Here is a 64,983-nt window from a genome sequence, read left to right on the forward strand (position 1 = left end):
AAAATGTCAGTGTAACAGTATGTTTTCTTCTTAATCTTACTTGGCTTTTGAAGAGCAAGTTTTAGGTGGTAGGCATATTTTTTGTTTGTTTTGGTTTTGCTTTTTTGCTAAAGAGCATATGCGATTGACATAGAAAAGTGAGAGGGAAAGCACTCCCCATAGGGAACGGTCATGCTGCAATCTTTTCTCCATTTCTCTCTCCGTTTTGGGGTTCTGTGCATGAACGTATACGTGCCTGGTATATTTCTCAAGCTACTGGGTCCAAGACTCAAATTGCATGGTTCACCATGTAGAATATGGCTCCCTTAACTACCAGGCCATAGATCTTGCCCCTTTGGTTTTTTTTTTAACTTAAACATAAATGGATGATTTTATATGATCTGATAATGACTGAATAAATTAATAATCTTTTTGTCTTGAATATGTACATAGAATTTAGTGGTTTTAAAAAAATACAAAGAGGGGCTGCATTTAAGGCAGTCAACTTGAATTATGGTTTTTATATTTCGGATTGTGTTATATTAAAGTATAATGAACTACTCTGATTTTAGTTTTTACAAAATTCAGGTGCTTTGGTATATTCTGGCCAGGGATGTGGCACTAAATAAAACAGACAATAAATACCCTTGCCCCTCTAAAAGTCAATAAGTAAAACACAGAAGTAAGCACATTAATTATTGCATGGGACAGATAATATCAAAGAACTTTATTCAACAAATTGTATTGTTGTAGGTGAAATACCATAATAATAGAAAAACTGTTTTCTCAGATGCTATGACATGGAGTAACTTAGGGAAAGCTTCTCTGGTAAACTAAGATCTGAAGAAATGAAAGAGTTGTTATTTTTTTTTTTTCGGAGAGGTTTTTGCTATAGGGCGCGTGTACTCGCCAGACAGACAGACAGAGACAGAGAGACAGAAAGTGAGAAATCACCCCTCAGGGGGGGGGGCCTTGCCGCAATCCCTTCTCCAGTCTCCTCTCAGGATCTTGGGCACACACGCACACGCGCCCAGCGTGAGTTTAAGCCACCAGGTCCGGGATGCGAACCGCGGTCGACTACGTGGGAGTCCAGCGACATAGCCATTACACTAATTGCTGGTCCCAAGAAATGAAGAGTTTTGAGAAAAGCATTCCAGGAAGAGGAAAATGTGTGAAGGCTCTAAATTAGGACAGGGTGTGTCATGTTTAAGGAACAAAAAAGGAGCCAAGTTGAATGAGATGGCTTCATATGATAAGCAAGAAGTCCTTTTTCCACAAGTTCCTGTGCTAAAGAGTTTGAAAATTAAAGATAGTGAAAGGATAGGGGCCAGCAGGTGGCATAGTGGTTATGGTGCTGTACTTCCACATGACTGACTCAGGACCCAGAGGCTTGAAATCACACTGGGCATGTGTGCAAAATCCAAAATACCAGGAGGAGAAAGAATTGCATCATGGCCATCCATGTTGGGGTGATTTCTCACTTTCTCTTTTAATGTTCTCTCTCTCAGCGAGCACATGTACTCTATGACAAAAACCTCTCCACCAAAAAAAAAAAAAAAAAAAAAAGACAATGAAAGGATTATAAAGCAGGAGAGAAAAATAAACCTATCGCTCAGGTTGCCTCACAGTGAATGGATTAGGGTGTTCAAGAGAAACCAGCTAGCAATAATAACTCAGATGTGAAGTGATCCTAACTATCTCTGTTGTGACATTGGAGAAATAGATAATTTGGTGTTTATTTTGTAAGCACAGTAAAATTTACTGCTAGGTTACATGTAAGTAAAAGAAAGGGAAGACCCAAGGAGGCTTTCTTTGCATTTGAGCATCTGGATGAATGGTGTTACCATTTATTGATGTGGAGTGGACTAGGGAGAGACAAGATCTAGGGTGGAAATAAAGAGCTCTGTTTTAGACATACTGAGTTTAGGTCTTTTAGACATCTAAGCAGAGATACTGCATAAATTCCCAATTCTAACATTCATGGGGAGGTCTGGGTCAGAGGCATCAACATATTAAGAGCCATAGAATTTAAAGCCATGGAAACAAATGATTACCCATGGAGAAAGTATAGATAGAGAAGATATCCTAGAAGTCGGGATCTTATTGTCAATTTAGAGTATTATGAATAAAAACTTTAAAAGGGTAGAGAGAGGATAGGATTTATACAGAAGTATGTTAAGGATTGACTTTTCAGAGAAGAAATCCTTGCTAGATTTTTACAAGAAAAGGCAGAAAAACTGGGTCCGGTGTAGATAGGTTGGTATATTTATTTATTAGAGGTTTTTTCCTTAGGGCGTATATACTCACTGGAGAGAGAAACAGAGACTGTGAGAAGGAAGTGAAAAATCACCCCTCAGAGGGGATGGCCATACCACAATCCCTTTTCCTCCACTCTCTTCCCAATATCTTGGGCATGCATGCACATGTGCCCAGAGCGAGTTTCAAGCCACTGGGTCTAGGCTCATACTATTGTCAGCCATGTGGGAGTTTTTGATGTTTTCTTTTCCTTAACGAAATAGGCAGATTTAACGAGAATAGATTGGCCAGATTGGAAAATGTGTGAGTTGAAAAGGAAGGTGGTATGGAATGATCTTACTGAGTGGTAATGTGAATTTACTGGGGCACGTGTGGTGGAACTGACAGGAAGTGTTAATCCCATGTTGAGTTCTGTGATCATGAATTCACAAGAAATAAAATGGACCAGCTGTCTCATTTTTCTCCAGTAATGTTAAGTGTCACAGAAAAGGCACATAACTGGATGTGTCAAGGTGGAGGTTTTGCCTACTGCCTATGACAGAGAGACTAGAAAGTGTCTTTAAAGAGAGACTATAAATAATTGACGTTGGGGTTCCAGCTAGGATGGGATGGAAAAAGAGTGAGGAGCTAATCAGTAACACAGAACAGTGTATTCAATAGATTAAAAGTTAACTGCTGCAAAGAAGGTACTGGAGCCTAGATCAGTGGTTCTCAATGGCATATGGTTTTACCCAGATTTTTCAAACTGTCCATTGCTCTTTCAGTACCACAGTCAGAACACTCTCATAATTCAACCCTCGAACTATAGGTCCACCTCACTGTAATGGCAAGACACATCTGGCCGTATACTGCTTGCTTTGTGTGTCTCCTTTCACTGTATTCGTCAAACAGATTGGTAACTGATAAAATTCTTCTGGTCATACAGAAATCTTTGGGATAGAAAAGCTTAGAATTTATTTTTTTCACATGTATTTTTAGATTTCTGCTAAACTTGGAACAAATGTTAAAAGTGTTCTTCAAGCAGTTATTGAGAGAATACCCCCGTAAGTACTTTGATTTTTATGTACTTTGTGCATATTTAATAGTTCAAAGACCATCGGTTTTATCTGTTATTTTAGCTTAGTGGATATGGCAAATCCCCTTGAAGTCAGTGAGAATAATTTGTACTTGCTTTCAAAGGTATATGGAAGGCAGATACAGTACAGTAAAATAAAAAGCAAGGATGATCGGGATCTCTGCTTGACAGTCATTACAGTAGAGACGTCAATAGTTGGCAATTACTGTTCTTTGCTTTATATTGAAAAATATATTCATTAATAATTAAAAGTGGTTAATTTATTTAAAACTTGAGATTGAATTAAACATATATTTTATTAAAAAAAAAGTTCCTTTTATTTTGGCTGGTAGGCATATCAACCTTTCTTGAGAACTAGAATAAATTAAGCTTAATATCTAAGTTGAAAATAAGACATTTTTCAGGCCCAGCCTGTGGCCTGGTGGTTAAAGTGGCTAGATTCCACATGACCAACTGTGTGGTTTAAGTCCTAGACTCGTTGACTTGAGAAATACTCTGGGCTTGTGTGCATGCATGCTCAGAATCGCGAAAAGGAGGGAGAAGTGAAGCAGGGATTTCAGCAAGACCATGTCCCATCAGGGGTGTTTTCTCACTTTCCTTCTCTCTGGTCAGTGTATGTATGGCAAAAATTAAGAAACAAACAAACAAAAAAAACCCAGAAATAAACATTTAGTAAGATTTTAATTTTGTATGTTTTTTCTCTTTTGGTTTTTTTGTGTTTTTTTTTTTTTTTATATTTAATAGTCCTAAAGTGCATCGTAAAAATCCCCTAAGAGCTTTGGTATTTGACTCCACCTTTGACCAGTATAGAGGTGTGATAGCCAATATAGCATTGTTTGATGGAGTGGTTTCCAAAGGAGATAAAGTAGTATCTGCACATACTCAGAAGATTTATGAAGTTAATGAAGTAGGAATTTTGAATCCTAATGAGCAGTCAACTCACAAATTGTAAGTAATCTGTGTTAGTAATTAAAATACATTTCTGTGTGTTTCTAATTTTGCCTCTGTCTATTTGGCATGCTTAGAATGACTCCAATTTGGTAAATTTTTAAAAACCTGATTTCTTAAATCTGTCTATGTAGCACATCTTCTGTCAAAAGGAGTCTTAATTTGTGAGAGATGTAGACTCTTCTTGGGAGGCCAAGCCCACAGTGGTCCACTCTGCTAAGATACTTTGTTCTACACCTGGGACCATATGAGAAGCCCAGAACTATTCCCAGTCCAGCCTACAGGCCAGGAACAGTGGTGTGTGCCTATAATCCTAATGACTCAAGGAGACTGGCAGAAAGACCACATAGTAGGACTGTGTCTTAAACGTCTATGGAAGCATTATTGATATATTTTTGTTTTTCACTAGTCACAACTAATTTAATCATGCTGTGTAGATTGGATCCTGTATCGATCGATGTATTTGATGGGATAATGAGTTTGTTCCCTCTGTTTGTATATCCATTTGGGGTATCATTTTTGACATTTAATGTCTTTATAACCGGCTTTTATATCATTAAAGTAGTATAGAAATTTTGATGATTTCTTTGGTGTGGAATATACAGGGAGTAGATTTAGCAAGACAAAATGCACTAGAAGAAAAGATGAGTTTGGTTAAAACAAGTGTTTGTTGTTTATGTCGGGTACCGATGAGACATGATCTTGGGACATATTTGAAGTTTCTAGGTCCTATTTCCTCATTCGTAAAAATTAAGGTATTGAACCAGATGACTATGAAGTCACATTATGAAGGTTTAATGTTATATCTAAAAGTAGCATGTTGCTGATTACATGTTTTGAGTCAGAAAGTTTATTTTAACTTTATTGAAATATTTATAAAGTTTGTTTATATTTTTGCCTATATAGTTAACACTTTGCATCTTCATTTAAGTTCTTGTACCTCATCCTGAATAGTATTAGTCTGTTATTGTATAGGGAATTGTTTTAAAAACCAAGCTAAACTAGGGACCAGCAGTTAGCATAATGGCTATATAGCTGGACTCCCACGTAGTCGACCACGGTTCGAGTCCTGGACCCAGTGGCTTAAACTCACGGCGGGCGCATGTGCATGTGTGCCCAAGATCCCGAGAGGAGAATGGAAGAGAAGGGATTACAATGTGGCCATTCCCCCTGGGGGGTGATTTCTTGCTTTCTGTCTCTCTGTCTATCTCTGTCTGTCTGGCACATGCCCTATAACAAAAACCTCTCCAAAAAAAGAGAGAGAAAAAAAAAAAGCTAAACTAAAAACTCTTCTTATAGGAACATCAAATAGATGTCAAATTCGTTGTGAGTTCACATTTTTCTACATGTTAAAAATGTTTTCCTTTGTTAAAGAGCATTTGTAACACTTTGATTAGTAAAATAGATGTCACAAGTACTGTATTATATCCCTTTGCTTTAATAAAATAGATGTCACAAGTACTGTATTATATCTGCATTGAGCAGTTTCACTGTGTTGATAATAAGCTGTCACTTAATTTGCAAAGTGGGCAGAGTCATGAAGGAGGCCTTAAACTTCTGATTCAGAGGTCCTTGAGTAAGAGATCCTAAGACGCAATGTGGTTTTTTTGATTGATGAACCTTAGAAATTGAGAAATGATATGTAGCACTTTTCAGTGATTAAGTTTTTTGGAAAGTGTGTGATAGCTTCCTGAAAAGGCAGCAGTAATTTTGATTATACTCTTAAAGCTTTAAATCAGTGAATATTTGCATATAATTTTATTTAGATATGCAGGACAGGTGGGCTATCTGATTGCTGGGATGAAAGATGTCACTGAAGCTCAAATAGGAGATACATTATATTTACATAAACAACCAGTGGAGCCCTTGCCTGGGTTTAAATCAGCGAAACCAATGGTATTTGCAGGTGAGGAGCTCACAAATTCAAAGGTTGAAGACCGAAATATTTTTTAAATAAAAGTCTACCTCTACAGTGAAATAAAAATGATTAGAAGTATACATTCTGGTTATTTTAAGTGACTGCCAATGTCAGGATATTCTTTTTCACTTAACTGTATTTTGTTAAAATTTTTTCTTTCTTTTTTTTTTGGTGTGCTGTTCAGGTATCAGTTTACAATTTTATATGTTTCATGAAATTTTACATGGGAGATTATTTAGTACGCCTTAAGAAATAAACTCTTAGGAAATAAACTCTGATATACATAGTTTTATGAATTTATTTTTTTTTCTTTAAGAAGTTATTCCATTATTTGAAATATTTTCCTAACTAGAATGTTTTTCTTACTCATTATCCATATTCATTTACTGAATGCCCTCCTCCTAGCTGGCTTTTCTATAATATTGTATTGTACTAGTGTAGACATGACAAGAATAATGTCACTGAAAATATGTGTGACTTCAGAACCTTGTACTACTGTGTAATACTGAAGACATTTGGAAAAGGATACCCGATTGAAGGTCATCAGGTCAATCTGGGCATTTCGCCCTTGGCCTTCTCCCTACAGTCTTTTTCACTGGGAATTATGAACTTTGTTTACATCCACATTCAGACAGTCAATCATTTGGATTTGGAAGGACTTGACAAGTGTGGGGTTCAGATGTGTTTGATGAGGGATAATCTGTGAATCAGTAAAACTCCCAGTGTTTTGTAAGTAAATTGCAAAAAAGCAAAAGCAGTATTTATTTTTTTCTGAAAAAAATTCATTTACTTAGGACCGAAGAGTTTTGTAAGTAAATTGCAAAAAAAGCAAAAGCAGTATTTATCTTTTTCTGAAAAAAATTCATTTACTTAGGACCAGCAGATGGCGTAATGGTTACATCATTGGCTTCCCATGTAGTCCACAGTGGTTCGAATCCTGGACCCAGTGGCTTAAGAGTCACACCAGGTGTGTGTACATATGTGCCCAAAATCCCAAGAGGAGAATGGCGAAGGGATTGTGGCATGACCGGCCCCCCACCGTCTCCCTGGGGGGTGGTTTCTTGCTTCCTGTCTCTATCTCTGTCTCTCTGGCAGGTGCACATGCCCTATAGCAAAAATCTCTCTCAAAAAAAATTCATTTACTTCTTTTTTTTGGAGAGGTTTTTGCTGTAGGGCATATGTGCTCGCCAGACAGACACAGACAGACAGAAAACGAGAAATCACACCCCAGGGGGGATGGCCACGCCGCAATCCCTTCTCCTCTATTCTCCTCTTGGGATCTTGAGCATGCACGCACACGCGCCCAGCGTGAGTTTAAGCCACTGGGTCTGGGACTCAAACTGCAGTCGACTATGTGGGAGTCCAGCGACATAGCCATTACGCTAACTGCTGGTCCCTCATTTACTTCTTAAGCGTAGTAGGAAATACCCCCAACAGGGTCCTGACACTGCAGTTTTCTTTCAACCTCAGCCAGCTACAAAGATATGTGTGCCGATGTGCATAGGATGCCCTCAGGCCACTCAGGACCTTCCCATATGGCATGAGTATCGCAGAGTGTTACATGACCACCATGCCACTGCAGGTTATTCTTTTTTTTTTTTTTAAATTAGATTTTTGCCATAGGACATGAGCACTCACCAGAGAGACAGAGAAGAAAATTGAGAAGTAATCCCTCAGGAGTGATGGCAGTACCATAGTCCCTTCTCCATTCTCCTTTTGGAATTTTGGGCATGCACACACATGTGCCTAGCATGATTTTTAAGTCACCAGGTCCGGAACTGGAACTGCGGTCAACCAGAGATCTAGCACCTTAATTACCATGCCACCTGTTGGCCCCTTATCTTTGGTTTTAATGGATAATACATCCCAAAGACTTGTAGAATGTCTTGTGCTTTTGGGTTTTTTTTGAAACACATACAATGTATTTTCCTGTTCGATCAAATTCCCAAAGGTATTTTTTTCTCTCTGTTTTTGCAAAAGCATAAAAACATTACTTGTTGTATGACTACACTTGTCAATTTGTTAAGGCTAATGACTTACAAAATACTTTGAAACCAGTTTAACCTAATTTTCAGAGATTTTTAGTGAAGCAATAATTTGGTCAATAAAATACAGCAATTTTAAGAGCAAAAATTTATTTTGAACTTGGCAACTCTATGTATTAGGTTAGGTTATCATATGTGATAATGAGAAATCATTGTGTCCCCAGGAGTGTACCCTATAGACCAATCTGAATATAAAAACCTGAAGAGTGCTATAGAAAAACTAACTTTAAATGACTCCAGTGTGACAGTTCATCGAGACAGTAGCCTGGCCTTGGGTGCTGGATGGAGGTAAGCTTTATTCACATTGTAGAGTCACATTTTCTTTTTCTTTTTAAAAATTATTTATGTATTTATTTATTTATTTATTTTCTTACAGTCATTTGTTGTACATCAATACAGTATACAAAATGAGATTTTCCATCCAGGATACATTGTATATTCACTCAATCAAGAATGCATGTTATTAAAAAAAAAAAAGAAAGCATGTTATCATCAACTAATAATTTTCTTTTTTTTTTTTCTTCCATTTTTTGTTTTTTTTTTCCCCCCCTTTGATTCCCTACCTCTCTCCCTCTGCCAATTCCCCCCATTCTCCCACAGTCTCTAGTATGTTCAGTTGTATTCCATTGCCTTTTTTTCCCTCCACATTTTATTGATTCACTAAAGATCTTAATTTAAAATTTTTCAGTAGTAAGCACAGCTAATAAGTACATGTCTATGAATGCACGTCTGACTTTAGGCATAAACCTCAGTGAGTAAAGTGAACATACTATAAAGTAGCACCTCACTGGGGCTATATAGCTTACTGCAGTCATTAAATAGGTATTAGTTGGTATTTTTTAGTGCATTCTTTAATTTCAAGAAAAACAGTTTTAGTTTTAATAGATCAGAACCAAAAAATGTTAAGAGAAAATTGCTTAAAACTTAAAGTCAGGGAAAAGGTTAGTATTCAGTTCAAAGAGTAGGTAGATGAACCTATCAACAGTTCAAGAGAAGACAAAAAGCCTTAACTATGGAAATCAAAGCATCAAAGAAAATAAGTAATGTTTTAGTCTAAAGTCAAAAAAATTCTATTCCACTAGTTCATACTTAACGAATTACTCTCTCTTCTGTTGAATTTTCAGTGTTACTGTGGTCCGATTTTTCCATTTAGACTCTGGAAGTTGACATTCAGTTCCAGACTTGTCCCTACCATTAGGCTGGCCATTCTCTTGGTTGCTTTTTTGTACTCTTATTTCTATGTATTTGACTTTAGATTTCCTGATACAGCACTCCCTTTAGCATTTCTTGGAGAGCTGAAGTGGTGTTGGTAAATTCTTTCAGATTTCGTTTATTTGAGAATGTTTTTGTCTTTATTGCCTTATGAAAGATAATCTTGCCAGGTATTCTCTGTTGAAATTGTTTTTCACTTAACACTTTGAATATATTTTCCCATTCTTTTCCTTGTTTATAGTTTCTGACGAGAGGTCCGAAGTTAGCCTTATGGGATATCCTTTGAAAGTAACCTGACGTTTCTCTCGTCAAATTTAGTATCTTGTCTCTGTGGTTTTGGTTAATCTTGCTATGATGTGCCTCGGGGAAGATCATCTTGGGTTGATTCTATGTGGGGTCCTTCGTATTTCTTGGGTCTGGATATTTGAGTGGCTTTCTAGGTTTGAAAAATTTTCTTCCTGGATTTCATGGAATAGTTTATCAATGTCCTTACTAGTTTCTTCACTTTCTGGGAAACCGATGATCCAGATGTTTGGGTGTTTGATGATATCTACTATCACTTGTATATTCTAATTTTTTGTGGTTATTTTCTTAGTCTTTTTGGTGAATTTTTCTAGGTCACAGGTTCTGTCTTCTACATCTGAGATTCTATCTTCTGCATGATATAATCTGCTTTTGATATTTTCAAGGGAAGTTTTGATTTCCTGTATTACAGCCTTCATCTCTGACAATTCTGTTTGATTCTTTATGATGTGTATCTCCTCTTTCAGATCGTGCAAGAACTTCCTCACCTCCTGGACTCTGTTTCTTTTCTCCGGCATCTTCTGAAGTTCATTGTCTCTTTCTTCTCTTGCATCTCTGTTAGCTTTGTCACTATGAATATTTTAAATTCTTTATTTGACATTTCCATGAGTTCCCTTGTATTCTCTGTGGAGGAAGAGGAGTTATTCTTTTCCCTTAGAGGAGAGATATTGGTTTCTCACATTTCTTGTGCCTTTGTGGTGGTTTCTGGTCATCTGATGGATTATATGTTTTTTCCTAGTTTTTGGAGTTAAATCTGAGCATTGAGAGGAATGTAGGAGGAGGGGACTTGCAGTCTTTAAACAGTACCATTTTTCTCCCTTTGCATAAACTCAGTGAAAATCGAGGATTAATTTGACTTTAAAAGTTCTCAGATATTTGGCTACTAAGGACCTAGACTTATTTAGAAAATCAGTGTGTGGAGGCTCAGCAGAAAATTGAGAAAGGTGGAAAGAAAAGGAAAAGGAATAGAAAAAATTAAAGAAGAGGAACAAAAAAGACAAAAGGAATGAAAAAAAATTTTTTTTGGTCAAAACATGAAAACCGCATGGCGGCACTAGTGTGCTGTGTGAATGGGGCCGCTCAGAACTCAAAAATAGATGGCTGCTGATTGGCTTACCCTATGGGGGCAGGGGGGGAAGGTAAGAATTAACAAGATGAAAAAATGGTAGAGTGCTAAGAAGTTTAAAATTTAAAAAATATTAAAAATAGAGATAGATTGAGAGAGACAGAGAAAATAAGTAGGGTACTGAACCTGGCTCCTGGCCAGGTCTAGGGGGCAGGAGGATGAAGACTGGACAGAGGGTCTTCTGTGGTCATAATCTAGAGTCACATTTTGCTAGGGAAATGAAATTTCAGTGGCGTATTGCCCTTAGTTCATGGTAGTGTAAAATGAACTAAATATTCACACTGTGAAACCTATTTCACCTGGATGGTCATATTGTTGGTGAGTTTTTAGACACTTAATATAGATTTCTAATAGAAGATTTTGATCTTATTTAATGAAAATTACACTACACTTAATTAGGATGTAAATTGCTTGAATTACTCTTGGCCCCAGCCCTCCCCTACAAAGTAATATATGTTCATCAAAAAAAAATAGAGCTGATGGGACATAAACATTTTGGAATTTGGCTGTTCCCCTTCCCCTAGGTTGGGATTTCTTGGACTTTTACACATGGAAGTTTTCAACCAGCGACTAGAACAAGAATATAATGCTTCCGTTATTTTGACAACCCCTACTGTTCCATATAAAGCTGTTCTTTCATCAGAAAAGCTGATCAAGGTACTGTGGTGTTGTGTACTATTTTGCACAGTATAAAAAGGAAAACTTAAATATTTGTATGCAGAATGGAAGAGAAACTTTAGTATACTGGTAAACTAGCTATTTAAAATTGATTAAATATTTACCGATTGATTAATGGTAATAAAAATAAATTACATGTCTAATGATGGAGAATGTTTGTGAAAGCTAAATTATACAGAATTTTTCCTGACCTGCAGTGATCTCTATATTATTAAAACTAGTCAGTTACTAACAGTAATGAATATACTATTCTAAATCCAGCCCTTGGATGACAAATACAAATTTGGTCATAAGTAATTTATTCATAAAAAGTGAAGCATTTTTTCCTGTGACTGGCAGAAATTTTGGATCTCAGGTTACTGATAGAGTTAATATTGTACCTATCTGTTCACTTCTCACAAATATTTTCTTAGAGATTGATAAATACTTCCCCAAACTATTAGCGTAATGTATTCTTATGAAATACTTTTTCTATTTTTTGTTGTTTTTTTTGTTTAAGGTTTTTGCCATAAGGTGCATAGAGATACAGAGACAATGAGCAGGAAAGTAAGAAATCACTCTGTGGGGATAGCCATGCTGCAGTCTTCTTCTGGGATTTGGTCACGCATGCACACATGCCCAGTGTGATTTTCCATCCTCTGTGTCCAGGACTTGAACTGCTGCTGACCTTGTGGGAGTCCAGTGCCTTAACCACTATGCCACCTGCTGGGCCCATGCAGTACTTTTCCTAAATGGTTCATGAAATGTGTTTAGTAAATGCAACTAAAATATTGGGTTGTCAGAAAATCCTGATGTATTTATGTGTTTTCTATGCAAAAATGCATAGAAAAATGGCTTTTTTGACCACCTAATACATTGTTTATTGTTATTTAATAAATGATTACCACTGGAGGGTTTTTTAAAGCATATAAAGATAATCTATACCTGATCATAGCTAAAAGACAAAAAAGTGATGATAACCTAAACTTCAGAAAATCTTCTTTTATTAATCCCAACAAATTTGGTAACTTCTCTATCCATAAATGCAAAACAAACTTAAGGTGCATGGTAATTATCATGTTCATGTTTTCATTTTTTCAACTAATGTTGATTTCTCTAATTTTTAGGAATTTCGAGAAAAAGAAATTACAATCATCAATCCTGCACAATTCCCTGATAAATCAAAAGTAACAGAATATTTGGAGCCAGTTGTTTTGGGCACTATTATTACACCAGATGAATATACCGGAAAAATAATGACCCTTTGCCAGGTATACATGTAAAGTACAATTTAATACAAAAGTAAGTTTCAGTTCTCTGAAACAGTGGTTTCCAGTCAGGTTTTAAAATTTTTCTTTCTTCTCAGCATGCTTAATTTAAAACAGATTTTCATATATATCTGTTTGTATGCTTATTTTGATTTTGAGTTTATTGGTTAGGATTTTTTTTTTTTTTTGGTAAAGATAGTGTTTTCCTCCCTACAGGGACACAGGTGTGTATCGCCACGCCCAGCTCCTTCTTAGGTAGGGTCTAGCTGTGTTGCTCAGGCCAGCCTTGAGCTCATGATCCTACTGCCTCCTCCCTGAGTCACCACCACACCTGAGCTTTAGGTTAGACTAGGATTTGAACCTGGGCCTCCCATGTGGTCTGGCAGCATGCACACTATGGCTCTGCCTAAATGATTTGATTTGAAATAATAATTTTTAAAAGATTATCAGTATACTTAATCATCCTCGTTAATTTACTGACTCGATATTTTTAGCTAAAAGGAAAGAAATTTATCCTGAAGTAGTTAGAAGTGTAATTCCTTTTAGCCTTTTGGAATTCTTGAAATTCAACATAGTTTGGGGCCGGCTAGGGGCACTGGACTCCCACATGGCCGACTGAGGTTTGAGTCCCAGACCTGGCAGCTTGCTTTCTTACTCCCTCTAGCCCTGTCTCTGTCGCTCTCTGGTCAAATTAAAATAAATAATAAAATAACTCTTAAAAAGAAAATTCTCACTCCCCTACACCCCTCTCACTCTGTCCTCTGGTCAAATTTAAATAAATAAATAAATAATTCTTAAAAAAATTCTCCACACCCCCTTCTCACTCCATTCCTCTCTGATCAAATTTAAATAAATAAATAAAGTTAAATAAAATAATTTTTAAAAATTTAATATAGCTTTAAAGGTAATATTTCAAGGACCCTAGGTTAGAAGGTCTTTCTTATTTTGGTTCAGTTCTTGGCACATTATAATAGATCACTTAATCTACAAATGTGATATAATCATATTCTTTAAAAAATGTATTTCAAATATTCTTACACATATTATTGTTACGTTAGTTTGTTAATGGTTAAAAAAGTTTTAATTCTGTCAGCATAAACTAAATTTGTAACTCTGGCTAGTCACTTACTTTCCTGGAACTGACTTATTTATTGGTAAAACGAGAAATTAGGACTTAGACTTTATTTGTAGTTACACTTGATTGCTAACTGAAATACTACAAATACCGTGCCATTTAAAAAGATAAAATTGTTAGATATGAAGTTTTTTTTTTTTTGAGAGGTTTTTTCACTATAGGGCTTGTGCACTTGCCAGGCAGACAGAGAGACAGAGAGACAGAAAGCGAGAAATCACCCCCCAGGGGGGATGGCCACGTCGCACTCCCTTCTCCGTTCTCCTCTCGGGATCTTGGGCACGCACGCACACGCGCCCGGCATGAGTTTTAAGCCACCAGGTCCAGGATGTGAACCGTGGTCGACTATGTGAGAGTCCAGCGACATAGCCATTACGCTTACTGCTGGTTCTCTAGATACAAAGTTTTAAGAGCTTTGATAAAAAACATAATAAAACTGAAATACAAAATGATTTTCTATAATATAAATTTTGCTTAGATTTTTACTTGATCATTTTGCTCAAGATTTTTAACCTGGTAATTTACCTTTGCCAGATGTAAATTGAGTTCTTGAATTTCAATATAGTTCTATATTAATTTTAGTCAGTATTTGAGTAGGTTATTGCTAAACATTTTTTCTTCCCGTCTTAGGCCCGAAGAGCAGTTCAGAAGAATATGATGTTTATTGATCAAAACAGAGTTATGCTTAAGTATCTCTTCCCTTTGAATGAAATTGTGGTAGATTTTTACGACTCTTTGAAATCCCTGTCGTCTGGATATGCTAGGTAAAAAAATTAATGGGAACTTCAGGTGCCTGGACTTTTAAAAAATACTGACTAGTAAGAATATTTCTAGTATTTCACTAACATGTCACTCATTGGAGATTTCTGCTTTCTTGAAAATAACTGAGAATCTTACCATAAGATTAAAAGGGCCTAGGACAGCTGTATGGGTATGACGGGTACAGATGGTCCCTGACTTTCTGTTGGTTCAACATACAATTTTTTGACTTCACAGTGGCGTCAGATCAATGCACATTTGATAGAAACATACTTTGAGTACTCATACAATTTCACTTCTAGTACAGTATTTAGTATGAGTACTACATGAGATACTGGGTTGGAAAAGTCATGCCATATTTTCCTTTTTTTTTTAATGCAAAAATGCATCATGACTTTTCTGACAACCTAATATTCATGTAGTAGTTCATTCTAAATATAAATTGGCTTTGTGTTAGATGATTTGGCCAAATGTAGGCACCCAAGTGAGTGCATTTAAGGTAGGCTAAGCCAAGCTGTGAGTCAGTAGGTTAGATATATTGAAAGCATTTTCAGCTCAGGAACTTTCATCTTGAAATGGGTTTATCAGAATGTACCCTGTTGTAAGTCTAGGAGCATCTATACTAATTTGTTTACAGGAGAAAAAGTTGCTTTAATTCAACATCAAACCATTACTCCTCTTTTAAAAAAATTGTAGTGCCCTGTTCATTAAGAGAGTTGTATTTCTTTTGACTATTAAGAATTAAACATTTTTTTGGAGGTTTTTGCTATAGGGCATGTGCGCTTATCAGACAAACAGAGACAGAGAGACAGAAAGTGAGAAATCACCCCCCAGGGGGGATGGCCACGCCACAATCCTTTCTCCTCCATTCTCCTCTCAGACTCTTGGGCATGCAGGCACACTCGCCTGGTGTGAGTTTAAGCCACCAGGTCCAGGACTCAAACCGTGGTCGACTACGTGGGAGTCCAGTGACATAGCCATTACACTAACTGCTGGTCCCAAGAATTATACATAATTTCAAAAAGCTGCTTTGACCTTATTGGCACTTTTAAAATATATTTGTACACTTCGTGATCACAGAACAATCTATTACATTTAAAAACAGAAGTACATATTTAGTCTATAAAAATATGTGCTAGGTTTGCCCTGCATTTATGAACACTTTGATAACCTACTCTTCCCCGGAATAAGTGGTCCATGTATTGAAAACCACTGTGTATCCCATATGAGTACATGGAAAACAGCCAGAAGAAAGGAAAATTAATATTAAATAACAAATGAGGAACTCAAGTGTGTAACATTGAAGGAAGCTTTTTTGTTGAGGTCAGTCTTCCTCAATGCACTCCTGAAATCATGTATCACAGGGAAGTATGCACTAGAACATAAAGGAACTATGAAACATATTGTGGGGACCAGCAGTTAGCGTAATGGCTATGTCGCTGGACTCCCACATAGCCAACTGCGGTTCGCATCCTGGACCCAGTGGCTTAAATTCAGGCCGGGTGCGTGTGCTTGCGTGCCCAAGATCCCGAGAGGAGAACGGAGGAGAAGGGATTGCGGCGTGGCCATCCTTCCTGGGGGTGATTTCTCGCTTTTTGTCTCTCTGTCTCTCTCTCTGGTGAGTGCATGCACCCTATAGCAAAAAACCCTCAAAAAAAAAGAAACATTCTGTGGAAGTAAAGGGGAAGAAATTGAACATTCACAACTGCAAAATATATAATGCATGCATATTCAAATTAACAATCAAAGGAAAACTCCCCAAAAAATGAATTTAGTGAAGAGATTTAGGATATATATTGGGTCATCTGAAGAGTCATGATGCATTTTTGCATAGAAAAACACATGACTTTTCTGGGCAACTCAATAGTAACTTTCCTTACAACGAATCATCTTTATATAGTTGTTTGTATTAAAAAATTATTCTTCCTGCTTTGTCACCAGTTTTTTTCTTCTGTTTTTTTTAGACAAAACCTTGAGCAAAGAAGTGATGACAAATTTTAATGTAGCGTGTACCAAGGTGGCATGTTAAGCAGTTACTGTAAAATGATACTATGCTTTGTTTTGTGGGCATTTTTAACAAGTTTGTCAATTGCAGTTTGCATTTGCGTATCACATCCGGAGTTAAGTGGTCTTAAAAATATTTTACCTTGGAAACTTACATACACTTCAAGTTAGCTGGCAGAGAATGGTTTATCTTGAAGCATGTTAAAATAATGTTTTTCGGTTTCCCCAATTAAGATAATTCTTATGTCTAAGATGGAAGTTTTCATATGCAATTAAGTCCATACTTAATGGAAATTCTTCATAGTTCATGGTCTTCCGTTAAGCTATGACCCTCCCATGGTTTGAGATCAAAACTAATTTTTTAAAAAATATTTAACGTCATTTATTATTATTATTTTCTTTTAATTTGACCTGAGTGAGACACAGAAAGAGAGAGAAAGTGGGGAAGGAAGCAAGCCACCAGGTCCGGGACTCGAACCATGCAGAAGTCTAGTGCCTTTAACCACCGTGCCATCCTCCAGCCCTCAAAATTTTATTTTATAGTAAATAGCAAAAATCTACTGCAACAAGGTCAGATTTCTCTTACCAATATATGAGGGCTATAATGTTGTCTATCCATATAGCTGTTTTCCCTCATCCCTTAATGCAAATAACTTTTGGAATTCCAAATGTGTTTCCTCAATTGTAAGGGAACACTAGAATGTCTGTATTTTGAATAGACATTCGATTTCCACTAGGCTGACTTAAAAAGACAGACATTTGTATAATGGTTCCTTTTGAAAAAATGAGCTAAGAAATTCTAAAACTTTTGTACATTGAATATACAAAATGTGGAATTGTAAATAATGTTAGGGACTATGTCTCATTCTTTCTCTGTACTTTGCATAGTACTTAACATGGTATATTTCATATAGTAAATGTTTAATAAGTGATGTTTGCTGAAGAATTTTAGCATGTTAGGTATTAAAGCATATTATTATGTTACTAGCTTTTTGTTGAAAACCTTTAGAAAGTAAACATATTTGCAACTCCAGCCACCAGCTAGCTGTTCCAAACTTAAGACAGAGTATACCTGTTCTTGTCTGTGACCAGAAAAACTTACAAACATAACTGAAAAATTTTGTTAAACTTCAATTTAAACGTTTGGATCAGCATTGTAAGCTTGGTCATGCTGTTAATAGTAACAGCTAAAAGTAGGTGCTATTATGTGCTGGGCAAGCATCTGTTCTAAACACTTATATACCAGGCACTGCGCTAAGCATATCCACAAGTATTCACTCTTAATCTTCACAAAAGGCCTGTGAAGGTTCAAACTTTGAAGAGCCATAGAGAAAACCCAAGAAGTCTCCTTTATTGATGGCTAGTTACCAGTGCCATTGCGTAACAGAAAAACGCAACACAATCCCAACTCAGGAATCCGAGATGACTCAGCCCACCAGCTACTGGGAACCTGGGGGAGTCTAGGACATTGTCCTTGGTGATCTGTCTTCCTAGTCTGATGTCTAGCTTCTTTTCCTTTTCTCCCTGAACATGCCCCCTTGCTTTTCCCATTTCTTAAAAGTACAAAGATGAGGAAGTTTATTGCTGTGAATATTTAGATCTATTTGTTTTTATCATTTATTTTTAATATATATTATTGATCTTATATCTGTATTTATATTAATGTATACATCATAGATTAATATTTAGTAACATGAAAACTGTTACGAGGTTGAATATATATATATATATATATTATGGTGTAACTAAATTATATTTAAAAAAAAATTTTTTTTTTAAGGATTTTTTTGCTGTAGGACATGTGCGCTTGCTGGAAAAACAGAAAGCAATAAGTCACTCCCCAGGGGGATGACCATGCCGCAAACCCTCCTCCTCCATTCTCCTCTCAGGATTTTGGGCACATACGCACACACACCTGACCTGAGTTTCAGGCTGTTGGATCTGAGACTCAGAGTGTGACTAGCCACGTGGGAGTGTAGAGCCTTAACCAGTACACCAAATAGATTTTTAAATGTTCACTTTCTTTTTTTAAGAGAGAGATTTTTGTTTATAGGGTGTGTGCACTCACCAGACAGACAGAGATAGAGACAGAAAGTGGGAAATCACCCCCCTGGTGGATAGCCAAACCACAGTCCCTTCCCCTCCATTCTCCTCTTGTGATCTTGGACATGCAAACAGATGCACCTGGTGTTTTAAGCTGCTGGGTCTGGGGCTCAAACTGTGATCCTGCATGGAAGTCCAGAGACATAACCACTACACATCTGCTGGTCCCAGTTCACTTTTTAAAAATTTCTTCATGAGTGAGAGAAAGAGACAGAGATAGCACCCTGAACAGGATCTTCTTTTCCTGATCCATTCCAGCCTCAGGGAGTCCTAGGTCACAGGCATTCCCATCCCCAATGTGTTCAGGAAGGTCTCTGAATGTGAACTGGGAACTTTCCAATATGGATGAGCCTCACAAAAGTACCGTGTTTCTGTTGTGCTGTTCTTCAGCCCCCTACCATGTGGTATTTTGATGGATAGTTGTATCTTTTGGGGGAGAGCGGGTAGAAAAAAGATACTTGGTAAAGAAAGGAAAAGATAATTTGTGAATTGTAATGTTTATAACTTGGAATTTTTTTCCCTTGTTAAGTTTTGATTACGAAGATGCAGGCTACCAGACAGCAGAACTTGTAAAAATGGATATTCTACTGAATGGAAATATTGTAGAGGAGCTAGTCACTGTTGTACACAAGTAAGTTGAATAGAAATTAATCTTGGAATGTGAATAATCACTTTTGATCATTTTTTCTTTAGTTATTGGTTGTTCAACTTTCAGCAGCTACATTTTAGAACTTCTAAATGTAACTAAAGTAAATTTTACTGCACTAGTTTTTCTTTTATTTTCCACATGGCTAAAAATATAAAAGAAGTAAGTATTATAATAGCTAAGAAAAATAATGGAAGATATGTTTATCTTACCCTGTATATTGAAGCAAATGTTTTTTAATCTTTAACAACAATAGATTTAGGATAGAGGACAATTTTTCTATATTTACAAAAAATTGCAACAAAAGATGTTTCTTCTTACGATGTTTAAGAAGTGGCAGATTGGTTAAAATAAATTGTGAAGCATCCACATATTTATAACTTATTGTTAACATATGTTCTTTATTTTTCTATATACTTGTATATTATTAAATACATACATTTGAAGCCACAAAAATGATCTACTATACAGTGATATTTCATGAGATAGAAAGCTATCTATTAAGTAAGGTAGACTCTATATACTGTGATGTAACTAAAAAAGCTAATATAAAAATGTATTTTTCTCATCTCAGAGACAAAGCACACTCTGTTGGCAAAGCTATATGTGAACGTCTAAAGGATTCTCTTCCTAGGCAGCTGTTTGAGATAGCAGTTCAAGCTGCTATTGGAAGTAAAATCATAGCAAGAGAAACGTAAGTTGAAATTCATTTTTATTCTGGGCTGGTTTTAGAAATAATATGCGTGAAAAACTAAAGAATATTGAAAACTTAATATTAACCTAAGGCTTTATTTTTACTTGTAGAAGGTTTGCTAGTGCTCTCAATTCCACGATTTTAAGTAATGATGACTAACTTTGAATTATGTAACACCACTAGATAATGTTATTGTTAATTACTATAATGTACATAGGTTTGAGGAATTGCTTTTATTTCCATTTATTTACAGTATGACTATATTGAATTTGTATGGGGAATTTCTTCATGGTCTTATCTTTCAGGTAGATTTTAGCTAACAGATACTGAAACTAAAAGATTTTGTCTTCTAAAAACAGGCTCAATTCTGTAGGAAACTAGTCTTTTCATGAACTATAATATGTAAACTGGAACACTGGAAAAGCTGCTGTACTCATAACAGAAAATGCAGGAAGTATCTTATAGCATGTCCCATTTCCTTTCTTTAATGTTTAATAAGACTTCTTGGAAATCAGAAACACCTCCTCAGTTATAGAAAATTGAAAATTACTATTAAATTCTAGCTTAACCCAAACTTAAAAAATTAATAGTGGTAAAAGACAATCAACTTTTTTATACAGACTTGATATAAATTTTATAATTTGCGATGACTTCTTAACATTATTTTGCTTTAGTTCATTATTTAGTTTTTCATGAATAGAGCATTAGGCACAGTGGAATTGATAACCAGGCAGCATTGGAAAGCTCAGAATATGTAACAGTGTTGAACTATTCAAAATAACAGTGATCTTAAATTTTTCCAGAAACACTACAAAAGTAAATTAGTTCATAACTGCTAGAATGGGTATAGTAAATTTATCTTGAGATGGGTTTTTATTGAAGTCTAATCTAATAGTATTTTATCTTCCTAGCTGCTCTACCCACCTTTGGTGGAATTGGTTAACCATTTTCAATTTGATGGCAGTGTTAGTGGGAACAGTATTTTTTTATTGGGGGGGGGGGTATTTTGCTATAGGGCACGGGCACTCACCAGAAAGAGACAGAGAAACAAAAAGCGAGAAATCACCCCCCCGGGGGTGGGGGGGCTGATGAAAATGCCACAGTCCCTTCTCCATTCTCCTCTTAAGATCTTGGGCACGCACGCACACACGCCCAGCGTGAGTTTAAGCCGCCCGGTCCAGGACTTGAACTGCGGTCAACTACATGGGAGTCCAGCAACATAGCCATTATGCTAGCTGCGGGTCCCTGGGGGAACAGTATTTTTAAGTTAAGTCAGAAATAACCTTCCAAAAAACCCTTTTTAATCAAGCTTATATCATGGTCAAATTTTATCTAAGTGAGTCTACCCTTGACTTTTTTTTCTTAACATATATAGATAATCATGGTGAATTTATTTGCTCTGTGCCATGTACATGAAAATACAGTTGCATACGAACTGTCTAATTATTTGCTTATGGCAAGTTTACAAAGGTAATGGCACTATCATTAAACTCATTTAATACAAGAGATTGTTTTTTAAAATAAAGTACCTTTAAATAGTGTAATGAAATTATGAACTTAATCAGAATTTCTCCTTTCACAGTGTGAAAGCCTACAGGAAAAACGTTTTGGCAAAATGTGTACGTATCTAGCTATATTAATTTTGTTATATAGGATGAGCATCCCTAAATTTGATAATCTGAAATGGTCAAAAACCTAAAGCAGAGTGTTGATATGCCACCTGTGGAAAACCCCAGACCCAATCCTATGTTGCAGTTAAAATGGGTAATACAAAAACACTATAAATTGTACATAAGGTGTAATGAAACATAAATGAATTTCATGTTTGGTGTTAAGTACCATTACCCAAGGTAGATCTCATATATATGCAAATATTCCAAAATCCAAAAGATAATCCTGAACAATTCTGGTTCCAAACATTTCAGATAAGGGATACTCATCCTAGATCTCGATATGGGCTTAAAAATCAAAGGGGGGTATACATATATTGGTTTCCATTGTTCGTTTTTATTCATCCTTTATTTCATCTCCCAATCTTCAAGTAGTAAATAGAAAAATTTCAGCTTGACCATTATAATTTGTTCATCTTGATCATATTCTTAAGTATTTTTTCATTTTAGTATTACAGTACTAAGGAAGGGCTTTTTTAAAAATCAGTTATTTCTATGACTTGTAATGTTTTGTTGTGAAAGATTTTGAAGACCATGGCTATGTCTCCTGCACATGCACTTGCCACAAAGACAGACACAGTGAGAAGGAAAGTGAGATGTCACCCCCAGGGGGTATGGCCAGGTCGCAATCCCTTCTCTTCCATTCTCCTCCTGGGATCTTGGAAACATACACGTGCACATGCATCAAGCATGATTTTCAAGTCATCAGGTCTGGAACTCAAACTGCAATTGGTCATGTGGAAGTCAGCGATATAACCACTACACCACTTACTGGTCCAACAATGGCTGTATCTTAGAGGAGAAAAAGTATGGACATTGAAATCTACCCATCCTACATTGCCTTGCCAAAGTTTGCTGTCTTAACAATTAAGAAATCATTCTTAACTCATTAACTGTGTGAAATGAATGATAAATTCTTTTTCTAAATGCATAGTTTAGTTTCTAGTATATTTCTATGATTAAGAGTTTCCATATTAGACTATAGGTATATAATAGAAACTTTCAAGCCTTAAATTAGAATTGACACTGATACGGAGCCAGTGGGTGGTGTGGTGGTTAAAGATGCTGGACTCCTGCATGGCTGACTGTGGTTCAAGTCTTAGACCTGGCAGCTTGCTTTCTAACTTTCACAGTGTCTCTATCTGTCTTTATCTGGTCAAATTAAAACAAATAATAATGATAAATAAAGCTAAATAAAATAATTTAAAAAGTAAGGAACTGAGACTGATTATCCTTCCTGTACATACGTATTATAATACTGGGTTTCTTTGAGGATCTTCATCTCAAAAAAAACCCAAAAATTAAACCCTCTAATTGTTCCTTAGAAGGTGATAAAATTAGAATCTACCTGGAAAGAAATTCCAGGGGTAACTTTGCAGGTGTCTGGTTCATGAATAATAACCCAGTAAGGCTGTTATTATTGTATTGGTGTTTCTATGTAATTATATCAATATTTTCCTTTGGAGTCATTTGGATATTCCATTTTTAAAAAATATTTTTCAGTATGGTGGTGATATTACCCGAAAAATGAAACTTTTGAAGAGACAAGCAGAAGGGAAAAGAAAACTGAGGAAAATCGGCAACATTGAAGTTCCGAAAGATGCTTTTATAAAAGTTCTGAAAACACAATCTGATAGATAATTGGTGGGGAAACATAAAGAATTTTCATAAATTAACAACTGTAATTTTTTTTCATAGTAATTTATATGCTGACAACAATAAAAATTTTTAGACTTGATAGTTACTTTCAGAGTTTTAATAACCAACAGGCTTTTCTTTGAAAGAAAGTAGTAGGTGGACAACAGCTTGGCTTCTGAAACCACATTGCCTACTATCAAATTTTTGCTCCACTCATTCACTAGTAAGTTGGTATTGGCCAAATTACGCTCTGCATTTCAATAAAATTGGGATTATACTACAACCTCTGTAGTTGTTGTGAAGATTAAATGAGGGTTATTAAATATTCAGAAGAATGCATGACACATGGTAAGCACTCAGCAAATTCTACAACTGTTTTGTTTTCATCATATATTTTTTTCCTTACAACACTGAAAGGCCTTATATTTCCGATTCCATCTACTAAGTTTTGTGTCAAACTTGTTAGCTGGATCAGTTTTTCCATTCCATATGAATTACTTATTAATTGAACAGTACACATGCAAATAACATACTATTCACAAATCTCTTGTTTTTGATAAATGTGTTTTATCAGACGTGAACTTGAAACTGAATGGTACATGTAAGTTAAGAGCAGAAACTGTTATTTCTGACATTCAAAATGCATTTGTGTAAAATGGCAGATACATGGTATAGCAGAAGCTGTTATTAATGGTAGCTTAATAATTATTGTCTAAACATAATTAGGGAAACTAAACTTTAGTTAAGTAACTTACTTTAGATCATACAGCCAGTAAATGACTCTGTAACTTGAGAGCTCTTAACTTTTCTTTTACTAAGTCAATGAACAAACCAGAGTACAGATTATATTACAATATAAGAAGATAATTCAGATTTTTTTTTTGTTTTCTACCTTGAATATCAACTGAATGAGGAAAACATCCACTAAGAAAGACTATCAACAATTAATTTTATACTAAGGTTATTAAGAGACAGTGGGGATTTACTCAAAATTATGTGGAAAGGTTAAGTAGGTTGAGATTTAGTCCTAGTCATGTGATTACTCAGCTCATACCCTCTCTCTCCCTTCTAGCTGACAGAATAGAGATGAAATTTGCTACACCATGACAATAGTACTTTTGAAAAATGGTAGGATATTTGGAACTAGAAAAATGCTACCGTTACTACCAAGGGAAAGCTACAACTTGGTACCTGGCACATTGTGTGTTGGTATTTAATATTTGTTTGTTTTATTTGGACAAATTTTATCCTCTTAACCTGTGACTCTAGGAAACAGTTTTACTTGTATTAATGATACAAAAAAGCACTTACCAATTTTTTAGCACAATTTTAGTGTCTCTCCCATGACCACTTTGTCAAGTCACATGATTTTAGTGATTTGGAGTTATGGGCTTCCTAAGTGTGTTCTGCCAGAGACCTTCAATTACTGAGATTTTAGCAAACGGTGAGATGTTTCAACAGTGGTACCGTAAATGTGTCTGCCACTGTACTGGTCGATAGTATAAGCTTCCCTCATGTAGAGGGAAATCTAGGCTGCAGAGGCAAATCTAGACTGATTTACTGCCCCAGGTCACAGGTAGGACTCAGTCATTTCTTTCTTCAAATGACATTTTTTTTTTTACATAATAGGCACTTAATTTTATTTGAAATTAATACATTTAAAATATTTCATTTTATTTATTTATTTTAATTTGATTAGAGAGAGACGGGGGGAAAGTGAGAAAGCAAGCCATCAGGTCTGGGACTTGAACCATGGTTGGCCATGTGGGACTGTCCAGCATCTTAACCACCATGTCACTTGTTGGTTCCTAAATTCATACATTTTTTTAATTTCAATTAATTTATTCAAATGGCATCTCTTAACTAACATGCTTTATTCTCTCTTGAGAAATGGCTATAGTAGGTTTCTTGGTTCTTTAACAGCAGCTTTGGTCCTGAGTTCAAGTGGCCAGAGCAGTTGCTGAGGAGCCTGACATAAACTAATCATGGACCTGAGCTAGTCTTCTAACATCAAACACACAGAAACAACTGGTAAACTGAACCAAAGGGATACCTTTAGCTTTTCACTGCGATACCAAATGGGTAGTTTGCAATAAATAATTCCTACTAACTAAAGTGTGAGTGGAAGATCCTACTGATTCACTCCCATTTAAAAATCACTTATAAGGCTATTAAAATATCGTCTGGAATTAAAGCATTATATTCTACCCTAACAATTTTATTTATTTTTACTTTATTCACTTATTATGTAAATATTCTAAGGAGCTTGACTATAGAACATTTTATTCACGTAGATATGTAAGCAAGGCTTCTCCTACCAGATGGACTTACAAGATATTAAATAGGAAAGGGAACTTTTTTATTCCTCATGGAGCAAGACCGAGAAACTAGAGGCAGAGACATTGTCTTTGAACTTAAATCTCCTAATTTTATGTTGGCAACAAATCAAAATAAATGCAGGCTGACACACATTTACTAATTGAAATCTCTCAAATGCAACATTCTTCATTATCAATTCCGGAATACAATTTAGATTAACTTATTATAAGCTTTGAATTAAAGACTGAGAACAAGTTATGGCAATCTTAAAGTTTACAGTATATTTTTTTTTTTAAGAAGTTTTTGCTATAGGGCATGTGCACTCGCCAGAAAGAGACAGACAGAAAGCAAGAAATCGCCCCCCAGGGAGGATAGATGCCGCAATCCCTTCTCCTCCATTCTCCTCTTGGGATCTTGGGCATGCACGCACATGCGCCCGGCCTGAGTTTAAGCCACTGTGTCCGGGACTCAAACCGCAGTTGACTAAAAGGGAGTCCAGCAACATAGCCATTATGCCATCTGCTGGTCCCTGTTGACAGTAAATTTTAAAAGATATTTGATATCCTTTAGACATATATATATGTGTGTGTGTGTGTATATATGGAATAATGCTAATTTATTAATTTAACAATCAGAAAATATTCTTTAAAAATTTCCTTAAGTGTGTTGCTAGGTATAAAGCTCATAATTGCCAAGATACTTATATTAAGGGCATGAACCCTAGTCATTAAAAATAACATATTTGTAAAAAAGTGCTATAGAAGGTGCACAAAAATCATGCACTTATACATATTTTCCAAAAGGATGTAAACTGTACTTTTAGGCACGATCATCTCTTCAAAATTCCTTTACCAACAACATAGAGCATGACTTATGTTGTGCAGGTGTTACTGCCAGAGATACTAAGGCAACCACGTGCAGAAAAGCCAATGTATAATGCACAGGAAATATGAAGACAGCATTCCTAAAGCAAAGGATTGTAGTGGTAGTTCTTTGATAGCTGAAAGGCTTGGAGTGTCCTCTTGTAATTTAAGACATAAAAATCCAGGTGTGCCACTGGAATCACGTCACAAATGATACCTGATGTATATACAGCCTTCCCCCTTCAAGTAGGCAGACATTTCACTTCTGTGCCGTTTCAGAGGTGGCTATGTGGCTTCTGAACTATATAAAATGACAGCCAATCCATCTGGACAGCCAGCTACTTCCTTTATATCCTAGTATAAAATAGACACATTCTAAAAATGGAATGTTTAACATAGACACTGGACTTTTAAAATGACAATCTTTAAAATTGCCCATGATTTATCATACTGCATAGCTGAAAATTCATCTACTAAATATAAGAGTGTTCTGTTCATTCAAGCAGAATTTTGCTCCAATCTCCTTCAATTTCCTTCTTTCATACTGTGTAGTGGATCCACAAGTTTATTGTGCACATGCATTAAACCTTAAAGAAAAAAAGTACAGGTCTAGTTGTGGTTTTGTTCATTTTGAGCTATCTCATTACTTCAGAAAACAAGACTTATATTCAGTGTATTTGGTTCCCATCTTAGACAAAATAGTCACGTTTATTGAAAAATGCAAACAGAACAGTTTCAGAATGTTTAGTTTTAATTGCCTAGCAAAATCACCGTACAGTTACTTACAAAACAGTGTATATCTAAAAGGTGTATGGATACTTAGGAAGATAACCAGAAGTAGGAATAGTTCTTGTCTTCAGAGAGCTTCAATATGCTGAGGTAAGACATTTGAATACTAACTTGGTTAACACATTTTAATTACATCTAAAAGTCTATGTCAATTTGGATCCTGTAGCAATTCTTCTACTACAGTGAAGGGTCCAAGACTGCTGGTACATGAGGGTAACTTTAGTTCTCCAGTATATTTCCTCATCCATTCATCTGGCAAATTATTTTCTGCTATTCTGGTAAGTGCTTTATGGTAATGGTAGATTATACACTATTTCACATTAAGGAAGCTTCGCTAAAACAATAGCAGAAAGCCTATTTCAAATAATTTAGAGTAGAAATTTAGTGTTTGTTTGTTTTTAGTATTTGCTATAGGGCGTGTGTCTGTGCTCGGCAGAGACAGAAAGTAAGCAGTCACCCTACGGGGAGGATGGCCATGCCACAATCCCTTCTCCATTCTCCTGGGATTTTGGACATGCACACACACACATGGCCTGGCATCAGTTTCAATATGTTGCTGGGTTTGGGACTCAAACTGGGTCCACTATGTGAGAGTCTAGCACCTTAACCACTATGCCACCTGCTGGCCCCAGAATTTAGATTTTTTTTTTTTTTGAGAGGTTTTTGCTATAGGGTGCATATGCTTCCCAGAGAGACAGAAAGTGAGAAATCACCCCCCCAAACACAGGGGGATGGCCACGCTGCAATCCCTTCTCCGTTCTCTCAGGATCTTGGACATGTACACACACATGCCTGGCATGATTTTAAGCCACTGGGTCTGGAACTCAAACCGCAGTCGACTACATGGAAGCCCAATAACACAGCCATTACACCAACTGCTGGCCCCAGAATTTAGATTTTTAATTTAAATTTCATTTTATAATTGGTATGTAGGGTGAGAAATTTCAATTCTAAATTTTAGACTTTAAATTTAATTTTATGTTATGTATGCTTATAAGTTGTTTTTACCTATTAAAATTTATTGGGAAATAACTTATATTCTAGTTAATCAAAAAAGTTTTTAATAAATTTTTGCTATAGGACATGTGTGCTTGCTGTAGAGACAGACAGGGAGTGAGTGTGAAATCATCCCCTGGGGGAATGGCCATGCCGCAATCCCTTCTCCTCCATTCTCCTCTTGGGATCTTGGGCACACATGCACATGTGTCAGTGTGCATTTAAGACACAGGGTCCAGGACTTGAACTGCAGTCACCTACATGGGAGTCCAGCAATATAACCATTATGCCATCTGCTGGTCCCAATCAAATGTCTTAAAACATTGTACTATTATGTCTGAAAAAAGTTCTAAAGAATGTCTTTAAAACTTTTAATTCAAATTTTATATTTTGGAAGCTAAAGAAATACGTTAAATTTTTCATGTTATCAGTATGGAAGCTGTAAAATGGCACTCTTAAAAAATGAAATTACACACTTAAGATTACTAGAATAAAACAAATTCCCAAGTATTAAAACTTGTTTTCTGTGACTAACTTATCACTTTCAAAAGGTATATGCTGAAATAAACTTCCATTCACTAATAGTTCCTATTGTCTTTGAGCTAGTAAACCTAGTTCTTCCTTAGGAATGAATTGAGAACACTTTAAAATATTTCTGTTGGTGCTTTTTAGTGGTAACAGAAGAAAGGATACTGACATGAATGGTATTTGAAAAATTACACATAAGTACATGATTTGTATCCAGTATTTTGATGTCATAAAATAGTGACCCAATGAAGATGTGCCAATTATACAAATTAATGAATACAGAATTACCCTATTTCAAAAAATCTTACTGTAAAATAAGGCTTACTTAATTGCCTAGAGTAACACCTCGGTTCCTTATTGAAGGAAGATCCTGACAGTCTGGTGTCTAAAGCCTCGTCAGAAATATGTGCGTCTCCAGCGTGTCCTCTTTAGGCAATTCAGAAATCCAGTTCAGTAATCATGAACAGCCTTTGCTTTTACATGTCACAGAAGAGCTTAGAATTCAATGGGAACCAGCAGTTAGCGTAATGACTATGTCGCTGGACTCCCATGTAGTCGACTGTGGTTCGCGATCCGGACCCGGTGGCTTAAAGCTCACGCCAGGCGCGTGTGCGTGCGTGGCCAAGATCCTGAGAGGAGAATGGAGGAGAAGGGATTACGGCGTGACCATCTGCCCTGGGGGGTGATTTCTCGCTTTCTGTCTCTCTGTCTTTCTGGCGAGTGCACGTACCCTATAGCAAAAACCTCTCCAAAAAAAAAAAAAAAAACAAAAAAAACAGTCCAAAAGCTCTCTCCTACCTACAACTTACTACTGTTTGTTAAATTACAAAGAAGCTAACAATTTTTCTGATTAGGTGGATATATTTGGTAAGCAAATGAGTAAATGATAAAAATATAAATGATGAAATATTATGAACAAAAATATTTAAATTATGATCATCTACATGACTATGTATTCATAAAAATGTTTTAGAATATTTAGTGAAACAGGAAAATGCTTACCACACGTAACTACAAAACTATATAGACGACATTAAAAATTTAAAACTATGTTTGCAGTGTATGGTAAACTTTAGTCATATATGTTCTAGATTTTTGCCATATTCACATATTTACATGAACTGTGAGATACTGGTTTCCTTTATATTGACTGATAATTTTTTTTTTTGGGGGGGAGAGGTTTTTGCCATATGGCACGTGCGCTCACCAGACAGACAGAGAGACAGAAAGCGAGAAATCACCCCCCAGGGGGGATGGTCACGCCGCAATCCCTTCTCCTCCATTCTCCTCTCGGGATCTTGGGCACGCACACATACGCGCCCAGCATGAGTTTTTAAGCCACCGGGTCCGGGACGCGAACTGTGGTCGACTACATGGGAGTCTAGCGACATAGCCATTACACTAACTGCTCGTCCCTTGACTGATAATTTTTTGTTGTTGTTTCACCCTAGAGTGCATGCTCACAGGAGATAAGAGAAAAAGTGAGAAATCACCTCCCCCTGGGGTAGGGAGGCGGGATGGCCACATTGCAATCCCTTCTCTTCCATTTTCTTCTTGGGATTTTGGGTGCACACATGGCTGGTGAGACTTTTAAGCCACCAGGTCCAGAATTTGCACCATGCAGCCAGCTATGTGGGAATTCAGTGTCTTAACCAGCATGCCACCTGTTGGCCCTGACATAACTTTTAAGATCACATATTATATTTCTGAATGTGAGATGCTGTAGACTGTAAGATACACCATTATTTTAAATAACACTAAGAAAAAAATGCTACCAGATGAGGTAAAATGTGACACCAATTTAAGCCACATCCCAGTTTTATAGAAGATCAGTATGTCATAAGGTAGTAACAAATGGTAGCTCTTTAAACCTTGTCTAAGCAATGACAGCCATAAAACACAGGCTTAGGACCAACAGATGTTACATTGCTGGCCCCCCACGTAGTTGACCACAGTTCGAGTCCTGGACCTGGTGGCTTAAACACATGCTGGGCATGTGTGTGTGCCTGCCCAAGATCCCAAGAGGAAAATGTAGAAGGGATTATAGCATGGCCCTTCCCCCTTGGGGATGATTTCTCGATTTCTGTGTCTCTGTCAAGTGCACACATCCTATAGCAAAAATCTGATAAAAAAAAAAACCCACAGGTTTAATTTGTTCAGTATGTTTTTCCAATACGTGTTAAATATTTAGTTACTAGGGTAAAAAAATTAAAAATACACTGTATATAATAGAAGAGATATACTTTATGTAATAGAAGTTGCATACATATTACACTTTGTGATCTCTCCGTATGACCAATTATGTAATTGTTGTATCAGCCATATAAATACAGGTGTTTTATAAAAAATACCTATTTAGGGACCAGCAGGTGGTGTGGTGGTTAAGGCACTGGACACTTCTACATGGCCAACAACGGTTCAAGTCCTGGACCTGGTGGCTTGCTTTCTCACTTTCTTCTCTCTCTCTCTCTGTGTGTGTGTCTCTCTGTTCCAATTAAAATGAATGAAGAAATAAATAAATATTTTTAAAAAAATACCTATTAAAAGAGTTTATTTGTGTGTATGTGTTGTTTATACACAGAGTTGACCCTTAATTAGAGAATGGGTTCTAAATTGAGCATGGTCAAACTATCTCTTGAAAATCTCTTAAACCACTCATTTCATCGAGCATATGTGGTTTCATTGTTTTTGTTTTCTTTATAATATACACAAACCTGATAAAGTTTAAGAACTGCTGAACAAGACTACAGGAAAAAATAAAATCAACATATAGAGATCTCGGCAGTCAGACTCCTATTTACTTGCAGAATTTATCCCACACTCTTCTAATATTTAGCCACTATAATTCCAATATTTGGGAATAGATTTGTTTGAAATTGTGAATATTAAATGAAAACTGTGGAGATACATCTTATCCACTGATTATATTCTAAAAGGTTAAGGGGACAGAGGTTGAGGTGGGACTGGTAAACATGAAAACCAGAGCAAACATAAATTTCCTTTAGGGTTATTTAATCTTACATATTTGATATAAAAGTATTTTTATTAGATTTTGGATAAAAAACAAAACAAAACCTGTTTACTGAAAATAGAGACTGAAGAGATTCTTCTCATGAAAAAATAACAGGTAACTTCTCTGAAAGCTATTATCCGAAGTGAGAAGTTTGTATTCCTTCAAAAAAACTGGCTACTGTCTCCACACCAGGCCTCTGTCCAGTAGGCCACAGTATAGGACTCAACTCCACGACCATACTAAATTTCGTTCCCTACAACAGAGCATCTCACAGTCTGCTTTTGAAATTCAGTGCTCACCTTTAAAGTATTTCACAGTTTTAACTCTTAATTCTAAGGTAGCATCTTCATCACATACAAAAATAGTTCGGGGGTGCTGCTGGAAAGCTGAAACAGTCCACATGTGATTGACCCCTTCTTCGATCGCTTTGTACAGGGCAAAGGCCTTGTGTGCACCTGTAATGAGGATCATCACCTGCAAAGCCATGAACACACATTCATAGTTAAAACACGTTCCAAATGAGTAAGAAGCTGTCTTTTTGTTAAAAAGGACTTTAGCACCAATATTGTAGTGAGAAAATAAACATTCCACATATTTCTATATAATTCTGCCTTTTTCCCCCCCCCCCCTTTTTTTTTTAAGGTTTTCGCTGTAGGGCATGTGCACTCACCTGAGAGAGGCAGAGAAAGAAAGTGACAAATCATCCCCTGGGGAAAATGACCATTCCACACTCCCTTCTCCACTCTCCTCTTGGGATTTTGGGTCTGCACACATTCACACCCCACGATTTTCCAGCAGCCAGGTCCGTGACTCAAACCACAACTGCCCACATGGGAGTCCAGTGCCTCAACTACCACGCCATCTTCTGGCCCCTATTTCTACTTTTTAAGGTAACAGGCAAGCACAAACTGTTGCTTCTGGTTTAACAAAACAAAGTATCTTATGACAAATTAATAAATACACAATTATACCAATGATCATAAACCCGCAAAAGAGACTGGGAAGAATGAAGGAAACTAAATATAAGGGCAGTCCTGCAAAAGCAGAATTGTAGGTCTTCAAACAATTGACATAATAGGCAATGAAAACACCCTGTTCTAAATAAATAATAGAGGTCATTTCAGAGAAGCACAAAGACTCTAAAACAACAGAGAGTAACCTAGAGAAGACTATGATCATTTTATTGAATATCCTATATAAAGTCTTGAAACAAAAACCTGGACTTAAATGATTAGGAATCTACTTCACAGGAGCTGCCTTTTTTTTTTTTAAAGGTATTGCTTTGTCTCAGGGTGTGTGTACTCCCTGGAGAGAGAAAGAAACAATAAGAGGAAATGTAAATCATCCCCTAGGGGAGATGGCCACACTGCAATCCCTTCTCCTCCATTCTCCCTCTGGGATTTTGGGTATGCATGTATATGCACCCAGTGTGATTTTCAAGTCACCAGGTCCAGGACTTCAACTGGAGTCAATCATGTGGGCCCAGCACCTTAACTACACCACCTGCTGGTCCCCAGGAGCTGCCTTTTAAACATATATGACTGATATTACCCTTATTACTCCCAAATCCCTAACTGCCTATGAAATAATGTAATTCAAAGAACAAGTGCAAGTGTGAGAATATATGTGTCTGAATACTTTATCACTCTTTAGCAGTAAACTGATTCCATTTTACAACTCAAACTATGCACATAAGTTTATGTCATGAAATAAATGTTTAAACATAATTTTTCCTTATTAATGCTGTTAAAATGTGGTTAAAGTGCCTAATTCTAAAATATGTAAAGTGACACAAGTTTTGTATTGAATATTTTATAACTAGATCTTCTAAAATGGGAGAAAATAAAAGATTAATGGACCAAGACATTGCATTGCTTTAAAAACAAAAAACAAAACATGATTCACTATGTAATTTTCATTCCGATGCTACCTCTTGATGAAAATCAAAGCACAAGGGGACCAGCAGGTGGCATGATGGTTAAGGAGCTGGACTCCAACACAGCCAGCTACAGTTCAAGTTCCAGACCTGGTAGCTTGAAAAATCACACCAGGCCATGTGTGCATGCATGCCACAAAATCCCAAGAGGAGAACAGAAGAGAAGGGACTGCAGTGTGGCTATGCCCCTTCTGGGGTGATTTCTCACTTTCCACTTTCTCTTTCATTGTCTCTGTCTCTCTGGTGAGCACACATGCCCTATGACAAAAACAAACAAAAAGCACGTAAAGGCATTAAGATATGTATAAATTACATTAAATTCTTACTGACACTTTTTTTTTCTTTTGGACAGGTTTTTGCTATAGGGCGCATGGGCTCGCCAGACAGAGAGAGAGAGAGACAGAGATAGAAAGTGAGAAATCACACCCCAGGGGGGATGGACACGCCGCAATCCCTTCTCCTCCATTTTCCTCTTGGGATCTTGGGCATGCATGCACATGTGCCTGGCGTGAGTTTAAGCCAGCAGGTCCAGGACTTTGAACCGTGGTTGGCTAAATGGGAGTTCAGTGACATAGCCTTTACGCTAACTGCTGGTCCCAACACTTTTTGTTTTTGAGTACCTAGAGTCAGCAAAAACTTTAATATACTATTACTTATGTAAGTATTCATTTTTTATAAAGAGATTTCTGCTATAAGGTGAGTGTGTTTGCTGGAGAGAGACAGAGACAGTGAGAGGGAAATTTAGAAATCATCCCCCAGGGCAAATGGCCATACCACAATCTCTTCTCCTCCATTTTCCTCCTGGGATTTTGGGCCTGGCATGATTTTCAAGGCATCAAATCTGGGACTCAAATTGTGGTTGGCCCTGTGGGAGTCAGTGCCTTAACCACTATGCCACCTGCTGGCTCCCATATTGCATATCTTTTTTTATGTCAAACAAGGACAGATTTCTATTTGTGATGGAGTAACAGGAAATCAGAGTTACTTAGACAATAAACTGAATACTGTTTTTGAAAACAGGGTAAAGAGGGACGATACCATTATTTAGGATGGATTTGCAATAATCCTAAAAAAAAAAACTGACAGACATGAATTAAGGGGGTTGTAATGAGGTCTGGACACTTATCTACACAGCTTATCTGTTATATGGTTCATACCTGGTGTCTGATTAGAAAAGAGGAGAAAACTGAGAATGACACAAATGTTTCAAGCTCAGTTAATTTTCATCAGAGTACTGCTATTCATTACGAGAATATTTAGGAGACAGACAATTGTGGCAGGAAGATGAATTTAAATTTTGAATAGCATTAATTCAAGAAAGTCTTTAAACATCTAGATGACAGAAGGCAGTTGGAAATGTGGAACTCACATCGGTAGCTAATGGGATACTATTATTATATATATATTTTACATATATATAGAATGCCATATATAGTGTGTGTGTGTATATATATATTATATATATATATATATACACATATTATATATATAAAGCCATGATGCATTTCTGCATAGAAAATATATGACTTTCCTGATGTTGAGAGTAATTGGTACTTCTGAAATAGCAATAACAGGAAGAAAAATGACCATTACTGACTGATGTGACAGGTTTGGTTAAAAATGGCTGGGGCCAGCTGGTGGCGTGGTGGCTAAGGTGGCTAGACCCCACATGGCCTACTGTATGATTCAACTCTTGAACCTGGCAGGTTGAGAAAGACACTGGGCATGTGTGCATGCATGTTCCCGAAAATTCCAAAAGGAGAAATGAAGGAACTGTGTTGTGACCGTCCCCTATGGGGGGTTCTTTCTCACTTTACCTCTCTCTCTAACCTGTGCATGTGCCCTCTAGCCTCCCCCAAAGGAATCATGAAGAAGACTGCCCAAAAGGACAGAGTGAATCTACTAGGATGAGGCTATAGGAAGAGTAACGTTCTAGAGGCAGATTAAGAAAAAAATCAGGGAAGCTGACTGAGAAGGAATGGTCAGAAAGGAAGAAAGTAAAGGCTGAATTTATATTGACAGAATGATGAATAGTAACCGATGTCGAAAGAGGCTCTATAGGAAGAGTTTTGCACAGAAGACGCTAGTCTTGAGCAATTAAGTTACTATTGACCTCAATAACTTTCAGGAAGGCAATAAAAAGTAGATTTTTCAATTGTATTCATTTTTTCTTAAGTCATCAGAATAAAAATTCAAATTATTACAATTATGGTCATGTGCTGTATGACATTTAGGGCAGTGATGGACCAAAGGGTGGTCCTATAAGATGACTATAACGCAGGTGGAAAATCCCTATTACCTAGTGACATCACAGCTGCTATTAACATCACTGTCACAACGTATTACCTGTGTGTGTTGATGTTGTTATAAACAAATCCACTGTCCTGCCAATCACAAAAAAAGTGTAGTGCACACAATAAAGCACAGTACATAATACTTCATAACTACAAAAAAAAATCTGTTACTGATTGTGACCTGGTGCAGACATAGGATAATGTGTGTTTGTGTTTTAGTTTTTAACAAAAAAGTTTAAGAAGTTAAAAAAAAAAACAAAACATTAATTAGAAGAAAGCTTACATAAAAAAATTTTTTTTTTGTATACAGAAGTACTACGTGTTTTTGTTTTAAGTTAGTATTAGGTTGTCAGGATGGTCATAATGTGTTTTTCTATGCAAAAAATGCATCATGACTTTCCAGATGAGTCGATATGATTACAAAAGAATCAAAAAGTAAAAAGAAAAAGAAATACGTTTATAAGATAAAAAAATTCAGGGAACCAGCAGTTAGTGTAATGGCTATGTCGCTGGACTCCCACGTAGTCGACCGTGGTTCGCATCCCGGACCCGGTGGCTTAAAACTCACGCCAGGCGCGTGTGTGTGCGCGTGCCCAAGATCCCGAGAGGAGAATGGAGAAGGGATTGCGGTGTGACCATTCCCCCTAGGGGGTGATTTCTCACTTTCTGTCTCTATGTCTTTCTCTGTCTGTCTGGCGAGTGCAAGCGCCCTATGGTGAAAACTTCTCCCCCCTAAAAAAAAAAGATAAAAAATTCACAGTAAGCTAATGTTTGCTTATTTAAAATTTTGCTATAGGGCATGGTGCTTGCCAGAGAATGAGAGGGAAAGTGAGAAATTACCCCCCAAGGGGACTGCCACACTGTAATTCCTTCTCCATTCTTGTCGTAGGATTCTGGGCACAAATGTATGCACCTAGTGTGTTTTTCAAGCCACTGGGTCTGGGACTCAAACCATGCAATCGGCTGTGTGGGATCCAGATACCTTAACTTATGTGCCACCTGCTGGCCTTTAATTTTTCTAAGTGAAGAAAAATAATTTCTTAAAATAAATTTACTGTAGCCTAAGTATATACTGGTTATAAAGTCTATAGTAATGTATGATAATGTCCTAGGACTTCACATTCACTTACCACTCATTAATTCACCCAGAACAATTTCTAGTCTTGTAAGCGTCATTCATAAGTGCCCTATACAAGTATACCATTTTTTATCTTTTACACTTTATTTTTATGTACCTTTTCTATGCTTAGATATGCTTTAAAGCACAAGTACCTACGCACTGAGTTATAATTGCCTAGAGTATTCAGTACAGTAATTAGTTGTACAGGTTAGTAGCCTAGGAGCAACAGGCTATCCTAGGGGTGTGGTGGGCTGTATCATTTAGGCTTGTGCAATGACAAAAATCACCCAGTGACATAATTCTCAAAATATAGTCTCATCATTAAGTGATACATTGCTATATATACAAAAATTCTAAAGAAGTTGCAATAGTTAAAATGGGTTTTATCTTTTTTCTTGGAATTACCTTCAAAATATTCAACATTATCTTGAACTCATTACCTTCAAAATATTCAGCATTATCTTTAACACAAAAAGACAAATTTCCTTCATTTAATTTAGCGAGATTTTTGCTATAAGACGCATGTGCTCGCCAGAGAGAGACAGAGAAACAGAAAGTGAGAAAGCACCTCCCAAGGGGAGTGGCCACACTGCAGTTCCTTCTCCTCTATTTTTTTCTTGGGATATCGGGGTATAGAGGGGCAGGCAGGCTTTAACTTTTAAGTCGCTGGGGCTAGGACTCAACCAGGGTCGACTACATGGGAGTCCAGGGATGTAACCATTACACCATCTGCTGGTCCCAAAAGAGGAGTTTTAATCCTCTGAGGGTATACCTGACGTTTGGAAAACAGTTCTGGTGGCTCAGATAAATATCAAAGGTGTAGGTTAGGTCAATACAATCCAAATGGATTGTGCAAATTATTTATTCAAACTATTCTCTGGTATTCGATACCTATCACATGACAGGCAGTGTTAGGTGCTAAATATACATCACCCTTAAACTCAGAGGTTGTAAGTTAGTGAGAAAACAGATAATGATCAAGTAAACAAATTAAAATAATTATAAAACACTACAAAGGGAAACAGCAGTGATATGAAAATTAGAGAAAATAATTTTGATTATGAGGATAATGATTAAGAAAAGGAGCTCTTAAAATTGGCAAGCTTGAAGGTACAGTGATAGCCAAGAAAGGGGCTGAAAATTACAGCATTTCAGATATGTGAGACCTCAAGTCAAGGAAAGAGTCTGGTAACAGGCTAATGGTTAATAGCATGAGATTCCTTATCTAGTTGACAATTCTAAAGTCTTAAGGAAAAGTTCCAAAATATGTATGAATGATCCTAATTTTATGAGTAGCCAAAATGTAAAGATATGTATTAATAAATGATTAAAATGATAGTTCCCTACTTAAACCTTTCTATTTAGCAGCAGCATCTGCCCACACATGGATTCAAGATGTAATGACGTATATGCTATTAAAGAAAGTGGCCTGGTTGTTATGGCACTGGATCCTGCATAGCGGAGTGCATGATTTGAGTTCTAGACCTAGCAGCTTGAAAAACACACTGGGCACAGAGGTGCACATACCCACAATCCCAGAAGGAGAGTGGAGGAGAAGGGATTACAGTGTGGCTGATTTCTCATTTTCCTTCTCTGTCTCTCCTGGTCACTCTCGGGTGAGCACACATGCCCTATGGTAAAATCTAAAAAAAGAAGAAAGAAAACAACACTGAAGAACAGCTCATATCACAGTAAAAATCACTAGCAAAAAGAATCTGTATAAACCTATAATGGCTAGTTATCCTTGTCTGAAAATCACCTGAGGGTAAATAGTCATTTCTGAGGCTTGAGGACTTGGCCCATGCATTTAGAGGAACTCCATGTTTTGTGTGGGATCAAATCGAATGGACTTCGCAGGGAATTGTTTGTGCCCTGTTGAGACCCTTAGTCTAGAACATCATCCATCTGAAATTTGAAAAGCACAGGTCCGGTCACCCTGTTAATGCTCTAGTCTATTGGTTGAAGGCTCTGAGGCTGTATGAGGTGGCAGAAATAGGCAAATAGCTAAGATTTGGTTTATGCTTTTACTGTGGAATAAAAGAGTGCTTGTCATAGAAATAAAATAATAAAAAGAAACCAATCTGTATAGATTAAGGCCATTATAAGTGAGAATAAGAAAATCAAATGTATGAGAGCATGATACTTGTTTCAGAAGAATACTGTAAAAAATCCAAACACTAAAATAGATCCTTGGGAAAATTATGAAGCCCTTTACTACTTCCGCTGACAATTATCTTTATAGTCAGGCTGAGAACACATTCTGTTAAAAGAGAGGAACCATACCTTACCTTTGATTTGAAAGAGATATTTTTGTTACAGGGTGTGTGTGCTGGCCGGAGAGACAGAGAGACAAAGAGACAGACAGTGAGAAATCACTGCCCAGGGGATGGCCATGCTGCAATCCCTTCTTCTCCATTCTCTCAGGATTCTGGGTACACATGCACCCAGCATGAGTTTGAGGTCACCAGGTCCGGGACTCAAACCATGGTCAACTATGTGGGAGTTTAGCCCATGCATTTACATAACCATTACACCATCTGCTGACTCCATTGTACCTTTTTTGAAAAAACTGATAAGTTTTTGAATAATTAACTATTTATTCTAAAAATTAGCCGAAGAGGTGTATTAAAACGTCAATCTTGTTAAAGGTAAAAAACAAAAACAAAAACAAACAAACAAACAAACAAAAAAAACCCCACCTATTTGTACAAGATAAGTTCTTTATTTTAGAATTAAGATTGTTCAGGGACCAGCAGTTAGCGTAATGGCTATGTCGCTGGACTCCCACGTAGTTGACCGCGGTTCGAGTCCCGGACTCAATGGCTTAAACTCATGCCAGGCGTGTGTGCGTGTGTGCCCAAGATCCCAAGAGGAGAATGGAGAACAGATTGCAGCGTGGCCATCCCCCGGGGGAGTCATTTCTTGCTTTCTGTCTCTCTGTCTCTGTGTGTCTGGCGAGCGGACGCACCTATAGCAAAAACCTCTCCAAAGGAAAAAAAAAAAAAAGAATTAAGATTGTTCTAAAATTCTTTTCTTAAAATTTATTTACTATTAAATTGTAGTCCTTGTTAAAGGTCTTTTTTTCATGTACCAATGGTGTTTTTAGATAATGAGAAACCTCTATAGTTTAAGTAACAGTGATATTTGTATATTCAGGTCTCGATATAAATGTATCAAAATCTGTTGTTACTTTTTCTTACTCTTTCCTCTGAATCTGTGTAATGCTGCTACCAGAAAGAAATGGAATTCTGGGTTACCATATCATTTAACTACTTTTAATCATGAACTGACTATAATTTTCTCTAGGAAAGAAATGACTGCCCAATTGAAAACTTGAAAATCAGGCAAGGACTAATGGTTCAAAGCTCTTGCATTCTCAAATATACCAAATTTTGAACAGATCTAATCCAAGATGGCTTTCCTTTTCTGCTGGAAGAAAACTGGTCTATCATTCTATATGTATAGTCAAGAAATAATTTACACTAAGTTGTCCTGAAGCTCCAAAAGTAGTGTACTATAGCCAGTATTGATTGCATCTTTGTACGACAGTCCTTTCACAAGATGATTTCAATTAAAAACAAACCACATAATCAGTGAGACTGTAGAAACGCAAAGTGTGAAGCAAGAATAAGCAGGCAATGCAGTACCTCAAAAGACATGGAGCCTAGATGGGACCAGCAGTTAGCGTAATGGCTTTGTCGCTGGACTCCCACGTAGTTGACTGCGGTTCACGTTCCGGACCCGGTGGCTTAAAACTCACGCTGGGCGTGTGTGCGTGCGTGCCCAAAATCCTGAGAGGAGAATGGAGAAGGGATTGCAGCGTGACCATCTCCCCTAGGGGGTGATTTCTCACTGTCTCTGTCTCTGGCTGGCTGGCTAGCGCACGTGCCATATAGCAAAAACCTCTCCAAAAAAAAAAAAAAAGACATGGAGCCTAAATCTTAGTTTAAAGCTTAGAAAGACTTCATTAGGTTGATTCCTAAAATGTGTCAATGAAACTGACCATTGAGTTAGTTATTAAAAACTAAAAAATTTATATTGCAAACAGAATATATCCAAAATATCACTTATTCAGCATCACTGTCTCTCCAAAACATAAACATGAGAAGAAAAATATCGAAGAACATGTATTTCTTACTTCTCTAGCATCCATCACTGTTCCCACGCCAACAGTTAGAGCCATAGTTGGCACTTTTGATAAATCTCCATCAAAGTATTTAGCATTTGCCAAAATGGTGTCCATTGCTAAGGTCTTTAATCTTGTCCTCGACACTAAACTGGATCCTGGTTCATTGAAAGCAATATGACCATCCGGACCAATTCCTTTCAAAAGAAATAGACATACAAACACGTACATACATATAATAAATAAGGTTTCTCACATATGTTTCTCAATGTTCAATATGATTTTCACAGTAAAGAAATAATGCTCAATAGACTTACCTTGTTTTATTTTATAGCTAAGCTCTTAATACCACATTAAAATATTTCTATATTTGATTCAACAAATATTTCCACGTTTTTTATATGCTTAGCATTGAGCTATCAATAGAATGATTCTAAGTATTTCTTACCAAAATACTTGGAACTAGAAGGTTTCAGATTTTGAATTTTTTCAGATTTTGGAATATTTCCATGTAGGTAATGAGATATCATGGGGATGGGATATAAGTATAAACAAAAAATTTGTTTATATTTCATATATACCTTGTATGCGTGGCCTGAAGGTAGTTTTATTTTTGTATCATAGTGTTTTTTTTTTTTTTTGAGAGATTTTCACTGAAGGGCGCGTGCGCTTGCCAGACAGACAGAGAAAGACATAGAGACAGAAAGCGAGAAATCACCCCCCAGGGGGGATGGTCACGCCGCAATCCCTTCTCCTCCATTCTCCTCTCGGGATCTTGGGCACGCATGCACATGCGCCCGGCGTGAATTTTAAGCCACCGGGTCCAGGACACGAACCGCGGTTGACTACGTGGGAGTCCAGCGACATAGCCATTACGCTAACTGCTGGTTCCCTGTATCATAGTGTTTTGACTGCAACCAATCACATGAGGCCAGGTGTGGAATTTTCTATTTGTGTGGTGTTGTGTTAGGGCTCATCAAAGTTTCAGATTTTGGAAGTTTTCCAGATTAGGGATGTTCAATCTTAAGCAGTAAAATTAATTATCAATAATATTACTGTAACACTTCAAAGTTTGTAAAACACTTTCAAATATATACTAACATAGATATACTATAACAATCTTCTGAGATATTTCCTTCATCTCTCCCACCTTTTTTTTTTTTTTTGGAGAGGTTTTTGCTATAGGGCGCATGCACTCACTAGAAAGAGAGAGACAGAGAGACAGAAGGCGAGAAATCAATCCCCGGGGGGATGGCCACGCTGCAATCCCATCTCTTCCATTCTCCTCTTGGAATCTTGGGTACGCATGCACATGCACCCGGCGTGAGTTTAAGCCGCCGGGTCCAGGACTCCAACCACAGGCAACTACATGGGAGTCCAGGACATAGCCAGTACGCCATTTACTAGTCCTTCTCCCCTTTTTTTAAAACACACACACACAAAAACCTTGATGCTCAAGGAAACTAACTGAGCTTTTCAAGGTCACAATTTATAGTACTGGAACAAGATTCAAATTTAATCTTCTGATTCCTAACCCAGTGGTCTTATATTCACACTTTAATATACTCAGTGCTAGTCCAGATGGGGCAATTAACTACTGGGCCTTTCTTTCTTTCTTTTTTTTGGAGAGGTTTTTGCTATAGAGAGCGTGCACTCACTAGGTAGACAGAGAGAGACAGAGACAGAAAGCGAGAAATCACCCCCCCAGGGGGGATGGCCACGCCGCAATCCCTTCTCTGTTCTCCTCTCGGGATCTTGGGCACGCACGCACACGCGCCTGGCCTGAGTTTTAAGCCACCGGGTCTGGGACAAGAACCATGGTCGACTTCATGGGAGTCCAGCAACACAGCCATTATGCTAACTGCTGGTCCCTAGTGGGCCTCTTTCTAGTATACTTTTCTCACTTACAAAAATGTGTACTTTGTATGAGATAACATCTAGAGCAGTAGTTTTTTTCAAACTTTTTTGACTGTAACCTATTGTAAAGAATAACATCTGATGCCTCAATCTAGTGTACATTCACACACATACAAAAGATCATTAAAACCAGAACTGCATGAAATCATACTTATCCTTACTAGGAGCCATATAAGCTATGTTCTATAACATTTTACTTCTTTAACAAAACAAACAAAAAGAAATGCTAGATGTGACTGACTATAATGATTTTATGACCTAATTCATTAAGAGATGACAACCACAGTTTAAGAAACACTACTTCCCAGAGACTGACTGCCAACTCTAATATTTTAGGGCTGACTTAAATATAATAGTAATTGGGTACTCCTTATTTAAAGGAAATGTGAGGTAATTCTTTTCATAAAATTAAGATTCTTTCTATAACATAAATAATTCAAGTAGTATACATACACCCTACTGGCTAGTCAGATTTCTGGCAACCTCAGTCAAAATAAACTTGCAAGTTTTCCAATTCATTAAAATATCTTTTAAAAAATAAACATTCACAAAAAAATAAATAAACGTTCTGCATATTTATTTTAATGAAAAGATATGCATATTTTACTGACTCTTAAACTAAAATTCTGACAAAATTTTTCCAAAAGGTAAAATAAGACCAGAAGAAACCATTGGTTTTGGAGGATAAAAGAAATGAATATTCCATAATGCAGATATGGACTACTAAATCATAAGTCTAGCAATTTTTAATGTAAAGATGTAAGACCAGAACTATGTATGTTAATATGAATGGATTATTTTCACTTTTGAGTATAAATCTGCCTTTAAATGCTTTAATTATATAAAATTGTCATAAAAGTCATGACATATTTTTCTACACAAAAGTGTCATGACTTTCTCAGTGAGCCAACAGATATGAATTTTTCTCTAGATTTGTGAAAATGATCTGTTTTTCCTTTTAGGTATGCATATATCCAACATTTATATTTTTCTATATATGTATAAAGAGGAAAGGATGGAACCAGGAAAATTAAAGCTCCAGAAAAAATAGGAATTCTTCTAAGGTCAATGCTAATGGTATGTGATTTAGGCCACATGGAAGCTAGGCTAAAATGAGCAAAAGTTAATAACAGACAAGAGTCAACATGCCTCCTGACTGGCTATACACAACGAAAAAACTGAGGATATAAAATTGTTTTTTTAAAGATGGCTAAGTATTATTCAGCCTTTCAGTCTAAATTAAGATATTACCAACTCTATGAAACATCTTAACACTCCACTGGAATATATGTCTTTCTTGTGCTCTTATAGTTAGTGAGTGAAATGTAAACGATGAGAGTAAGGACCTTATCTTACTTCAGTAAGAGCCTTATCTTCATTACTGTGTCCTTACCAGTTAGAATAGTACATGACACACAGGAGGCACTCAAAAAATAATGGTTGGACAGATGCTCTAATAGTTGCTATTCTTTGATCAGTTCAGTTTTGTCTCTCACGCCTCCCTCTTTCTTTTGTTTTTCTCTACAGGGGAACAGAACAATGACGACAGCTTCTTTTTTTTTTGGGGGGGGAGGTTTTTGCTTTAGGGCGTGTGTACTCGCCAGACAGACAGAGAGAGACAGAGAGACAGAAAGCGAGAAATCACCCCCCCCAGGGGGGATGGCCTTGCCGCAATCTCTTCTCCATTCTCCTCTCGGGATCTTGGGCACGCATGCACATATGCCCAGTGTGAGTTTAAGCCACTGGGTCTGAGACTTGAACTGAGGTCAACTACATGGGAGTCCAGTGACATAGCCATTACGCTAATTGCTGGTCCCAATGACAGCTTCTCATATTCCTCTTAGGCAGAGAGATTTGGGCCTATAAATCAGCGCTTGTCTCAAGCTTAACCAGTGAGAATCTCTCTCTGGATATGAATCTTGACCAGGAATATAGAGAGAAGCCAACTAGAACTGGATAACAGTATTGCAGGGAGAAAAGGCTTATGATTTGCTTCTGAGATCCCAGGATCCTTCATTCTTGTTTCTCCAAAGGCTGAGTTGTTTCAACTGTTCAGTTAGTTACCTCCAAATCATCCCAATTAATTTTTTTTAGTCCTATTAGCCAGTTCTTGTTATTGGCAACCATGTAACCAAATCAGAAAGTGAAGTATTTCCTGCTGTCTTTTTACCTTTTAAAAAGAAAAAGACCGTAAGATATTTTAAAAGTTAATTCAGAGTTTTATTTATTTGTAAAATTCCAGGTTTGTATGGATTATTGCTGGAATATGTTAGGAATCCTCTCTGGCCATCAGAGGAAATACGAGAACTCTTGAACACACACATCTCCTCTTTTCTCTTTCCTAAAAATGCTCTATCTCCCTGGCCTGAGCAATAGTAGATTAATAGTCTTGAGTTCTTCTCATTCTGTTTCCAATTCAGAGAGAGAAAAGAAAATCCCATTCTGGTTTCAAGCCCAAACCTGCAATCTGTACTCCAACTTTACCTTTAATAAAGCTGATATTTTGATCCCATTTGGCACAGTTCTTAGTGCTTTTATTAACCAAACCCTGGAACAAAAGAAGGGTAAGTGGTAAGACTCAGATACTGAGCCTCATCTTGAAAATCCAGTAACAAACCTATATCGACAAATGCAAAGAATCAAATGAGATTCTTTCACAAGTACTCATCCAATAACAGGATATCCTAACCAGGAAAAAGCTCAAAAAAAAAAATGTATTTAAGTTAGGCTTTTTCTCCTTATGCACAGAGGGACTACGTCTTTTACATGGTATATATAAAATGTCAGATCTGGACCACTGAATGACCATAATGAATATGTTAATGCATAGGTAAAGAAACTTTTAAATATTTTTTCACAGGCAGGGGTTTAAGACAAATTGTTTAAAAGACACTCAAGTTCTATTTAGTAGTACAAATCAGTAATAAACATAATTACAATTTATGCCCCATTTACTTCAAAGGGAGAATTGAGGTGATTTATAGAAAGAAAACAAAAAAATTAGCTGAAAATAAGTGAGAAGTGACTTAAAGCTATACTTTCAGGATAACACACAAAACAACAAAACATTAGGTCAGGAAAGTTATGACCTATTCCTCTACATTTTTCTATGCAAAAATGTGTCAGGACTTTCCTGATGACCCAATAGAGTGTTTTAACTATTTTTCCTTTCAGTACATCGTAGCACTGAGTCTTCAAGGGATTTGTTACATGGACCATTAGGTTGACAAATAAATAGAGGATAGAGCAAGTCTACAAATGAAGATATTTTCCAAGCAGTCATTTTTAATAATGAACTTCTAAGAACATGCTTTTTTAAAATTTTCTTTTCTTTTAATTTTTTTATATATTTAGCTTGTAAAGTGAATATTCCCAACATGAATACACTTCACACCAGTCGAGGATACTATACATGTTATCGTCAATCTATCTGTGTCTCATAAATGTCTTGCCTCTCTATTCTTCTCCTTTCCTCACACTCTCTCCCTTCTCCCACCCCTCTTCCCACAGAGTCCAGTATCCATAACCATTTTCCATGCTTCTATATCCTCTAATCTTTCAGTTTCTGACATGGAGTGTGGGCAGTCAGTATATATATCAGTGGAGACATACAATGTCTCTGTTTCATAGCCTGGCTTGCTTCACTCAGCAGTAAATCTTTCATAATTATCTACTTTCTATCAAAGATCAGGGTCTTCTTATTATGGCTGAGTAATATTCCATAGAATATATGAAACATGCTTTTGCCTAAGGGGGAAGATTGAAGACATATCTCCATATAACCAAGATAAGTAGATTAGATTCTAGTATATTAGATATAGGTATATTAGATTCTAATTAGACTTGATTTGGGTACAAAATGTAGAAAATATGAAGAGTAAGTAGTTAGTACACTCCTTAAAAGATTCTCAAGCTTATGCTAGCCTTACCCATGACACTAGCACATCTCAAAATTAAGTCAAATGTACAAAACTAGAATGTGCAAATGTTATCTAAGATTACTGAAGTATTAGTATTATAAATTCTTTTTCTTTTTTTTGGAGAGGTTTATGCTATAGGGCGCGTGCGCTCGCCAGACAGACAGAGAGACATAAAGCGAGAAATCACCCCCCAGGGGGGATGGCCACGCAGTAATCCCTTCTCCTCCATTCTCCTCTCGGGATCTTGGGCACGCATGCACACACGCCCAGCGTGAGTTTTAAGCCACTGGGTCTGGGACACGAACCACGGTCGACTACATGGGAGTCCAGCGACATAGCCATTACACTAACTGCTGGTCCCTAGTATTATAAATTCTACTTAAAGGACAGACAACTTCCTATTTAGAAAAGCAAAATAAAATAGTCTTACTTCAATACTTGCTCAGATCAATAACCATTTTATCTACACAATAAAAGGCATAGGTTCTGTTATAGAGAGATAAAAATTTCTATAATGAGAAAATTTAAATCTCACTAGATTTCCTAAGAGGTAATTCAGTAAAACGCAATAAACTAAGAGACAATTATTTCAGCATCTAAAGCTTAGTAGGGAGAGAAGACTGAATACATACATATCATGTATATATTACCAAGTAATATATACCATGCACTATGTGAAACATTTTATACATGTCATAGCATGATTGATTTTTACGAATTTTGGAATGATTAATATTAATCTTGATTTACAAATTATTTAATATTCCTGAACGTTGATAAACTTCCCAAGGTCATACAGATAGCAAGTGGCTGAAAACAAATGCAAAAACTCAGTTTTACAATCAACTACATCAACCATACTTGGCCAAATCAACCATAAATTAATTTTAATACAGCTCCACTGAAGATCTAATTAATGTAATTTTGAGCAGTCTTCTAATAAATGAATTATAAAATGTATAAAGATAACTTAATGTTAAGAGTATTAGTATTTTTAGTAATTACTTTAAAAATCTGACAAAAACCAATTCTGGTTTTAGTTTAGTTGATGTTATCCTATTCTGATGCCAATTAGCTCCCTGTCTCAGTTTCTCCATAATGATAAAAGAAAACCAACTTGTTTTCACAAAGGAAGAAACTTCTTCCTATTTGTAATTCATATTATACACATACACACAAATGTCAGTGAAAATTACAAGTAGATTTTGATCAATTAAACATTATGCACTTTGGAATTTTTAAAACAATTATAAAACGTAATTCATATTATTTAAGACCAATGATAAATAAAATCCATCACTCTTAATGGATTTTCTTAGTGTGATGAAGCAATTCAAATGATCTGCTAATATCTACCTGCCCTTATACACACTTTAGATTCAACTCTTGATAAGCAGGTTAGATTAGAGTTTTATGAAATATTAAAAATACAAAGTTGTCATTTACAAAAAGAAACATCACTCATTTTTAAGGATGTGTTATACTATCAACCCTAAAGAGGTAGGTAATTAGAAGAACTTAACAGAGATCTAGACCCTCCTCTCAAGGAATAACTTATAAATCCCAACTGGTGACTGTTATAATTTTAAGATTTTTTTTTCTTGATGAAAACTGAAATCAGTAGCTAAATAAATGGGTATTACAGTTACAAGTGTTCATGCCATTGCACAATGACAAGTTTTCTATAAATTTTATAACACCTAATTCAAACACTAACAAATGATTAATGATGAAATGTCTTTACATACCTCCAACAAAAAGGTCTATCCCTCCAGCTTCTTTTATTTTCTTTTCAAAAGCATCACATTCTGCTTGTAAATCTGCAGCATTCCCATCAAGGATATGTGCATTATTGGGGTCTATATCAATATGCTTAAAAAAGTTATTCCACATATAAGAATGGTAGCTTTCAGGATGATTTCTTGGAAGTCCTAAATAGGAAGTTTATAAATAAAATTGCAAGTATTTCCACAGATAAATCTGAAGTTTATTTTTCTATTTAATAAAACTATTTAAAATATATAAACTTTCTATACTGTATACTTATTATATGTCTGATATTGCATTGCGTTATAGATATGTACATATTAACACAATAAATTTGTAAAACATCTATGGAAATACTTTCAACATTCACATTTTATAAATGAACATTGGAAACAATCTTTTTCAAGGTCACAAAGCTCACAGAGGGGCTCAGATTCAAACACAGGAAGTCTAGTCCATATACACTTAATCACTATACTCTGCTTCTCAGACACACAAAATTTTAACCAACAGAATTGACTCATATGTTAAGCCCAAAATAACACACCCATTCAACAAAAATGTGGCCACATTCCCCTCTATTCTTCTTGTATGTCTGCAAAGCATATTAAACCATAAAAATTCTTTGACTATCTTTTATGCTACTATTAAAAATTCATTCTATTTTTAAATTTTAATACAGTTTCTGTGTATCACAGATCTTGTCAGTTAAGCAAGTTAACACTCAATTAAATATAAAGTTTCACTGCTACAAAAAGCAGTCTCTATTTGAAAAATTCCTTTATTAACTAATGTTTTTACATACATATTACTTAATTTATCTAGACAAAACTGGTTTTAACTCTGCCTTAAGAAAGAAAAAGAACGAGAAATGTGAAAGAATTGGCTCAAAGTTACATCACTGGTAAATGGAAGTGGACAGGATGGATACAAATCTGATGTCGAGTCCTTCCATTATACCATCTGCCATCACAAAAATACAGTTTTTTATATCTGTATTTACATCCCAATTTCATCACAAAGCACAAAACAATATATTATATTCTAGAACTATTTTCACATGGCATTCAAAACACAAATCCAAATATATTAACATTCTAAATATTAACATTCTAAAAATACACTCATTTTATTCAAAATGTACTCTACAACATATCTACATAATACAGTCAATATATTCAAATATAGCTCACCTACATATTCGTCCATGTTAAAGGTCTTCACATATTTAAAAGACAGGTCTCCCTTCTTGTGATATTCTATCAGTTTTTTATAACATCCTAAAGGTGTACTCCCTAAAACAGATAAAAATTCCAGTTTCTTTTTTATTTTAAATAATTATTTTATTTAACTTTATTTACTTACTTAATTTGACCAGAGAGGGTCAGAGTAAGAGAGCGAGAGAGAGAGAGAGAGCAAGCAAGAAAGTGAGAAAGCAAGCTGCCAGCCCCAAGACTTGAACCGTGATCATCCATGTGGCAGTCCAGTGCCTTTAATCAACATGCCACCTGCTAGCCCCAAGATTCCAGTTCGTAAAAGAACTTGAAAATCTGGGACTGGTAGGTGGCATGGTGGTTAGGGATGCTGGACTCCCACATGGCTGACTATGGTTCAAGTCCTGGACCTGGCAGCTTGCTTTCTCACTCTCCTCTCTCTTTCTCCTTCCCTCCCATAGTTCCAGTCCCAGACCCAGTGGCATAAAACTTACAATGGGCGGGTGTGTGTGTGTGTGTGTGTGTGTGTGTGTGTGTGTGTTTGTGCTCAAGATTCTGATAGGAGAATGAGGAAAGTGGATTGTGGCATGACCATCCCATCTTGGGTAAGGGGAGAGGGGTAAGGTTTTGGACTCCCACATGGCTGACTATGGTTCAAGTCCTGGACCTGGCAGCTTGCTTTCTCACTCTCCTCTCTCTTTCTCCTTCCCTCCCATAGTTCCAGTCCCAGACCCAGTGGCATAAAACTTACAATGGGCGTGTGTGTGTGTGTGTGTGTGTGTGTGTGTGCTCTCAAAATCCCGAGAAAAATGTAGGAGAAGGGATTGCAGTGTGGCTACTCTACTGGGGGGGGTGATTTCTTGCTTTCTGTCTGTCTCTCTGTCTCTCAGACAAGTGCACGCACCCTACAGCAAAAATCTCTCTTAAGAAAAAGACAAAAACATTTATACTAAGTTTATTCTTTTCTTATATGCTGTATTTCTAATTTACTAGGAAAACAATTATTAACGTACATACATATTCAGTTATCAAATACATGTTGAAACAGTCGCTTTACAAGATACCTTGACATTTTAGTAAGAATTTGCTGAATAAAGCTGGAAATCTGTCAACAGAAATTATTTGAGGGCCCAGATGCAGTGGCACATGCTGTGCTCTGCAGGCTGGGAGACCATGAGAGGCCTGGGTTCTACTGCCAGTTCAACCTTAAGGCCATGCAACTCTAGTCCCAACAACTCAAGGAGGCCAAGATTGTGACCTGAAACCATCCTAAAACAAGAAATTAAAGTAATTTGAAAAAGTATTCTTATGTTGTTGGGTATCTGAAAGGAATTACTTTTGCAAATTCTAAGATTAGAAAATTCTAGAGAGTACTTTTGAATTAAAAGATAAACATCCTATTTTGGGGGGAAAGCAGTGAGTTCTAGCATAACTGGTATATAAATTTACTGAAATCATAAGGAAAACCCGAGCTAAATTTAACTTACTTTCAAAATAGGCTGAAACTGGTAAGCATAAAACTTTGAGCTTACCGCTTTTTAACTGAAGCTCCTATTTCTTATTCTGTGTCATCTTCAGTGTGTATCAGCTAAGACTTACAAAGAAAGAACTCTTAATTGTTTAAGATAGAACTTCTAGAAAATGGGATCTTGGCTCAGATAACTCTATGTGAGTTCTTGACTTTATTGTTTCATAACATAATTGAATATTTTACATGTTTTATAAATACAGTTAATATTTGAAAGTAGATTTATTTGACAATCCATCCTGGTTTAACACAATAAAGATAAACTAACTTAGCCTCTTGCAGATGGCATTTTTATGAAATGAAATTTGGTGTATTTTTTCCACTTTAACTCCAAACTGAAAGCTTAAACTAACTCACTACATTCTTGTAACAGGTGACTTACCTAGCCCTCTAAATCCTGGTTGCAGTATTTATTCCTAGACCACCCATGCACTCTTCCTCACAAAACAAAAACAACACAAAACAAAACAAAAAGCCTCTATGTCAAATTTCTACTAAAGTAGCATATAGCAGTTTGACAGAACTAAACAGTCTCTGGTAAAAAAAGAAAACCTTTTAAATAATAAAAAGAGAACCAGCAAGTAGCCTGATGGTTAGGGTGACTGGGTCTCACATGGTCAGTTCTGCAATTTCAGACCGATACCCAGAGGCATGAAAACCATGGTGGGAGCGTGTGCATGCATGCCCAAAGTCCCAAAAGGAAGGTGATACGGAGAAGGAAATGCAGCATGACTATCCCCCAAAGGGGGAGATGTTTTCTTGCTTTTTCTTTCTGGCAAGTACATGCGCCATCTGGCAAATTAAAAAAAAATTAAAAAAAAAAAAAAAAGCAAAAAAGATGAACACTCATGTGAGGTGAGAAAATAATAGAAGTGACTATAAATAATAAATACCCCAATAGGTGCAGAGAACAGAATAGTAAAAGATTTTGTGGAAACTCAGTGGAACTATGCTGTTTAAAGTTATAAGTAAAAACTTTTCAATGACCTGGTCAATAGCCCCACTAACATGAAACCTGTCTAAAAGATGGGTAAATATGCCTTCCTGTCTTCCTTTCTAGAAGTATAAACAAATCGTTTCTTTCAGTGTCAAGAGAATTACAGGATTCCCTCGATTTAAGGACACATGAATTTAAAACGTGAGAAGTTGTACAATTCTAATAACAAAGAAATAAAACCACTTCATTTTCTACTTTTTAAAAAAATTTGTTTGAGAGAGACTTTTGCTATAAGGCATGTGCACTTGCCGGACAGACTGAGACAGAGGGACAGAAAGGGAGAAATCACCCCCTAGGGGAGGATGGTGACCCCACAATCCCTTCTCCATTCTCCTCTTGGGATCTTGGGCACGCACACACAAGGGTCCAGCATGAGTTTTAAGCCACTGTCTCGAACTTGAATCACAGTCGACTATGTGGGAGTTCAGTGATAGAACATTACAATACCTGCTGGTCCCAACTTATTTTTTTCTTTTTTGGAGAGGTTTTTCTTATTGGGCGCATGCGCTCGCCAGAAAGACAGAGAGAGACAGAGAGATAGAAAGCAAGAAATCACCCCCTGGGGGGGATGGCTACGCTGCAATCCCTTCTCCTCCATTCTTCTCTCAGGATCTTGGGCATGCACACACATGCACCTGGCGTGACTTTAAGCCACCAGGTCCGGGACTCGAACCGCGGTCAACTACATGGAAGTCCAGCAACACAGCCATTACGCTAACTGCTGGTCCTCCAACTTTTTTTTTTTAAGAGGGATTTTTGCCATAGGACGCATGTGCTCGACGGAGAGAAGAGAGACAGAAAGCAAGAAATCAGCCCCCAGGGGTGGCCATGTTGCAATCTTTTCTCCTCCAGTGTCCTCTTGGGATTTGGGGGACACGGACACACACACACACACACACCCCAGGCCTGAGTTCTAGCCGCTGGGTCTGGGACTTGAACTGCGGCCGACTACATGGGAATCCAGTGATACAACCAATAAGCCATCTGCTGGTCCCCATTTTCTACTTAATCAATGTGGGTGAAGAAAAATAAATCAAAGAATTAGTACAGCAGAAACTGGTTAAAAAGTTCCACTGCAGAATTTGCCTTCCAATAGTCATTTCCTAGCATTTGCTAAACATTTAGCAAGTGCTTACTAGGATTCAAATAAAACAAAGTTTATTAAGACTTTCTATCCTAGAAGAATTCACAATAGAGCCATAAGCAAGTACAAAATAATCGTAACACAGTGAAAAACCTAAAAGATGTCTGGACTGTCACAATGAATCAAGAAAAAATAGCTTACTAGAAGAACAATCAAAGAAAACTGCACTTTAATTGAACACTGTAAGAGAGCTAGAATTCCAACAATGGTGAAGCAAGTTATGGCTAAGGATAGAGAAAAGATAGGAGTGGGGAGCCGCGAAGAGGATGTTTATATGCCTACCATGAGGCCTGAGGCTGTGCTGGTGTTTTTCTACATTACTTCATGTATATCTCACAACCTTGAGAAACTGGCATTATCTTTCTTTCTGAAGATGGAAGAACCAGAGCTAAAAGATTATGAAATCTGCCAAATACCACATGGCAGTAAAGCTAGGGATTTAAACCTAGACCTGTGTAGTGCCAGAGCTCATAAACCTTCCTTACAAAATATGCTAGCAACAAGAATAAAAGCAAAGCAAAGTATCCAACAAATTCAGGCCTGCTCTGCATTACAACTCAATTTGCTTGTAATCCCTATTCTGGGAAAAATGGGAATAAACTTGGGAGGCAGGGCAGGCCCACAACATGCACAACTGTAAATGTTAAGTTTGTTAAAATTGCTTCAGTAAACATATCATAAGCAGACAATCCCCAGAAATTGCGTTTGGAGGAATAACTATGACACAGCAGGTTGCTTCAATTAAAGACATGCATGTTCAAGTTTCAACAACTAAGGGGAAGGGTTGAAAAGAGAATATAATTTACATTGTCAGTGGTCAATAAAGGAAGAATACTAGAAAATGTCAACAAAGGTTTTCCAAAGATAATCCCTTGGCAATTACAGTCCTCAAACAAAAGCTAAGGTTGTAGATGTAAATACATGAAAAGAAGTTTAGCTCTGCTGGCAATTGGCACCTAGGACTCTGAAGTCTTTCTGTCTCCACACATAAATTACCATTTACTTCTGCAGAATAATTAAGATGAAGTGATTAAGGCCAACAGGCTGAGTATAACCCAGGTCAACAATATGCATACTGGTACAGAAACCATGTTCAATCACCAGAGCTCTCATATCAGACTTGATGGTGCTAAAAGGTGTGCAGTATTGCTGTACCTAATTAAAAAACAAACAAAACCAAAACCAGTATTACTCCCTGCCACTCTCACTGAAACCTACTTCCTCAGCCCAAAAGACAAAAAGCAAAATGACAAAATATCAACCTGAAGAGCACCACTGATGGAATTACCCACCTGGAAAAAAGGTTATGACTGCAGCTCTTATATAGTTGCCATGTATGGGAATGGAGCAGGAGCAGAGTCTGTTTAATGAAAGACCTAGGGAATCTTACATTAATGTAGTACCTATAGCATACAAAGGACTTGCACATTCAATATCGTAGTTGAGACTCAGAAATTATCCTTATCTTTCTTGCAGGTAAGGGAACCAAGGTTCAGGTGTACAGGATAAATGTGTTGCATTTATCACCAAGCTCTGATTCTAGGTCTAATACTCACCAAGCTCTGATTCTAGGTCTAATACTCTGTGAAAGCCAATGGTCAAGAATATTCAATAAAGTATCACAAGACCAAATGAAACTATATGGTCATTTTAAAAGAGAACCCTTAACAGAAAACTAAATCCAATAAAATATGTACTGTTTGTTCTGTAATGAGGACATAAAAGTCTTAAAACTTTCCACTTCTAATACTTCTATAATTAAAGAAAAAGAAATACTGAGGGCTAATAAGAGAATATAAGGCATGTGAGGTGAAAATAGAGGTACATACTTTAGGTACTTCTTTATGATTAACAAAAAGGTAATCTATTTAAAAATATATGAATAGTGACAGGCCCTAAAAACAAAAAAAGGACTTTCAGAAAAAGGTACAAAAAATACTATGGCCATTACTTAAGTTAGAATATTTTGGGACCACCAGTTGGCATAATGGCTATGTGGCTGGACTCCCATGTAGTCAACTGCGGTTCGAGACCTGGATCCCATGGCTTAAACTAACGCTGGGCGCGCGTGCGTGTGTGTGTGTGTACCCAAGATTCTGAGAAGAGAATGGAGAAGGTATTGTGGCGTGGCTATCCCCCCTGAAAGTGACTTCTTGCTTTCCGTCTGTCTCTGTCTTCCTGGCAAGCTCACAAGCCCTATAGCAAAAACTCTCAAAAAAAAAAAAAAAAAAAATCCAATTGTGTTTTGGTGAAACAATTTTTTTTTTTTTTTAAAGATTTTTGCCACAGGGTGCATGTGACTGAAGAGAGAGACAGAAAGAAACAGAGAGGGGGTGGATAACAAATCAGCTTCTTGGCCATGCTGCAATCCTTTCTCCTCCATTCCCTCCTTGGGGTTTAGGACACACATGTGTGCACACACAGAAACACACACACACACACACACAGCATATTTTTCAAACTGCTAGGTCCAGGACTGGAATCACAGAGTCAAGTCATGTGTGATCTAGCACCTTAACCATCATGCCACTTGCTGACCCAATGAAAAAGAATTTTAACATAAGAAATAATAGTAAAACAGAACTATGAGATTATATGTATTTGTTTCTGGCTTTATATACTAATATGTTCAATCAGTGATATGATAAGAAATGAATAGGAAAAGTATTTCACTAAGAGAAATTCTATCTTCCCATAACTGTAGATAACCAGAGTATCTTAAAATGAAAAAAGTGGTTTATTACCTGTTGGTAAACCCAGCGTAAAATATCTGTCCTGTCCAGGCTTGAACTGAATGATGCGATTACAGATGTACTTGGCTGCCCACTCACTAGCCAAGTCATAGTTATCAAGAATGACAAGCCTCATTATGGTGATACACAGCTTCTGGGATAAGAAGGTCAAACCTGAGGAAATTCCATTGTAGAGCATTTTCAGTAATTTACAGATATTCAAATAGGAGTATAATATACTGATGTTTTTTAAGAAGGACATGTACTTATACAAAAATAATCTGTACTTTTAAAATCATAGTAATAGCTGTTCTCTTTAAAGCAGACCATGAGATTTAGGCAGTGGGAAGTCTTTTAAGTATACATATACTAATCCTTACAACAATTTCTTGACACAAATAAAATGCCCAATTTTAAATGAAGAAATGAACTCACACCATTTGACCAAAGTATACGAGGGAATCTTACTATAAAAACACCACACCACACGGTCTACAGGTACAATATATACTCTTACTAAAGACAACATAAAATAGCCCTACAGGGAAACACAGTAGTACTTATTTGTTGACTGCAAGGTAACAGTAGTAATCATTACTCAGCAATTTTTGTGTTACTTACTAAAATCCAGAACTCTCTCTCTATAAATAATAATGTTATATAGCCAAATCTCCCTTTGGTTAAACAATGTTTAAATCCTATTACTCAGAAATAATTCTCATTACTACACATATATCACTTCAGATATCCACCTAAAGCATACATATAAACAGTAGGTACGGAAACTATTTTAATAATAGTTGAAAACAATATACTAAACATGATACTGACATTTCTAATATTAATAGAAAGATAATTCAACCAAAGAAAATGTGAACTAAAGAAACTACTGATATTGGGGGGGAAGGGGGATTTCTTCACAAAAAATGTTTAGTTTCTAAAAAACGACTCTATAGTTAAAAATTATTGAATTAAAAAATTGGAGTCATTTAAAAATACGATCCCATTGTACACAATGGAAATACATACTACCAGAAAACTGTGACATTAGTACTCTTATGCTAACCTCCTGGACTGCTGTAAAGTACATTATTTTTAAAGTCTGAAGATTTACTACATTTATACTGTAAATGTTGAAATAGTCATAAATATCACATTTTAATTCTCAGTTTCATATTAAAATGGATCAGTCACCAACACCAATCCTTTTATAAAATAATTTCAGCATTCCTTAGTTCTGTATTCACATACTCTACACAGAGTAATAAGAAGTCAAATTGTTTAAGTTAACCGGAGTAAAAGGTCTAAGTCAAATTGTTAGATGAGTAAAAGGTTTATTACAATGAATACATGGAATCTAAACAATGGTACTTAGAAATATAACGATTTAAAATTCTGACATTGTAAAAAACTATCACTGTAATCTAAAATTCTGACACAGTAATGAGATAAAGAGCATACAGAGATGATAAATTACATAGTAAATCATAATTTCAGTCCCACAAATTCACTCACTCTCCACTTCAATATACCAGTACTCTAATGTCAAAACCAATTTTAGAGTTACACTAAAGAACAGAAACTGCCACCTGTTACAGCCATCCAAAACTATATTTACTTCTAATAAGAATATTTGGGGACCAGCAGTTAGCATAATGGCTATGTCGCTGGACTCCCATGTAGTCCACCGCAGTTCGCGTCCCAGACCCGGTGGCTTAAAACTCATGCCAGGCCCATGTGTGTGTGTGCCCAAGATCCTGAGAGGAGAACGGAGGAGAAGGGATTGTGGCGTGGCCATCCCCCTGGGGGGGGTGATTTCTCGCTTTCTCTCTCTGTCTGGAGAGCGCTTGCACCCTATAGCAAAAAAAAAAAAAAAAAAAAAAAAAAAAAAACCTCCAAAAAAAAAAAAGCAACCCAAGGTAAAAAAAAAAAAATTAAAAAAAAAAAAAAACCACCACCAAACTTTTGTTGGAGGGAGGACATTAGAATTTTCCAAGTGTCTCCTGTCTCCTGTACATGCTCTTTTCTCAGTTCAACATACTTCACTGTGAAGACCAACTACAGATTAAGCACTGTTCCAGGTTCTGCAGACATAAGATAGTAAAGGCCCGCGCTGTTAAAGAAATTAGAATCACTTAATTTAAAAGTCTCTGAGGTTGAAATCTTCATTGTGTTTTCAGATGAAACGCAAACACAGAAGTTTGCCAAAATTTTAAAGCTATTAAGTAACAGAGGGATCTAGATTGAAAACGATGCTGTGTCTTAAAGAAACCATGCTCCAAATATGCCTCTACTGGTTAAGAACAACCCAGGATGTTTGCTAAAATACAGATCCCCAGGACCCTCTCCCTGAAACAGGGTTTGAAACAGATCAGAAACAGGGAATCTGTACTTTTACTAACACTACAAAAAGCTCTTACAATGAGATTAAATTTGGAAAATACCAGATGGCACATGTCTTTTCCTGTTTTTGCCAAACGTCAGAAATCCAAACTCCTTGGGGCCGGCAAGTCGCGTGGTGGTTAAGGGCGCTGGATTCCCACATGGTCAACTGTGGTTCAAGTCCCAGACCTGGCGGCTTGCTTTCTCACTTTCTCTGTCTTTCTCACTCAGTTCCTCTCTGGTCAAAATAAAATCAGTAAATGAATAAATAAATGTTAAATAAAATAATTTTTTTAAAAAAATGCAAACTCCTGTGATCCAATGCAGTTTACTGCCATCAGGACCAAAGAGCATTCAGAAAACGACTGGACAGCATCCCTTCCCTCATTTCCGCTCAGATGCTGATTCATTTCGGACGTGCTACCGACCACTCATCTCCGAACTTTAGATGGGAACTTCTACGCCACTCAGCTTACAGAGCTAGTTAGTAGTGGAGCCAAGACGGGAATCTAAGACTCCTAGATTCTTCTCTCAGCTCTTTTCCTACACTATGTTGCACTGACCCGAAAAGGCCCCAAAAGCCCGACCAGAAAGGGGCGCATCGGGCAGGTGGGCTAGCGGCGCTGCCAGGTAACAGCCCGAGAAGGAGGACACAGGATCGGCTGAGATCCTGCCCGCCAGCCGCCCCCCCCCCCCGCCACTGCCTGTCCCCAAACGACAGCGACTGCTAGTGAGGATGGCAATTTTTGACAAGTGCGGGGAGAAGAGTCAGGAGAACGCCGAAGGGACAGGGAAGCCTCCTGCCGGCGGTCCAGCTCCGGAGATGGCGACCAGCCAAGCTTTGGGGGGCAAGGCCGGGGGCCCCTACGCGCCCCCCACCTCGAAGCTCCAGGGACTCCAGTCGGCCCTGGGCCCACGTCCTCGTCTCAGCACAAAGCCCTGCAGAGGCGCAACCGCCTGCTGGGTCTCCGTCGAGCCCCCTTCGAGGGCCTCCCCTAAACTCACCGGCGGAACTACCGGTTCTTAGAACGCTGGAACAGCGGGAACCACCAAACACTCCACTACCGGTGAGCTACCCGGCCGGCGCGTAGAGCGCGAAGCCCAAGGACCCGGATGCCGACGGAAGCGCCGGAAGTGACGCCAGGGCCGCGCCCGCGGCCCCGCGCATGCGCACCGCCTTTGGCGCGTCTGGGAAGAGGTTCCGAAGGTAGGCGGCGGTGCCTGAGCTGTGGAGAGTTGCGCTTCCACCCTGTTCCTGTGGCGTCGCCTTGCTTTTCTGTGTTTTTAATTTCTCAGTGCTTGAGTTGTGCTAGATCCTTTAGGATTATGAGATTTCGCATGTAAGGATGCAGTGCTCACGAAGTATCCGAGATTGCAGTCTCCAATCTGGCGGCTTGCTCTTTTTTTTTTTTTTTTTAGAGGGCGCGTGCGCTTGCCAGAGAGAGACAGAGAGGCAGAGAGACAAAAAGCGAGAAATCACCCCCCCCACAGGGGATGGCCACGCTGCAATCCCTTCTCCTCCGTTCTCCTCTCAGGATCTTAGGCACCCACGCACACGCGCCCGGCATGAGTTTATGCCAGTGGGTCCTGGATTCGAACTGTGGTCAACTACGTGGTCATAGCCGTCATGCTAACTGCTGGTCTCGCGCGCTTTTTTTTTTTTTTTTTTTTGAGAGTTTCTTTTTGTTTTGCCATAGGGTGCCGTGCGCTGGCCAGAAAGGCAGAGACAGAGATAGAAAGCGAGAAATCACCCACTGGGGGGATGGCTGCGCTGCGATCCCCAGTCCTTTCTCCATTCTCCTCTCAGGATCTTGGGCACAGCACCCACACACGCCTGTTTAAGCCAACAGGTCCGTGACTGGAACCGCGGTCGACTGCACGGGAGTCCGGTGACATAGTCATTGCACTGACTGTTGGTCTGACTTTCTGTCCCTTGCTCTCACTCTCTCATAATTAAAAAATAGTAACAAATATGATTAAATACATGGTTTTTTTTTTTTAAAGACCTGTAAGAAATAAAAAGGTTTACTGGGAATATTGTAAGAGCATAAAAAGATCCATAATTTTGTCAATGGTTTTATTCTGGGATATGTATTTTTTCTCTGGTTTTATTCTTCATATTTTTATTTTTGTCTTTTTACATTCAATCACTGTGTATCATTATAGCATACCAAGTGAATTTTCCCGTCATGAATACGCTACATTGATTCAAAAATATTACTGTAGGCATTATCATCAATAGAAAAGTTCCTATTTTTGTGTCCCTTTACTGTTTTGCTTCCCTCTTTTCCCCTTGATTTTCTCTTACCCTCCTCATCTCCCACCGTCCTTGCACACCATCACTGGTGTCCACACTTGCTCTCCATGCTGTTCCTTATATCTTCCAATCTTTGAGTTCCTGCCATAGAGTGTAGAATTTCATATCGAAGTGGGCATGACCCCATCTTGGAGGAGTACCTCCAAGGGAAGTGGGGAATGAAGCAGAGGACTCCTTTAAAAACTCTTGAATTCCTATGACTAAAAACTTGCCTTCTCCTCTGTGCCTAAGAGTAAACAGAATAATTAGCATTCCTATTGTCTTTAAACCCCGCTCCTCTTAACTGCCCTAAAATGGTCCTTAGTAATATAATCATCAGCCAGACCCCTTGCCCTGGGCTATGAAGACCATTAAAATTCTATTGTGTTTAGGCAGAGACAGAATCTATCCTAAGGAGGATTAACCTGTTTTTCTGGCTTTTGTCCTGTGCTTTTGCTTTTACATTGATAAAACCCTACCCCCTACCTTTCTCCTCCACTGCACCTCACATTATCCCGGACATGACTGTGCATTTTTGGTCTATATAAGCTCTGTTCCCTTTTCACTCAGGGGTGCGGAGTTTTGAGAGACATGAGTTCCCCCACCCAATGCCACCGGCTTAATCAATAAACTCTAATAAATTTGGCTATGTTTGATGTCCTCTTATTTCTTGCTGAGTAGACTGTAACAAGTATTGAGTGGGAACATACAATCCCTCTCTTTCATAGTCTGGTTTGCTTAGCAGTAAATCTTCTACATGAGTCTCGTTTCAAATGCCAGGGTCTCTTTTTTTTTAATGGCTGAGTAGTATTCTGTAGTGTATATGTGCTACACTTTTTCAATCCATTCATCTGTGTGTGGACATTTGGGTTCCATATCATGGCAATTGTAAATAATGCCACAGTAAACATGAATGTGCAAGTATTCTTTTTGATTTTTTTTAAAATTTTATTTTTTTTTTGGAGAGGTTTTAGCTATAGGGCGTGTGCGCTTGCCAGACAGACAGAGACATAGAGACAGAAAGCGAGAAATCACCCCCCGGGGGGATGGCCACGCCACAATCCCTTCTCCATTCTGCTCTGTTCTCCTCTGGGGATCTTGGGGCACACACGCACACGTGCCCGGCATGAGTTTTAAGCCACCAGGTCTAGGACGTAAACCGTGGTCGACTACATGAGAGTCTGGCAACATAGCCATTACGCTAACTGCTGGTCCCAAATGTGCAAGTATTTTTCCAACTGAGCGCATTTATATACTTTGGGTAGATACCCAGGAGTAGAAGTGCTGTATCATATTGGTAATTGTAACACCATAGCATTACACTGAGCAAAGAAGTCAGTATCAGGCCCAGCCACAATGGCACACACTGCTAAGAAGTCAGTATGAGGCCTGCCACGATGGCGCATGCTGCTAAGAGGCTGTGCACTTCATAGGCTGTGACCATATGGGAGACCCAGGTTCAATTTCTGGTCTAACTTAAAGACTCGGCACAGAGGTGTGCACCTATAATCCCAGTGATTTGGGAGGCTGAGGGAGGAGAATTGAAAGCTTGAGGCTGGCCTAGGAAATGTTTAAGAACCTGAATAAAAAAGGGTCAGGCATGGTGATGTGCTCCTGCAGTTTTAGCTGAGAGGCTGAGGCAGGAGGATCACAAGGTGACAACACTGAAAAAAGGAAAAAAAAAAAACAAACCAGTATCAGAAGGCTCATACTGCATTTACATGATTGCAAGTCTATAAGGAATGAAGAACAGATGAGTGGTTATCAAGGATTAGGACAGAGAAATACGACTGTAAGTAGAGTAGCATTAAAAATAGTTTTAAGATGATTGAACTGGTCTGTATTTTGATTGTGGTAGTAATTACATGAATATGTTCTTTAAAATCATAGAGCTGAACTCACACAAAAGTCATTTGTACTGTATCTTGATTTTTAAGACTATAATGAAAATATATTCTCCATAGTTACCAATAATGTGGAGGGCACTGCATATGGAAGCCATCTTGAGCTATCCACCATCTTGGAAACCATTAGGCTTCACATCCTCACTGAGCAAACCTTCTCTCAGAAATGTGACCAACCGTTCTCCCTGGAAGTGGTTGGGTTTCTAGGCAACAGGAGAGATCCATCCACATCAATGATTGGTTCATACTGTTCTATCTCATTTGCATTTTGGGCAACCAATTCCCACCAACTGTACATAACTCGACATTTCTCCTCAATAAATGGAAGTAGACGGAAGAAGACGACTTGATCAGCACCTCCTATCGTGTGTGCGTGTGTTTGTCCCATCTCTCACTCCCTCCCCCAGGGAACCTGTTCAAGTGTCCCGTGGGTCAGGACACAATAAAAATATGCAAAGATGGCCAGCCACAGTGACACAGTTGTAACACAAAACTTCATGATGCTGAAGACCACATTGGAAGATCCAAGATTCTTGTCTTGAGGTTTCCTGGTATACACAGAGTTGCATGCATCCATGGTCCTGGCTGACTGAGGGAGGATGATGACTGAGGACCATTTTTGTAATGCCTCTATCTTGCTCTTTCACTCTCTGAATAAACTTAAAAAAAAATCCTCCAAAGATTGAAACTACATTTTCTCGTGAGGAGCAAATGCCAAAGGTCTGCCCATGATCTATAGGCTATGGTTTGGGTGTCCCCAAAATTCATGTATTGAGATTTGTTTGTAATGGGATTAAGAGGGTAACAGCTTGATTTGTTTATTGTGTTGCAGTGTGGGGCCTTTGGGAGATTACTACTTTAGTGGTTAGGGCGAGACCCCAATGATTGGTAGGTTTATGCTTAGAGAAACAGGCTGAGAGAGAACCCCATGGATAGAATATCAATCTCTGCCCTCCCCCATGTTATGATGCTGTGGCCCCTGGACCTTGGACATCGAGATTGAGAACTAAATAAATCTCTATTCTCTTAAATTACCCAGACTTAGGTATTTTTTGTTTATATACATTAGAATGGACTAGAACGGTCTGCAATGTCACATATGTGCTGCTTCCACCAGTGCCAGCCTGATTTAATTTTCTGCTGTACTTTTCTCACTTAGCTTTAGCCGTACCAAACTCCTATATCAGGATTGTTCTAATTGGTCCTTATTTCTTCTTAAATTAGATCTTTTTAATTGCTTTCTCTTGGATGCCTTCATGTAAAACTCCCTAACTGGTTTTAAGAAATTACCCAAATATGGGAACAGCAGATGGTGTAATGGTTACGTTGCTGGACTCCCACTTAATCAACTGTGGTTTGAGTCCCAGACCTGGTGACTTAAAACTCAAGCCAGGTGCATGTGTGTGCATGCATGCCCAAGATCCCAAGAGCAGAGTGCAGGAAAAGGGATTGCAGCATGACCATCCACCCCCAGGGGGCGATTTCTTGCCTTCTGTCTCTTTGTCTTTGTCTCTCCAGCAAGTGCATATGCCCTATAGCAAAAAACTTCTCTCTTAAAAAAAGAAAAAAAGAGGGAACCAGCAGTTAGCGTAATGGCTATGTCGCTGGACTCTCACATAGTCAACTGCGGTTCGCGTCCCAGACCCGGTGGCTTAAAACTCGCGCCAGGCGTGTGTGCGTGCGTGCCCAAGATCCTGAGAGGAGAATGGAAGAAAAGGGATTGTGGCGTGACCATCCCCCCTGGGGGGTGATTTCTCGCTTTCTG

General features: G+C 37.5%; 2 protein-coding genes across 5 annotated transcripts in view; one reads left to right on the plus strand and one right to left on the minus strand.

Moving 5' to 3' along the window:
* The window catches only part of GUF1 (GTP binding elongation factor GUF1), a gene marked incomplete in the record, with an annotated part of 42,065 nt that extends 17,179 nt beyond the window's left edge, over positions 1–24,886 (plus strand). The window contains 11 exon segments of the mRNA XM_027769201.1: positions 3,214–3,278; positions 4,055–4,258; positions 6,025–6,164; positions 8,386–8,509; positions 11,387–11,519; positions 12,647–12,790; positions 14,550–14,683; positions 19,315–19,416; positions 20,006–20,125; positions 21,708–21,744; positions 23,299–24,886. Of these exon segments, the coding sequence (XP_027625002.1) occupies positions 3,214–3,278; positions 4,055–4,258; positions 6,025–6,164; positions 8,386–8,509; positions 11,387–11,519; positions 12,647–12,790; positions 14,550–14,683; positions 19,315–19,416; positions 20,006–20,125; positions 21,708–21,744; positions 23,299–23,436 (1,341 nt within the window).
* Positions 24,887–26,340: 1,454 nt separating this feature from the next.
* Positions 26,341–60,133, minus strand: GNPDA2 (glucosamine-6-phosphate deaminase 2). 4 transcript variants are annotated; one of them, XM_014585115.2, is made up of 7 exons: positions 60,024–60,133; positions 56,649–56,810; positions 50,215–50,316; positions 49,003–49,185; positions 41,430–41,614; positions 32,241–32,415; positions 26,341–26,969 (listed from the first exon to the last, which is right to left on the minus strand). In XM_014585115.2, the coding sequence occupies exons 2-7, from the start codon at positions 56,770–56,772 to the stop codon at positions 26,917–26,919; spliced, it is 822 nt and encodes a 273-aa protein (XP_014440601.1). In that variant the 5' UTR covers positions 56,773–56,810; positions 60,024–60,133; the 3' UTR covers positions 26,341–26,916. The 4 variants fall into 4 exon arrangements, with proteins under 4 accessions (XP_014440601.1, XP_006170814.1, XP_006170815.1 ...); XM_006170752.3 differs by having other exon boundaries at positions 26,341–27,202; XM_006170753.3 differs by lacking the exon at positions 60,024–60,133 and adding an exon at positions 59,898–59,992 and having other exon boundaries at positions 26,341–27,202.
* Positions 60,134–64,983: the final 4,850 nt, after the last annotated feature.

This window comes from Tupaia chinensis, unplaced genomic scaffold, assembly GCF_000334495.1.
Source record: "Tupaia chinensis unplaced genomic scaffold, TupChi_1.0 Scaffold148884_1, whole genome shotgun sequence".
Taxonomy (NCBI): domain Eukaryota; kingdom Metazoa; phylum Chordata; class Mammalia; order Scandentia; family Tupaiidae; genus Tupaia; species Tupaia belangeri.

Excerpts from the sequence above, each read along its gene's own strand:
- GNPDA2 (XM_006170752.3), bottom strand. The coding sequence starts at position 56,772 with ATGAGGCTTGTCATTCTTGATAACTATGACTTGGCTAGTGAGTGGGCA. Across the intron at positions 50,317-56,648 it reads TACGCTGGGTTTACCAACAG|GGAGTACACCTTTAGGATGT; the intron begins GTAATAAACCAC and ends TATCTGTTTTAG. Across the intron at positions 41,615-49,002 it reads GATAGACCTTTTTGTTGGAG|GAATTGGTCCGGATGGTCAT; the intron begins GTATGTAAAGAC and ends TTCTTTTGAAAG.